This window comes from Salvelinus sp. IW2-2015, unplaced genomic scaffold (assembly GCF_002910315.2).
Source record: "Salvelinus sp. IW2-2015 unplaced genomic scaffold, ASM291031v2 Un_scaffold1052, whole genome shotgun sequence".
Taxonomy (NCBI): domain Eukaryota; kingdom Metazoa; phylum Chordata; class Actinopteri; order Salmoniformes; family Salmonidae; genus Salvelinus; species Salvelinus sp. IW2-2015.
The window spans coordinates 210,017-266,420 of NW_019942706.1; the positions used below are offsets into that span (position 1 = coordinate 210,017).

At 44.9% G+C, this 56,404-nt stretch overlaps 3 protein-coding genes and 2 long non-coding RNA genes across 6 annotated transcripts in view; 2 read left to right on the plus strand and 3 right to left on the minus strand.

Annotated features, from left to right (window-relative positions):
- Positions 1-22,892: 22,892 nt before the first annotated feature.
- Positions 22,893-37,101, minus strand: LOC112069576 (U2 snRNP-associated SURP motif-containing protein). Its single transcript, XM_024136917.2, is given in 18 exon segments — positions 22,893-23,706; positions 23,910-24,119; positions 24,559-24,695; positions 25,089-25,199; positions 25,514-25,716; positions 26,088-26,174; positions 26,331-26,577; positions 26,825-26,965; positions 27,343-27,430; positions 27,592-27,671; positions 28,058-28,220; positions 28,856-29,022; positions 29,396-29,462; positions 29,573-29,677; positions 33,275-33,318; positions 33,755-33,966; positions 36,985-37,069; positions 37,072-37,101. Coding segments are annotated over 18 exon segments (2,301 nt in total). The 5' UTR covers positions 37,087-37,101; the 3' UTR covers positions 22,893-23,567.
- Positions 31,364-31,939, minus strand: LOC139024126 (uncharacterized). Its single transcript, XR_011475385.1, has 3 exons — positions 31,833-31,939; positions 31,551-31,587; positions 31,364-31,434 (listed from the first exon to the last, which is right to left on the minus strand). It is a non-coding gene; the product is annotated as an uncharacterized lncRNA (long non-coding RNA).
- LOC139024127 (uncharacterized) lies at positions 31,942-32,488 on the plus strand. Its single transcript, XR_011475386.1, has 3 exons — positions 31,942-31,998; positions 32,230-32,305; positions 32,420-32,488. It is a non-coding gene; the product is annotated as an uncharacterized lncRNA (long non-coding RNA).
- Positions 37,102-41,825: 4,724 nt separating the features above from the next.
- Positions 41,826-45,441, minus strand: LOC112069577 (U2 snRNP-associated SURP motif-containing protein). 2 transcript variants are annotated; one of them, XR_011475384.1, is made up of 6 exons: positions 45,335-45,441; positions 44,446-44,544; positions 44,005-44,116; positions 42,654-42,795; positions 42,032-42,165; positions 41,845-41,915 (listed from the first exon to the last, which is right to left on the minus strand). XR_011475384.1 is itself a non-coding variant. In XM_024136918.1 (5 exons), exons 1-5 carry the CDS (start codon positions 45,377-45,379, stop codon positions 41,841-41,843), a joined length of 465 nt encoding a protein of 154 aa, XP_023992686.1. In that variant the 5' UTR covers positions 45,380-45,441; the 3' UTR covers positions 41,826-41,840. The 2 variants fall into 2 exon arrangements, 1 of the variants encoding a protein (XP_023992686.1); XM_024136918.1 differs by lacking the exon at positions 42,654-42,795 and having other exon boundaries at positions 41,826-41,915.
- A 4,985-nt stretch (positions 45,442-50,426) lies between these two features.
- Positions 50,427-56,404, plus strand: part of LOC112069579 (procollagen C-endopeptidase enhancer 2-like) — a 29,930-nt gene continuing 23,952 nt past the window's right edge. Inside the window, exons 1-4 of the mRNA XM_024136920.2 lie at positions 50,427-50,674; positions 51,074-51,182; positions 51,786-52,041; positions 54,544-54,668. Coding sequence (XP_023992688.1) covers positions 50,526-50,674; positions 51,074-51,182; positions 51,786-52,041; positions 54,544-54,668 — 639 coding nt within the window. The 5' untranslated portion in view covers positions 50,427-50,525. The remainder of the gene's footprint in view (positions 50,675-51,073; positions 51,183-51,785; positions 52,042-54,543; positions 54,669-56,404) is intronic.

Sequence of the window (56,404 nt, forward strand, 5' to 3'; positions counted from 1 at the left end):
GAATGAATGATGTCATAAATACAATAGAATGAATGAATGATGTCATAAATACAATAGAATGAATGAATGATGTCATAAATACAATAGAATGAATGCTTCAATCTAGTTGACATCAGTAAAACTCTTGCAAAAACACAACAACAAAAAACAGGAAATGACATCAGTTTGACCAGTTGTCAGGAAGTAGAAAGCTGTGGAAACGACCCAACATGTTCCTGATAAGATTTCAGTTGAAATACTTTTAACTGTGGTTGAAATACTATCAGCTGTTATGATGCTGATATAGACAGCACCTCTACAGACAGTATCTAACTGTGGTTGAAATACTATCAGCTGTTATGATGCTGATAAAGACAGCACCTCTACAGACAGTATCTAACTGTGGTTGAAATACTATCAGCTGTTATGATGCTGATAAAGACAGCACCTCTACAGACAGTATCTAATTGATCATTCTCATTCTATCAAAATGCCGAAAGAAAGAAATCCTATTTCTCCACTCCTGTTCCTGAGACAAAATGTTGCCTACAATTGGTGTATCATTTGCTTAATTCTGCAGGAGTTAATATGAAGGCTATGTGAGAGGTTATAGACCTACAGTCAGTGTCCAGACTTCAGTTTCCATTCAACCCATCTGAACTGTTGCCTTGATGTGCCAAAGGCCTGTTTGAAGTTCCCGGCTTGCGACTGTGGAATTTGTACAGTGCCTCACATCATCACATCACATAACATAACACTGCTATCTTCCTGTTTCTCTATTTCACAGCTTTTCCTCTTATTGAATTCAACTCCGACATTGTCCCTTTTGCCTCTGTGGATCGATGTAAACTTTTTTTTCTTCTGCCTGTTCCCAAAAGCATTAGGTGATTGGTGTGTATGTTATTTGACGTACAGTTAGGACCTAAATGTTAAAGGTTAGGATTACACACTAACACCAGTTAGAGTAAATAAAGAAAGAAAACCCACAATGTGGCCTGTAGATATAAGCCACTCGCCCTTCATAGATATAACCTGCAGGCCAGCCACTCGCCCTTCATAGATATAACCTGCAGGCCAGCCACTCGCCCTTCATAATATATAACCTGCAGGACCAGCCACTCGCCCTTCATAGATATAACCTGCAGGCCAGCCACTCGCCCTTCATAGATATAACCTGCAGGCCAGCCACTCGCCCTTCATAGATATAACCTGCAGGCCAGCCACTCGCCCTTCATAGAATAAACTGCAGGCCAGCCACTCGCCCTTCATAGATATAACCTGCAGGCCAGCCACTCGCCCTTCATAGATATAACCTGCAGCGCTGCCACTCGCCCTTCATAGATATAACCTGCAGCAGCCACTCGCCCTTCATAGATATAACCTGCAGGCCAGCCACTCGCCCTTCATAGATATAACCTGCAGGCCAGCCACTCGCCCTTCATAGATATAAACCTGCAGGCCAGCCACTCGCCCTTCATAATATAACCTGCAGGCCAGCAACTCGCCCTTCATAGATAATAACCTGCAGACCAGCCATCGCCCTTCATAGATATAACCTGCAGACCAGCACTCGCCCTTCATAGATATAACCTGCAGGCCAGCCACTCGCCCTTCATAGATATAACCTGCAGGCCAGCCACTCGCCCTTCATAGATATAACCTGCAGACCAGCCACTCGCCCTTCATAGATATAACCTGCAGGCCAGCCACTCGCCCTTCATAGATATAACCTGCAGGCCAGCCACTCGCCCTTCATAATATAACCTGCAGACCAGCCACTCGCCCTTCATCCACCACTAATTTAATGACCCTGAATTCACCTTCCCCGTGGATATGACCTTCGGTGGGATCATCACTCACACGCAGTCAGATTCCTCTCTTTAATTTTTTATATATTTATTTAACCTTTATGTAACTAGGCAAGTAAGTTAAAAACAAATTCTTATATACAATGACGGCCTACCAAAAGGCAAAAGGACTCCTGTTTGGACGGGGGCCTGGGATGAAAAAAATACAATATAAATATAGGACAAAACACACATCACGACGAGAGAGACGACACTACATAAAGAGAAACTTAAGACAACATAACAAGCCAGCAACACATGACAACACAAGCATGGCAGCAACACAACATAACAATGGTAGCAACACAACATTGCAGCCAACACAACATGGTACAAACATTATTGAGCACAACAACAGCCACAAAGGGCAAAGAGTGAGACAACAATACATCACACAAAGCAGCCACAACGTCAGTAAGATGTCCATGATTGAGTCTTTGAATAAATAAAACTTGTCCAGTTTGAGTGTTTGTTGCAGCTCGTTCCAGTCACTAGCTGCAGCAAACTGAAAAGAGGAGCGACCAGGGATGTGTTGCTTTGGATCTTTAACAGAATGTGACTGGCAGAACGGGTGTTGATGTGGAGATGAGGGCTGCAGTAATATCTTCAGATAGGGGCAGTGAGCCTACGAGTGTTTATAAATAAGCATCAACCAGGAGTCTTGCGACAGCATACAGAGATGACCAGTTTACAGAAGTATAGAGTGCATTGGATGTTCCTATAAGGAGCATTGGTGCAAATCTGATGCCGAATGGTAAAGAACATCTAGCTGCTCGAGAGCACCCTTACCTGCCATCATAATCTACGTCTCCGTTAACTAGCATGGGTAGATGTCATCTGAATCAGGTTAGTTATAGAGGAAACCAAGTCTAGATTAACTTTAGCCTGCAGCTTTGATAGTGCTGAAGAAGGACAGTTACCGTCTAGCCATACTCCCAAGTACTTGTATTGAGGTGACTACCTCAAGCTCTAACCCTCAGAGGTAGTATCAACACCCACGACCTGGGGAGAGGGCATTCTTCTTACCAAACCACATGACCTTGTTTTGGAGGTGTTCAGAACAAGGTTAAGGGCAGAGAAAGCTTGTTGGACACTGCTAGAGTTTAACACAACATCCAGGGAGGGCCAGCTGAGTATAACAAACACTATCATCCACATATAAATGGATGAGAGAGCTTCCTACTGCCGACCTATGTTGTTGAATGTAAATGAGAACGAGCCAGGTCCTGCTGGCAACAGCAGTGCCATTGGTGATAGAGAACCAACCCCCTGGCTCAAGAGTCCATGATGGTGAGAGAGAACCATACCCCTGGCTCAAGATCCATGATGGTGAGAGAGAACCAACCCCCGGCTCCAAGATCCATGATGGATGAGAGAGAACCAACCCCTGGCTCAAGATCCATGATGGTGATAGAGAACCAACCCCCTGGCCTCAAGATCCATGATGGTGAGAGAGACCAACCCCTGGCTCAAGATCCATGATGGTGATAGAGAAACCAACCCCCCTGCGCTCAAGATCCATGATGCGTGAGAGAGAACCAACCCCCAGGCTCAAGATCCATGATGTGAGAGAGAACCAACCCCCGGCTCAAGATCCATGATGGTAGAGAGAAACCAACCCCTGGCTCACAAGATCCATGATGGTGAGAGAGAACCAACCCCCTGGCTCAAGATCCATGATGTGAGAGAGAACCAACCCCAGCTCAAGATCCATGGATGGTGAGAGAGAACCAACCCCCTGACTCAAGATCCATGATGGTGAGAGAGAACCAACCCCGCTGTCCAGTCCCTCCCCACTCCCCCCCTAGGCCTATGGGATATGAACCAAGCCCAGTCGTCCGGTGTGACCCTGTCCAGTCCCCCCCACTCCTAGGGGATATGCACCAATGCCCAGTCCCGGTGGGTGACCCGGCACCCCCAGCGTTTTCCCTCCCTGTTGACAGCTGGGCCTGAGACGGATGTAAACTCTGACCCTGGCCCAGCACCCCAGGTTTCTCCCTCCCTGTTGACAGCTGGCCTGAGACGATGTAACTCTGACCCTGCACCCCAGGTTTCTCCCTCCCTGTTGACAGCTGAACTGAGACGATGAAAACTCTGCAAAAACCCTGCCCTGCACCCCAGGTTTCTCCCTCCCTGTTGACAGCTGGGCCTGAGACGGATGTAAACTCTGACCCTGCACCCCAGGTTTCTCCCTCCCTGTTGACAGCTCTACAATGCTGTGCTGACTCTTAGCGGAACCCGGTGCGGTGATGTCATACTTGGTCAGGCCGTTCCTGACCGTGCCATCTCCATGAGGCCGCTTTCCGCTCCAGTGACTAAGGGGCTTGACTACTGGACCACGCCATTAAAAAGGGGTGGTTGGTGTGTGTGTGTGTGTGTATATATATATGTGTATGTGTGTATGTGTGTGTACCATAGGAAAGAAGATCAGCCTGCTCTGCCAAAGGCCATTATGTTACCTCTTACTCTAACTAAATTACATGGAAATGTTTAGTTTAACTTTGGTATTTTTTGGTTCTCTATTTCACCTACAGTATGCTATTCTGTACAGCTCTTCTTCCATAAATGTTTTGTATTTCATCCCCTTTTTCTCCCCAATTTCGTGCGATCCAATTACGACCTTGTCTCATTGCTGCAACTACCCAACGGGTTCGGGAAAGGTGAAGGTCGAGTCATGAGTCCTCCAAAACATGACCCGACAAATCGTTCTTCTTAACACCTGCCCGCTTAACCAGGAAGCCAGCTGCACGAATGTGTCGGAGGAAACACCATTCAACTGACGACCGAAGTCAGCCTACAGGCTCCCGGCCCACCAAAAGGAGTCGCTAGAGCACGATGAGCCAAGTAAAGCCCCCCTGCCAAACCCTCCCAGGATGATGCTGGGCGAATTGTGCGCCGCCCTATGGGACTCATGGCCGTTTGTGACTCAGCCSGGGAACGAACCAGGGTCTGTAGTGAAGTCTCTTCTAAAGGAATGAACACGTAAACAAATGACATAATGAAGATGGACATTCTTAGCACAGGAAACCATAATGCTGTATAATCAGTATATAAACAGACAGTAACCTATACACGGACAGTGTGACCTGAACTTACAGCGCCTGACCTTAAAAGACAGTAATGTTATGAAGCACAGCATGTCTGTACAGACACACACCATCTAAACATTCAGTTGACATGAACTTCACAACCTTACACACGCACGAAAGCTTGGAAAACAGTCCTCCCATCCAAGCCTTCTGCTACATGTGAAATGAGAAGATTGTGTCAACAGACTATTAAAGCCTGGTCAATATTCCCCTTGACCCTCTTGTATGAGAGGAATGCCAGAGGTTTACCTCTGGACTGCGATTTAGTGATAACAGTTTATGAAGTGCATACAGAGTTCTCATAACATCACACACACACACGTCACACACACGTCACACACACAGGCGAAGAGGAGAAAGCATAAGGTCCACCTAACAGCATTGTCAATGCATACCATACCGTCACCCATCACTCACACCTAACAGACTGGCTTCTCTCACTCAAACAAGCACAAACAAACACACTCAGAACAAGAATAAACATGTACACAGATGGATATAAACTAAAGAAGAACACAAAGCCACACTTTAGTGAATTTAGAACATTCCACACACAACGGTGTGACGTTAATATGAACAAAGGTTTAAGGTTTCTATCTAGATCCTCATAAGAGACTTGTCCATCATGATTTAATAGCACTAGATGACAGGACCCAAAAGCCTGGCTGACTTAGTGAAGCTCCCTGAGACACAGCCASACTTTAAAGCACCACACTTCGATAACACCGATCACCTGGAACTAACAAAAGGGTTTGCATTACTCCAGCAGCTCCCTCTGAGAACAGACCAATAGGGTTCACTAAAATCTCCAAAGTCAGCTGTCCAGTGGAAAGTGTTCTCACCTGAGCCATAGTAGTGCTGCTGTGGCATCCTCTGACAGCCAGCGAAGACACAGGGAAACGTGAGGCTACTAGCTAGGCTAGCTGTGGAATTCCAACACACCCAAGCCGAGCGTTCATTCCAGAACGTTAGACAGTCTCCCTCACGGCACGCCAACACTAAAGCTACAGCTTGTTCTCTCTGTCCGGAGGCAGCGAGCCCAACCCCCAGAGAAACACAAGAGAGGAAGGAGGGAGGGCGGAGGCTGGCGAGCAGTTTAGTCTCTGAAAAAACTGTTTGCAGGATAGCAGAGGGCCAGCTGGTTGTGTGTGAGACTGTGACTGTGTGTGTGTGTGTGTGTGTGTGTGTGTGTGTGTGTGTGTGTGTGTGTGTGTGTGTGTGTGTGTGTGTGTGTGTGTGTGTGTGTGTGTGTGTGTGTGTGTGTGTGTGTGTGTGTGTGTGTGTGTGTGTGTGTCTGTGTGTGTGTGTGTGTGTGTGTGTGTGTGTGTGTGTGTGTGTGTGTGTGTGTGTGTGGCATCCCTTTTGGCTAGCCTTTCTCACACAGGAAACGGGTCCAGGTGAGACTGTTAGCATCCGTTAGCGAGATGCTAGCACCAGGTGGATGTCTCCAGTCTACTTACTACTTTCCCCTTGAAGACTAAAAGGGGAAGTGCCATCTCACCCTGTCTACCAGGAAGCATGTGGAAATATCTGCCCTCATTAACATAAAGGAAAGAATAAAGACATCCACATCCAAGGGCCATTGAATGTCAGGCCACCTCCAGTAAGCTCTATCTCTATTGGTCAATTCAGTGTCCGTTCAAGGTTGGTTGGCTGGCTCTGCAGAACAAAGGGCTTGATGTGGCTGGCTGACACAGTGGGTCTTAGACTTTAGCAGCTAGCCAAACGCAAAGAGCTCTTTAATGCAGGAAAACTTAAATCCATTTCACKAAATTTTTTATCAGCAAGTTAAATGTGCAACCAGAGGGGAAAAAAATTCTAGACCACCTTTACTCCACACACAGAGATGCGTACAAAGCTCTCCCTCGCCCTCCATTTGGCAAATCTGACCATAATTCTATCCTCCTGATTCCTGCTTACAAGAACAAATTAAAGCAGGAAGCATCAGTGACTAGATCAATAAAAAAAGTGGTTAGATGAAGCAGATGCAAAGTTCAGGACTGTTTTTCTAGCACAGACTGGAATATGTTCCTGGGTTTCTTCCGATGGCATTGAGGAGTACACCACATCAGTCATCGGCTTCATCAATAAGTGCATCGATGACGTCGTCCCCACAGTGACCGTACGTACATATCCCAACCAGAAGCCATGGGTTACAGGCAACATCCGCACTGAGCTAAAGGCTATAGCTGCCGATTTCAAGGAGCGGGACTCTAACCCGGAAGCTTATAAGAAATCCCACTATGTCCTCCGACGAACCATCAAACAGGCAAAACATAGTTCACCGGCTCTGATGCTCGTCGYATGTGGCAGGGCTTGCAAACCATTACAGACTACAAAGGGAAGCACAGCCGAGAGCTGCCCAGTGACACGAGCCTACCAGACGAGCTAAACTACTTCTATGCTCGCGTCGAGGCAAATAACACTGAAACATGCATGAGAGTACCAGCTGTTCTGGAAAACTGAGATCACGTTCTCCGCAGCCGATGTGAGTAAGACCTTTAAACAGGTCAACATTCACAAGGCCGCAGGGCGAGACGGATTACCAGGACGTGTACTTCACTGACATTTTCAACCTCTCCCTGTCCGAGTCTGTAATACCAACATGTTTTAAGCAGACCACCATACTGCCTGTGCCCAAGAACACTAAGGTAACCTGCCTAACTGACTACCGACCCGTAGTACTCACGTCTGTAGCCATGAAGTGCTTTGAAAGGCTGGTCATGGCTCACATCAACACCATTATCCCAGAAACCCTAGATCCACTCCAATTTGCATGCCGTCCCAACAGATCCACAGTTGATCAAATCAAAGTTTATTTGTCACGTGCGCCGAATACAACAGGTGTAGACCTTACAGTGAAATGCTTACTTACAGGCTCTAACCAATAGTGCAAAAAAGGTATTAGGTGAACAATAGGTAGGTAAAGAAATAAAACAGTAAAAAGACAGGCTATATACAGCAGCGAGGCTATAAAAGTAGCGAGGCTACATACAGACACCGGTTAGTCAGGCTGATTGAGGTAGTATGTACATGTAGATATGGTTAAAGTGACTATGCATATATGATGAAAAGAGAGTAGCAGTAGCGTAAAAGAGGGGTTGGCGGGTGGTGGGTGGGACACAATGCAGGTAGCCCGGTTAGCCAACGTGCAGGAGCACTGGTTGGTCGGCCCAATTGAGGTAGTATGTACATGAATGTATAGTTAAAGTGACAATGCATATATGATAAACAGAGAGTAGATGATGCAATCTCCATTGCACTCCACACTTCCCTTTCCCACCTGGACAAAAGGAACACCTATGTGAGAATGCTATTCATATACAGCTCAGCGTTCACCACCATAGTGCCCTCCAAGCTCATCACTAAGGACCCTGGATGTTGACCTGGATCCTGGACTTCCTGACGGGCCGCCCCCAGGTGGTAAGGGTAGGTAACAACACATCCACCACTCTGATCCTCAACACAGGGGCCCCTCAGGGGTGCGTGCTCAGTCCCCTCCTGTACTCCCTGTTCACTCATGACTGCACGGCCAGGCACGACTCCAACATCATCATTAAGTTTTCCGATGACACAACAGTGGTAGGCCTGATCACCGACAACTATGAGACAGCCTATAAGGAGCAGGTCAGAGACCTGGCCGTGTGGTGCCAGGACAACAAATCGGTCCCTCGACATGATCAAGACAAAGGAGATGATTGTGGGATACAGGAAAAGGAGGACCGAGCACGCTCCCATTCTCATCGACGGGGCTGTAGTGGAGCAGGTTGAGAGCTTCAAGTTCCTTGGTGTCCACATCACCAACAAACTAACATGTTCCAAGCACACCAAGACAGTCGTGAAGTGGGCACAACAAAACCTATTCCCCCTCAGGAGACTGAAATGATTTGGCATGGGTCCTCAGATCCTCAAAACGTTCTACAGCTGCATCATCGAGAGCATCCTGACTGGTTGCATTCACTGCCTGGTATGGCAACTGCTCGGCCTCCGACCGCAAGGCACTACAGAGGGTAATGCGTAAGGCCTAGTACATCACTGGGGCCAAGCTTCCTGCCATCCAGGACCTCTATAGCAGGCGGTGTCAGAGGAAGGTCCTAAAAATTGTCAAAGACTCTAGCCCCCTAGTCATAGACTGTTCTCTATGCTACCGCATGGCAAGCGGTACCAGAGCTCCAAGTCTAGGTCCAAGAGGCTTCTAAACAGCTTCTACCCCAAGCCATAAAACTCCTGAACACCTAATCAAATGGCTACCCAGACTATTTGCATTGCCGCGCCCCCCCCCCTCCTTTACACCACTGCTCTGTTGTTATCTATGCATAGTCACTTTAATAACTCTACCTCCATGTACATATTACCTCAACTAACCGGTGCCTCCGCACATTGACTCTGTACCGGTACCCCCCTGTATATAATCTCGCTATTGTTATTTTACTGCTGCTCTTTAATTACTTGTTACTTTTATTTCTTATTCTTATCCGTATTTTTTTGAACTGCATTGTTGGTTAGGGGCTCGTTAGTAAGCATTTCACTGTAAGGTCTACAACCGGTTGTATTCGGCGCTTGTGACAAATACAGTTTGATTTGATCTGGAAGGTGTTCTGCAAGGGAGGTGTGAACAGTGTCATTCCACTGGGTAGAAAGGAAAGATCTTGGCAGCAGTGTTAAGACTGAGTGGCCCAGTGGGTCGGCCTTCAGATGACTGGTCTTTCAGTTACCCTCCTCTACTAATCCTAATGTCTGCCAACACAAACCCAACCAATGATCCAGCCATGTGAACAACAACTACAATTCAAGTTAAGATGCAGGAAATTGTAGCTATAGAGTTTTGAAGGCTACAAAGGAGTTGGCTGAGGTTAGGATTGTAAATAGTTTCTAAGAATMAACAGCCATTGAAAGCCAGTGTTTGATAAGGTTTAAAGCTAGGCTAATTGGCTCAGATAAAAAGAGACCTCACTGTCAGGAAGAAATCTTTCTACGGAACTAAAGCAGAACCAAAGTCTAGGAGCCTACACTAAAAATGTTCCTTTGGCTGTCSCCATAGGAGAACCCTTTGAAGAACACTTTTTGGTTCCAAGTAGAACCCCTTGGATTCAATGTAGAACCCTTTCCACAGAGGGAACCCATGGAACCCAAGAGTTCAACCTGGAACCAAAAAGGGTTCTACCTGGAACCAAAGATGGTTCTCTGATGGGGACAGCCGAAGAACCCTTTTGGAACCATTTTTTCTAAGAGTGTACTGGTGAATCACAAACATCATTGCTCAAGAAAAGACCATTGGTACTCAGCTATAATGAAAAGTATCAGTGCTGTAGTTTCAGAAAACATATAGAGAGCATTGTGGTGGAATTTAACCCCTAGTTATCCCCAGCAGCAGCTCCCTCACTGGGTCATGACGGCATAAATTACACAGGTTCCACCTTTCACCCAGAAAGGCCCTTTGAAAGTGTTGCCCGGGCTWTGGTTTGCGTTGGCACAGTGAATCTACCTCCCTGGAAGACCGAGCGCGAGGGGACCGGGACGGCTGCCAATTTCACTCCCTTGTACAGCACAGCTCAGCACACACACAAGGATATACACTGAGTGTACAAAACATTAGGAACACCTGCTCTTTCACTGACGTAGACTGGCCAGGTGAATCCAGGTGAATGCTATGATCCCTTACTGATGTCACCTGTTAAATCCACTTCAAGCAGTGTAGTCGAAGGGGAGGAGACAGGTCAAAGATGGATTTCAAGCCTTGAGACAATTGAGACATGGATTGTGTACGTCTGCCATTCACAGGGTGATTGGGCAAGACAACAGATTTACGGAGTAGTAGGTGCCAGGCACACCGGTTTGACTGTCAAGAACTGCCACGCTGCTGTTTTCTTAACGCTCTAATAGTTTCCTGTGTGTATCAAGAATGGTTCACCGCCCAAATGACAGCCAGCCAACTTAACACGACAATGGGAATAATTGGAGTACACATGGGCCAGCATTCCTGTGGAACGCTTTCGACACCTTGTACAGTCCATGCCCTGACGAATTGAGGTCTGAGGGCAAAATGGATGCAAATCAATATTAGGTAGGTGTTCTTAATGTTTTGTACACTTAGTATACGTGTACACGCATTACACACACACACACACTGAACAGCTCGAATCAAATAAAATAACATTCGATTTGATCAGAAAAGGAGCCTCAGCAACAAAGAGAAACAGCCATAGGATTTTCATTTTCAGCGAGCTTGTGGAAACCAATTCCACTGGCATCTCTTTACTTTGTGCCTTGTATTATGAAACAAGAGTTGACTTATATTTTTCCAGATCTCCACGAGGCCTAAGCCCCAGGGAATATTTCTGCAAGCCTCGTAATACAAAKCCCTTGCTTCAGTATTTACTTAGGGGTTTAATTAATGTAAAGGCCTCAGCATTTTAACCGGCTGTGAAAATCTAAACCAGCGGTGTAATTCTGTAATCATATGGATCTAACTAGGAGTTTGAAGCCACATGAACCTTTGAACTCATCATTAGTCAAAGATCCAGGAAACATTAGACAGGTAGAGAGAGAACACAGAAAGTCCCAGGGCATCCAAACAGCTGAACAATCAGTACAAACCTGGCTGTTATGACAGGTTCTGGCATTTGCTAACAATATGTCAAATCAAATCCCTTCAATCCAATGTTCTCTCGGAAGGATTTGTATGTATTGTTAGATACTAATGCACGTTTGGAGCTAGGAACATAAATGTTTCCCTACATCCGCCATAACATCTGCTAAATATGTGTATGCCACCAATAACATTTGATTTGAACAAAGTTCTGAAGAAACCGGTTGAGGTGAAACGGTGCGTGAAAAGGTAGTGTGAGAGTGAGTGAGTGAGTGAGAGAGTAAGCTAGTGTGTGTGTGTGTGTGTGTGTGTGTGTGTGTGTGTGTGTGTGTGTGTGTGCCATGATTCCTTTCTTCCAGTTCTGTTGATGCCGCTTAGTTAATTTAACACAGATATATAAAACGACACAAGTTCAAAACAAACAAGATAAAACTTGAACATGTAGACATCCCGACTTCCCATCCCAGACATCCCAGAGAGCAGTTGACTTATCTATAAGAAGCCCAGCCCTGTACTACAGTAGCTATCCAAACAACACGACTCTGAACATTCACCGGTATCTCAACGTTTCAACACGTAGAATATCAGAGCTGTTCACATTTTAAATACCCACCTTATTATTCAAAAAGGGTTTTACAGTAGGTGCACCCCAAWTGGGACCCTATATACAGCAAGTAGTGCACTACTTTTGACCCAGAGGCCTACGGTAAGATGTCCATTGAAATGGATGTAAACGTCTATTAAAAAAAATGTCTTCCTCACTTGTGGAGAGGCAGGCGTGCATCGTAGTCTCTGAAGAGGACAAGAGAACAGAACATTAGAGGTTGTGCACTGCCCTGCAACAGACGCCAGGCCTGTTAGCTATGGTGTCAACAAACAAACAGATWAAAAAATACAGCAGGCTAGCTCTGTTCTTTTAGTTKGCATCCCTGACCTTTCAGAAGTGCTAGAAGCATGTAGCTTCATAAAACAATATACTTTAATAAGGAAACCCACAAACTACACACAAATATAATCTCAGTTCAGAAAGACAAGGTAAGCTAACTGTAGCATATGGTGCGTTTACCGCTATGTTGATGCTGAGGGAAGCCGGTCTCAGCACCACCTGGTATGCAGTATGAGACAAAGTGCAAATGGCACCCCCATTTACTTTGTAGTGCACTACTTTAGAAGGCCCTATAAGGGAATAGGGTGACATTTTTCAACACATTCAATGAAGCAGCTGCACATAAACATATTGTCACTTCAGAAAGACAAGCTAAGCTAACTGTAGCGTACAGTGTGGTGCGTTTACTACCACTTTGATACTGAGGGAAGCAGTATGAAGCAGCCGGCTACACACAGACCATCATAAAATGACAGACACAAGCCAACAAAAAAAGATCTGCCTAATAAAGGCTAGACTGAAATTACATCAGGAGGACTGGATAGTAATACATCTGCATTTTGATGGTGCTGCGGTCAGAAGTGGTTGTTTTCCCACTGGGCTTTCCCAGGCAGCAACACAGAGGCTACTGCAGCTGCTGGTGCACGTCAAACCTCTTGTGCTAGGGGGCAGACGTGTGTGTGTGTGTGTGTGTGTGTGTGTGTGTGTGTGTGTGTGTGTGTGTGTGTGTGTGTTTATATATAGGAAGAGGAAGTGTGTACTATAGGTACCTCATTATGATACGTACGACTTTCAGAGGTTGACATCAATACCGGTGTTTCCACTGAACTGAGAACAAGCCTCATTAATCAACGTTGACTATCAAGTCCTCGTTTCCTGACTGGTTGCTAACTCGTTAAGTCTAAAAAAAAAAGAAGGTCAAAGGCAAAACTAATGGAAAAACAAGCATCACTTGACCAGGATATCAATCTTTTAAACTAACTCTGTAACGAGCGTTGTTTCGTGGCCTACTGCACGTTAAGTCACGTGACTATAAAAATTGCACTTGTGTTTTTTTTTATCTACTTGGTGTCTGTGTCCTTGAATGACAGTTAATGAGAGCAGCAGACCTGACCTCCGACCTCTGACCTCTGGCCATTGAATTATAATACTACTAATAGTAATTTAATAGGATCACTATGGTTGTGGTACTCGGACGTGTGACCCCCGACCCCARCAAATCTCCTCCCAGACTGGGACCTGGAGCGGTTCTTTAAAACGTATTCCTTCCCTCTACGCGCTCACACCAACACATTCCAGACTCATTTGGACCAGCCCTGACTACAGCGGGTGGCTTTTAACTCAGCACAGGGCAAACAGTTATGCACAAACACTTTACATTACATCATGTATACGTTATTAGATTATTATAACTAGATGTCCTGTATATATTTCAAACTATTGAAGCGATTATACCGTTAATATTCCGGTGATTCCGACAGGTTGAATTAAGTGACGGGCGGTGCACACCTTCCCTGATTACCATATCTCAAAGCTATCATACCCTTAGGAATTCAGGGAGGCAGTTCAAAGTGAACTAAGAGGTTTTACGTGATAAGAGCTGAATCTATGCACGAGTTGAGACGGTCTCTGGGGCTGGGCTCTGTGTGTGTGTGTGTGTGTGTGTGTGTGTGTGTGTGTGTGGAGCTGTTGTCCCTGTGGTTACTTCCTGCACAGTGTGGAATGTTAGAGTTGGAGGGAGCCCTAGGGAGACGTTTCTTGTCCTGACAGACAGACAGACAGACAGACAGACAGACAGACAGACAGACAGACAGCACCACAGAGGGCGATATCCACAGTGACGTTCGTTACACCCAAGAGAGAAGTGTTCCTGACCTGACTCATAATGGATGTTATAATGTTAACTGCTGCGTCAACCTGATGTGCCCGTGGATCTGTTAGACTCATCCCTCTGATACACTTTAGGAACGGCAGCAAAAGTCAGAGGGAGAGGGCAGCTGACAACTGTAATAAATTATTCACTGTGAAGAACCTAACACAGATCCAAGCCCCCCCCCCCGTCATCTTTTAATGACACTTCATTAGACGGGAAAACAGGAAATACATGTTCCACATCAACACTTTACAGGAAGTACAGTACAGGTTCCTATTGTCCTGATCTGCTTCCCAAATTAAGCACTACTTCTGACCAGGGCCCATGGGGCTTTGGTCAAAAGTAGTGCACTACATAGGGAATAGGGGTCCATTTGGACAAGCCTATACATTAAGTATATCTCTACCTGTCATGCTGATAACACTGACAAGCAGACGTCAAAACAGAATGAAATGGAAAAATAGTTTGACAACACACACTTTTACATAAAACCCAAATAGATTGATTACACTTCTGGGAAAGTGTGACTTTATTTGGATGAGCCGAAGTGCTGTATGACAAAACATACAACTTTATTCTACTGGGGGACAACTGAGAGTCCAACACATGACCTCAAATCAATATGTCTAATATGGGTTGGGCCATCCTGATATCTTTACCCCTGGGTGAACGGGACTGTGTTTATAAGGGTCTATATACCTGATATCTTTACCCCGGGTGAATGGGACTGTGTGTTTATAAGGGTCTATATCCTGATATCTTCACCCCTGGGTGAATGGGACTGTGTTTATAAGGGTCTATATCCTGATATCTTTACCCCGGTGAATGGGACTGTGTTTATAAGGGTCTATATCCTGATATCTTACCCCAGGTGAAGTGACTGTGTTTATAAGGGTCTATATACCTGATATCTTTACCCCCGGTGAATGGGACTGTGTTTATAAGGTCTATATCCTGATATCTTACCCCCAGGTGAATGGGACTGTGTTTATAAGGGTCTATATCCTGATATCTTTACCCCTGGGTGAAGGGACTGTGTTTATAAGGGTCTATATACCTGATATCTTTACCCCGGGTGATGGGACTGTGTTTATAAGGGGCTATATCCTGATATCTTCACCCCTGGGTGAATGGGACTGTGTTTATAAGGGTCTATACCTGATATCTTTACCCCTGGGTGAATGGGACTGTGTTTATAAGGGTCTATATCCTGATATCTTCACCCTGGGTGAATGGGACTGTGTTATAAGGGTCTATATCCTGATATCTTTACCCCCAGGTGAATGGGACTGTGTTTATAAGGGTCTATATACCTGATATCTTTACCCCTGGGTGAATGGGACTGTGTTTATAAGGGCCAATATGCTGCTGTTTAGCCCTGCAACCATGACAACTGGCATCCTGTCTAAAGAGCCAGCTAAGCCAGGGGGTTTGGCAGGGCAGGACCGAGGACCCAACCACAGAGATACTTCAGTCTACTTCCACCGCTGTCTGCTCTGGCAGCCCACGTAATCTTACCGCACTTCCAGCCAACACAAAGAGGATTCTCTCTCGATCCAGTGATGGGACAAACACGACAAAGAGAAGACATTGGGTATCTCTCAATCAATATATCACAAATTTGACCTTACTTCGTTGTCTGTTGCTTCTCTTCTGGTTTCAATTGGTTTCGACAGATCTTAAGAAGTCCTTGGCAGCCTGGAACGGTACTTTAAAGGGTTTACTGACTAAGAGATAACAGTTTAATGAGCCAGGTATAAACATGCCCTTCATGGTGCTAAGTGTGGGGGTTTCAGTGGGTTGGCTTGGTTAAGGGTGAAACATTCCCATGCATTGATCATTGGGCTTGGTGTTAAAATAACAGAACGCAGGAGCCCAGCAGATCCAACCAAAAGGGAGTTTCCATAGCGACCGATTGTATGAGAGTAAATACATGTCACTTTAGCAGAAAGAGGGAGAATTTGTGAAAGACACAAGACAACATCACTTGCAGAAGATTATTAGACTCTTGGGAAAGATTGAAGTTTGGTTTAGGAACAGACTAGTTGTTGTGTTTTGCTTCAACATTACTGGTATGAATGATGAGTTTCCATACACCAGTAGGCTTTTCTCACAGGGCAATTTGACATGTTTGAGCAATAATAATGTAAGCCTACAGGAAAAAGATATAGCGCCTCATATTTGAGAACATAAAACAGGACACATTTTACAAAACACTTTGAAGAGGTTTGTATAAGCAAACACTAAGATAATTTCATTTCAGTGGCTCAATACAGTTCAGGAGAATATACACTTCATCTACACTGATTGAAGGGGATTTAACAGGTGGCATAAATAAGGGATCATAGCTTTCCCCTGGTCAGTCTATGTCATGGAAAGAGCAGGTGTTCTTAATGTTTTGTACAGTCAGTGTAACTCAGAGGATGTGGGCAACAATAACATGACCATATAACCTTTTAAAATGACTAGATTTGCCTAAACTAAAAAGGCAACAGAGTGCATAGCATACATTGGTCATCACTGTATTGTGATTTTGAGTTATAGTATGCGGGGAAACTTAACAATAAAGTACTACTCCACTCAGAGAGAGAAGCATAAACATACCATTAACTTCGACTGCGTCAGTGAGACCATCTTACCTGGTTGAGTTCTCAGTACTTCCCAGCAGAGCATATATCCTGATAAAGTTAATTTAGCCGTCATGTATCACTCGGGTAGGCAGGTGAGATGCATCTGAACCGCTTCCAGATCTCGTCCAGCATTGTTTCCTGCTGCTGCCCCGCTATCCGCTGACGAGTCGTCCTGGCAGTCAGACAACTTGCAGCGAGCGTTCTCATTGTTGTCATCATCCGTGTCCCTCGCCTGTAGTATTCTAGGACGTTTTCAACAGTCTACTCTCGAGGCATCATAGCCATCACCTGCCACCGATTTCCACGTTCCACGAATTCCCACGTTGTGCTCGCACATGGAAGGCAAGTTTCTAAATTGTCAACATGATTGCTGTAGCCTACTTAATTAGAAGACGCTGTTATCATAAACAACGACAAACGTTCACCACACCATGCCATTCGTGTCTCTCCTTGTATGCAAAACCAGAATACAGTMACAAAACGTCCATATGGAGCGCGGCCGAACGAAGACAGTGGCGCACTGTTCATTATAGGGTACTCGGGTAACTAGTCCCCTGGGGGTAKCTGCCCCGCCCCTCTGTAACTCACATTAAGACCACAGGATGTCATCATATTATGTCCCCAACACTTTCCCTGGCTGCCACTGCTCAACAAAAACATGTCCTCTGTGTCATCACAACTTTTGGAGATAAGTTTATGAAATATATATTTTTTGTTGATATATTTAAATGAAGTGAGATCTATATATGTTTTTAAATATACAAATAGGAAAGCCTTAAGATAAAGATAATAATTTAGATAACTTTTGAGTAAAGTAGTAATATGTTGGATGAGTGTGTTGGGGGCAACTCCCTCCCCTCTATCAAATCAAATGTTATTGGTCACATACACAAATTTAGCAGATGCTATTACGGGTGTAGTCAAATGCTTGTGCTTCTAGCTCCAACAGTGCAGTAGTATCTAACAATTAACAGTAATGCATCTTCTTAATTCCAAGTAAAATAATGGAATTAAGAAATATATAAATATTAGGACGAGTGGCATTGACTAATTACAGTAGAATAGAATACAGTATATACATATTGAATGAGTAAAGCAGTATGTAAACATTATTAAAGTGGCCAGTAATTCTATGTCTATGTATATAGGGCAGCAGGCTCTAAGGTGCAGGGTTAAGTAGCTGACTAGTGATGGCTGTTTAACAGTATGATGGCCTTGACATAGAAGCTATTTTTCAGTCTCTCGGTCCCAGCTTTGATGCACCTGTACTGACCTCGCCTTCTGGATGATTACGGTGTGAACAGGCAGTGGCTCGGGTGGTTGATGTCCTTGATGATCTTTTTAGCCTTCCTGTGACATCGGGTGCTGTAGGTGTCCAGGAGGGCAGGCAGTGTGCCCCGGTGATGCATTGGGCAGACCGCACCACCCTCTGGAGAGCCCTGCTGTTGCGGGCAGTCCAGTTGCCGTACCAGTCGGTGATACAGCCTGACAGGATGCTCTCAATTGTGCATCTGTAAAAGTTTGAGGGTCTTAGGGGCCAAGTTGAATTTCTTCAGCCTCCTGAGGCACTGTTGCGCCTTCTTCACCACATGGTCTGTGTGGGTGGACCATTTCAGATTGTCAGTGATGTGTACGCCGAGGAACTTGAAGCTTTCCACCTCCAAGTCCACGATCAGCTCCTTCATTTTGTTGAAGTTGAGTGAGAGGTTATTTCCCTGGCACCACTCCGCCAGGGCCCTCACCTCCTCCCTGTAGGCTGTCTCGTCATTGTTGGTAATCAGGCCTACTACTGTTGTGTCARCTGAAAACTTGATGATTGAGTTGGAGGTGTGCGTGGCCACGCTGTCATTGCTGAGCACGCACCTTTGTGGGGCCCCTGTGTTGAGGATCAGCGCAGGTGTTGTTTCCTACCTTCACCACCTGGGGGCAGCCCGTCAGGAAGTAGAGGACTCAGTTGCACGGAGCGGGGTTTAAACCCGAGCTTAATGATGAGCTTGGGAGGTACTATGGTGTTGAAGGCTGAGCTGTAGTCAATGAACAGCATTCTGACATAGGTATTACTCTTGTCCAGATGGGATAGGGCAGTGTGCAGTGCGATGGCATCGTCTGTGGAGAGCCCGCAGTCCTTGGGAGCGGGCCGCGTCGGTGGCACTGTGTTATCCTCAAAGCGGGAGAAGAAGGTGTTCAGCTTGTCTGGGAGCAAGACGTCGTTGTCCGCGATGTGGCTGGTTTTCCCTTTGTAATCCGGGATGGTCTGTAGACCCTGCCACATACGTCTCGTGTCTGAGCCGTTGAATTGCGACTCCACTTTGTCTCTGTACTGATGTTTTGCCTGTTTGATTGCTTTATGGAGGGAATGACTACACTGTTTGTATTCGACCATATTTCCAGTCACCTTGCCATGGTTAAATGTGGTGGTCCTCGCTTTCAGTTTTGCACGAATACTGCCATCAATCCACGGTTTCTGGTTTGGGTAGGTTTCAATAGTCACCTTGGGAACAACATCCCCTATACACTTCCCGATGAACTCAGTCACGTGTCCGTGTAAGAGTCAATGTTATTCTCAGAGGCTACCCGGAACATATCCCAGTCCGCGTGATCAAAACAATTTAAAGCAAGGATTGCGATTGGTCAGACCAGCGTCGYATAGACCTTAGCACAGGTACTTCCTGTTTGAGTTTCTGCGTATAGGACGGGAGGAGCAAAATGGAGTCGTGATCTGATTTCCCGACYTTAGGACGGCCTTGTAGGRATCTCGAAAAGGCGAGTAGCAGTGATCTAGTGTTTTTCCTAATCGAGTACTACAGTCAGTTTCGATAGAATTTCGTTAGCATTTTCCTCGAAGTTGCTTTTTTAAAATGTTTTGTGTCAGCAATTAGACATTGTTCCTAGTACCCCTCTAGTCGCCTTTACTAACTGGAAGCAGAGCCGACTGCGCTTTAATCGCGAGACAGAGGAGCTCTTGTAGTACTCCAAACTCGAGCTTACTTTATGAACCCATGCTTAATTTGCGCAAATAAAGACACTGTTGCGTTAATTCGTTTTTCAGGTTTGTTTGGTTTCTGTGTTCAATTGTTACCGTAATCTACATTGAGTGCATAGAAAGGGTAGATGGATGCCAAGCTATTTATTTACTACAGGAATTAGTTAGGTGACTTTTCRAAAGTAGCCTATGACTTCTGTAACAAAAGATAAATCCATCAATGTGTCTTATAGCAGATGCTTTATGGTCTAGTTTACAGTCTATATACATTATCAAGACCTTGCTGGTCAGAAAAGGAATTCTGYTAATTCTTTGTGTGTTCTATGTTCTGTTATTTTGGATTGTTTTTAATAATTTGTAAGCGCCTTTGGTGTGAGAAAAGCACTTTACAAATTAAATGAYTTATTATAGATCATACAAGMGGCGGCAAGTAGCCTAGTGGTTAGAGCYTTGGACTAGTAACCGAAAATGCTGCAATATCGAATCCCTGAACTGACAAGGTGAAAAGCTGTCGTTCTGCTCCTGAACAAGGCAGTTAACAAACTGTTCCTAGGCCGTCATTGAAACTAATKATTTTTTCTTAACTGACTTGCCTAGTTAAATAAAAGGTAAAATAAAAAAAACAAGTTCCGCCATGTTATATCGTGAGGATTAACACATCAATACAATGTGTCACAAGGGGTCTTTCTAGACAGTACTTCCATAAATGTCAAGAGGCTTGAAAAGGTATCGTTTATCCCTTACTATTGGCCTTTCTAGGGAGTTTTTCCTAGCCACCGTGCTTCTACACCTGCATTGCTTGCTGTTTGGGGTTTTAGGCTGGMTTTCTGTACAGCACTTTGATATATCAGCTRACGAAGAGCTATATAAATAAATTTGATTTGACTTCCAAACTGAATCAGTCTCTGTCCCCATGTCTTTATCCAAGGGGTCACACACGCGCAGTGTTCCCATGTCTTTAACCGTGAGGTCATCCTATATAGATCACATCTGTGCTTTAGGTTTTTACTTCCTGAGGAGGAGAGTGGTCCAAGCCTCCTATCAAGTCAGCCTTAATGGCCATGCAATGTCTCAGCAAGACAGACTCTCTCTCTCTCCCAGTATTGTACACATGGATGGGACTCAACACATCCGGCATCATGGAGACAGTTTACTATTGTATCTTTGGCTAAACTCCACCGGGGATCTGTGAGGACAGATGCAGGGCTCTAAACAAGKAAGGACTCTATTCCAGATAYATTAGAGAAACTGACAGCACATCATTCCTTCAGCACGGGGCTTTCCCATGGCACAGTTACACAGCAAACACCCCAAATCCTATCCTGGCAAAGACCACGGCTCTTTCTCACCGAGGCTCGTAGCACATAGCGAGCGATATGTAAGACGAATTACAGTGTTAGGTAGCCCCAGAGAGAGACAGAAAGTAAGAAAGAGAGAAGAGGGAGAGAAAGAGAGAGWGTGTGTGTGTGTAAGTGTAACYGATGTGAAATGGCTAMCTAGTTAGCGGTGGTGCGCGCTAATAGCCTTTCAATCGGTGACGTCACTTGCTCTGAGACCTTGAAGTAGTGGTTCCCCTTGCTCTGCAAGGGCCGTGGCTTTTGTGGAGCGATGGGTAACGATGCTTCGTGGGTGACTGTTGTTGATGTGTGCAGAGGGTCCCTGGTTCACGCCCGGGGCGAGGATTAAAGTTAAACTGTTACATAAGCACACATTTATCAGTACATCCATCTGTTCTTTCCCAGGAACACGACCGAGTGGGACTGAGAACTGATGGCAAGACGTCTGTGCTTGAGATGCTGATGTGTAGGCAACTTTTAAAAGGTCAACAACATTAAAAACAAATGAATAACACAATACAGGATTGTTAGAAGTCTCTAGAATTGTGAACCTTTAAAGCAGCATCATACTGTCACCTAGTGGATATGTAGTTTAATAAAAACAATCTGTGTGGCAGAGCATTCTGCATATCAACTTCTATATCATTACTCGTGGATATATAACTGTTTGCTCAAGTGTAACCAGAGTAGATGTTTATTAAAATGTACTTATGTAGACCATGACAACGGAGTAGCAGAGTTCACCATCTGATGTAGTGTCCATATATCCAGCACAGTGTAAGCACGGACACATCTATGGACTATACACCCAGCGGGGAATGAACTCAACCAACTTTGTTTAACCTTGAAAAACATTAGAGCCTCCCGGGTGGCGCAGTGGTCTAAGGAACTGCATCACAGTGCTAGCTGTGGTCTAAGGAACTGCATCACAGTGCTAGCTGTGCCACCAGAGATTCTGGGTTTGAGTCCAGGCTCTGTCGCAGCCGGCCGCGACCGGGAGGTCCATGTGGCGGAGCACAATTGGCCCAGCGTCGTCCGGGTTAGGGGAGGGTTTGGCCGGCAGGGATATCCTTCTCATCMCGCACTAGCGACTCCTGTGGCGGGCAGTGCACGCTGACCAGGTGTACGGTGTTTCCTCCGACACATTGGTGTGGCTGGCTTCTGGGTTGGATGGGCATCGTGTCAAGAAGCAGTGCGGCTTGGTTGGGTTGTGTTTCGGAGGACGCATGTCTCTCGACCTTGAAAAACATTTAAATCGTTGTTTTTGCTTTTAAAGATATGCGTAGTCTAAGTTACACATCTGCTATGTTTATTTCTACAAAAGGAAGCAGTTGAGCGTGTATATTTTCAGTGTTGTCAAGTACAGCTCCTACTTCCAAACTTTCTCCCGTTTCCACCACTGCCATTACAGACTGGGCAAGAATCTTTGTCTGTTTGGGGTGTCCTCAGGCACAGAACAGCCATATGTTTAATACCAGCGCTGAACAGGTACATTAGGATTCCTGTCTGTTGAACTTCTAACTGACCTCAAATTAATTCTGGTGTTCTCTGTAGAGAAAAACTGCATATTTGGTTTGTGTCAAAATAGAGGAAACGGACTGAACCAGCTGGGGGTGGGGGGACTTCCAGGACTTGTCTGAAACGATTTGCGTTGCAAAGAGTTAAAGGACAAATGTAATTTTTTATTAGGAATCCTTTTTATTCAAAAAGAAAAGGATATCATGGAGAAAAAAAGACTACATCATCACACTGGGGGTGTGGTCTACTACAAGGATTAACCCCATTAGGCGGTGGAAGAGTGGGCAGGACACATATCCAGATTATCATTTCTTATTATTCGGGTTAGATCCATTCTGGCAAAATGTATTTAGTCCCAACATGGCAACCCAGCTGGGATCCATTTAGTCCCAAAATGGCAACCCTGCTGGATCCATTGAGTCCCAACATGGCAACACAGATAGATCCCAGAGACACCTCACCTGGCAACCCTACTGGATCCATCGAGACCCAACATGGCAACCAGGCTGGATCCATCGAGACCCAACATGGCAACAAGGCTGGATCCATCGAGACCCAACATGGKAACKAGGCTGGATCCATCGAGACTCAACATGGTAACCAGGCTGGATCCATCGAGACCCAACATGGCAACCAGGCTGGATCCATCGAGACCCAACATGGCATACCCGTTACTCCTCTTCATCATCCTCTTCTTCACAGGAACATTCAGGCAGGGAACGGAGCTGCCACTCCAGTTCATTATTTTATTTATCCATCACGGGAGAGGGGGGGGGGGTGTATCGTGGAGGTTGGGGGGAGGGTGTATAGGGGAGAGTGAACAGGGATGTGATTTGTCAGTGTTTGCTCTTCTTCGATTTCTTGTGGGACCGATGCGGAGACCGTGATTTTGACCGTGACTTCTTAGCGGATTTCTTGGGTGTTCTGGAGCGTGATCTCCTGGAACGTTTGGGCGTGCGGGGTAACGAGGGAGACCTGGGGAGAAAGAACACAGGAGAGTTAAGGAGAACTGGAGGCCCAAGCTGTAATGGCCTTTAAGGACGTTTCTGAAAGTTATCCCACCACAAAGATAGAAGGATCAGATATTTGATTGACAAACAGTTGTTCTTCCTCTCAAAAGGTAAAAGTAGAACATCTTTAAAACATTCCTCTAGAAGTATATCTAAATGCTTCCTGACCTTTTGGACAACTTCTTGCTGCTGGTGACGCGAGGGGAGTCTTTGTGGGAGGAGCGGGATCTTGACGACACTACGTCCTTGGAGTAGGAGCGGTCCGAGCGCTCGGAACGTTCTGACCTCTCCGAGCGGGGGGACGGAGAGCGAGCCCGTCTGCTGCCGGGCGAGACGCTGTGACGCCGTTTCTTAGCAACCACAGGAGACAGACCACGCCTGGCAGAGATGATGAAATTGGCAGAATAGTTTTTTTTAGTCATACAACGACTGGCTATCGGTTTTTAATTTGAATCCCAGTGAGATATAAATCTCTGTCAAGGAAGCCCTGAACTGCCCCTCTTTTCAACGGTGCATATGAATGGTATTTAACCCTAATAGAGAGTGCTTTCCTAGGATCTGATAGGAACCCATCACATAGCTCTATCACTAAGTTTCCTCTTGCTATCCAACCATTATTTATGTCAATCTTCATTTTAGATTTGCATAGAAACGTTTTGTTTCATCTTTCTCACCTTGTATTATTTTATTTCTTAAGCACTTTGAAAGGCATTTGTTGGGAAAAAATGTGGTCTATAAATAAAGCTTGATTGATTAATAGAGCCACTAATGTCATTAAGTCTAATGAATGCATCACGAAAACTATGAGGGGTCTAACCTGTCTCTCCTGGTCGGAGTAGACTCCTCCTTCTCCTTCTTGGCGTCTTTTAAACGAGCTTCGCTTTTCTCCTTCTCCTTTTTGTCCCTCTCTTTCTCCTTCTCTTTCTCCCGTTCCAGTTTCTCCTTTTCTTTTTCCTGAAAAAAGGCGTTGTTAAGTTATATTACTGAATGGAAAGCAACATTATCCATATTTTCCTTTATTCAGCTATGATAGTACACCCAGTAACAATTGGAACTGTTCTCCAGGGAGTCCTGGGCTGTTAAATACATCAATATCTGAAGTATCCTCTAGGATATGTCCTTTAAACTTCAGGTAATATTGAGGTAAATAGCAATGACCGTAATTCATGTAATAAAGGGTGCCATAACATTGGCCAACAATAGTACAGCTCCTACAGTGCATTCGTAAAGTATTCAGACCCCTTCCTCCACATTTTGTTACGTGGAAAAAGTCAAGGGGTCTGAGTACTTTCAGAATGTACTGCATGTTCCTTCAGGAACCAAGAGGATTTGGTTCATAAGTAATACCTTGTGTAACAGTTTGTCTCTGTAGTGTTCCACCTGCTCTTGGAGACTCTGGCCAGACTTCTTGGGCCTTTTCCCAGACTCCAGCTCGTCCTGGAACTTCATCACTTTGACCTGAAGAAAACATATTATTTTAACATGTAGAAAAATACGACAGGGTCAACTTACATGGTGTGSCCACTGAACGTGTGGAGGAAACCAAACGTCTTGGTATCCTTATTATTATTTTACTATTAAATTAACAACTCCGAGCCTCATGTGAGTTGTACTTGTTTGTTTATTTCCGGCCATCTGATAATAATATTATATGCCATTTAGCAGACGCAGTAAAGCGCTTTTTTTTTTATACATATGGGTGGTCCCAGGAATTGAACCCACTATCCTAGTGCTCTACCAACTGAGCTCCAGTAAAATGCTGCCATGTTAACCTCTATCTCCCGTAGCTTGGTGCGTCTGTCCTCGTTCATCTCAGAGTGCTTGGTCTTGGWGTCCAAGTCGTCTCTGATGGGGTTGGAGTAACTGGGAGGCTCCTCTGAACGAGAACTCTTGGTGTCCTCATCGTCACTGTCGTCCTCGCCCTTCTTCTCCTCCTCTGGCTGCTCAAAGATCTCCCACTTTGAGGTGGTCACGGCTGAGGGAACAGACACACAATTAAGACAAAATCATAGCTTGATAGAAATTGCCACAAAAAACAGGTTCAGGATACTTTCAAGTGGAATCCTAGCTTTAGAAAGCAGCCTATTCAAGTGGATCCTAGCTTGGTAAATGTAGCCTATCAAGTGGATCCTAGCTTGGTAGAAAGTAGCCATCAAGTGGGATCCTAGCTTGGTAGAATGTAGCCTATTCAAGTGGAATCCTAGCTTGGTAGAAAGTAGCCTATTCAAGTGGGATCCTAGCTTGGTAGAAAGCAGCCTATTCAAGTGGAATCCTAGCTTGGTAGAAAGCAGCCTATTCAAGTGGGATCCTAGCTTGGTAGAAGGTAGCCTGTAGTCATGGTCTCACCCTGTGCCTCCAGCTCAGACTCGTCCACTGCTTCCCATTTTGAAGGTGCTACTTTAAAGGATGCAGCTTTGGCCGCAGCACGATCCACTAAAAGACAAGGAGGAGGTTGATTAGAAAACTGTCCTGTTGACGTTCGGGGTTAAGTCCATAGACCTCTTCCAAGGTAAGGAAACAAATATGAAGTATCCCTTTAATAATCAACGTGTCCGTATGTGGATGTGTAAAAGACAAACGGTCACTCACAGGGCAGTCCGTCTATGTCCTCCTCCGGGGCTTTGATGGGCACTCCATCCAGATCATCCAGCCCCAGGGAAGCTCCGTCTAGAGGGGCGCCGGCCACCACAGCAGCCCCGTCCAGTCCTATAGGAACCCCATCCACGTCCTCCAGTGGGGCCCCATCCATGTCCTCCCCAATGGGGGCCCCGTCGATGTCCTCCACTGGTTCAGGCTGGGCCAACAGACTAGGGGTCAGGTGTTCAAACAGTGGTTTCTGTAGTGAGGAGAAGTGGAGTGGTTTAGGATTACATTCAAAACAAAAAGAAGCTTCCAGAAGTGATTAGTGCTGGGTGGACGACATTACACATCACCAACATGATCAAATCGTAACATTTCCAATAGTCACACAATATTGTCAAACCATGATAACATTTTCAAATCGTAGCTAATAATAAGATTAGCAAGCATTCATTAGCAGAACCATGAGAACGAACACAAGAGGGGGGAGTAGGCTAGCTGACCTCTACTGTGATGGGAGTGGAAGCCGTCTCCTCAGCTGACAAGTTGACTAGACCCAGGAAGACGTTCTGCAGCTTGATGAGGAAGGGATCTGGGTACACGGCCCAGTCCTCCCACGCACGGAAACACGACATCACTCGTTGCTGTTGGCCAAGAGAAAATACTACTTTAGAAAGTTGAAACGGTAAAACCATGTCCAGAAGCAAACCCTAGCCCCTAAAACCCAGCTCCTACACCCTGTCCAGAAGCAAACCCTAGCCCCTAAAACCCAGCTCCTACACCCTGTCCAGAAGCAAACCCTAGCCCCTAAAACCCAGCTCCTACACCCTGTCCAGAAGCAAACCCTAGCCCCTAAAACCCAGCTCCTACACCCTAGCCCCTAAAACCCAGCTCCTACACCCTACACCCTAGCCCCTAAAACCCAGCTCCTACACCCTAGCCTAGTCCCTGTGTAGTTCTGAAAGAAAGGTGTAGGTAACATGATTAAAACTGATTGGAAAATGTATACAATTTAATATACCTTGAAGTTCTCTGACTGGAGGTGACCCTGTATCGTCTTGTATGTTGCATTGAGGTCTGAGAAGACCTGGCAGAGCTTGGCCTCAAAGCTGTGTGAGGGACAAGTTCAACATATTAACTTGTGTAGGAAAACATCTTCAATGCCAATATATACACTGCAAAGTTACGCAAACCAAAAGCAAGCAAGGTCCTTGACACCCACAGTCACATCCAAACATCACATCCACTGAACCCAAACTCAACGACTTACTATTTTCTGTAGTACGACGCGTTGGCTACTTTAGCAGATGAGTTGTACAGCACATCAGACACAAGATATAACCGTGCAATCTGAAAAACAAGGAAGGAATGTTWAAAAAAATATATATATATTTCAGCCAAACTGACCAGTCCTCCCTGATAGAATGGAATAACTACGATAAAAAGTACTCATTTTACYGCACGTTTTACACAAGCCACTCAAGGCTCTGACAGAAAACCAAACACCACAAGGCAAAAAGGAAGTTACAAAGAAACAAACATGGGTGAACGCAAAACAAAGTTGTGCCTACGACACGATAAAGTATCTTTATTTGCCCATTTACATGGAAATTAATTTAGGTGAGGTAATCATACAAAACAATACTATATACATGCAATAGAAAAAGGAAAAGAAGAAAGATGCCTATTTAACATAGTATGTAACCAAACAGACGCTTGGTTTTCATCCTGTTTACCTTCTTGGGGAGTGGTGTCTTGAGGATGGAGAGAGACTCTGTGACACACTCTACGATCTCCTCTGCAGCCTCGGCATGACTCAGACAAAACAACATGGCCTCTGCTATGTCCCCCTTCCTAGGAGTCAGAGCTCTCAACAGCTCTTCTAGCTGATCACGCTCTCTGGAGGGGGGGGGGGGGGGATAAGTAGTTCAACATCATTTTTTATGTTTAAACTTAGTAGCCTTGTCTGGCGCATAGAGGAGTCTATCTCCTGTTTCTGTACTGTGAGGCAGCGTGATGTACCAGTACACCCCCTGGACAGGACACTAGTCTATCTCCTGTTACTGTAGTGTGAGGCAGCGTGATGTACCAGTACACCCCCTGGACAGGACACTAGTCTATCTCAGGGTATTTAGTGTCAAGGTGCGAGTAACTTCATCCACATGCTATTGTGCACAGCACATATAAGCCTGGTATATCAAGAAATTCAAAGTTGGCCTTAGTGACCATTGAATTCTATGGGACTGACCTACTGAGAAATTTGTCATAATAACATTTTTGCGAATCACATGACTGCAAGGCATGGCTCTATGCTTGTGGTGTGCTTGCGTACGGGGAGGGGGAAGGTGTTGTGGGAGATGATTGGTTGGTAGAATAAGCTGATTAAGCCAATGCCTATGTGCCGGGAGTTTCTCCAGGTCTTTCTGTGTTGGCTAACGAAGGCCAAGGTTGACTCGTTGCTTCACCAGATTCTTTGCGCATTTGTCCATTAGAGAATACAAATATGTTAATGACATTACAAACACAGAACATACTCTTCTTTTAAGCATCCTTTCTTCCCAGGCTCCTCCTCTTCCTCCTCTGGCTCCTCCCCCTCTTCAAAGTTGCCGTGTAGGTAGGGGTTGAGGGGAGGAGGGCGCCACAACGAGCCGTTCTTGAACATGCGGAATTCGTCCGTCCGCCATTTTGTTGGCGCTTCTCCCTGTGGGGGGGTTAGGACATCATTCACATTAGACAACAAGGACATTGTTCAGGGTATCAAACAGTAGCAAGTTGAACAATGCCTCTTCTTCCTCCTTTTCAATGTGACAATATTAAGAGGACAGACATGTTTGACCTAACCAGTCATGAGAGGACAGACATGTTTGACCTATAGTGCTTTCCACCTAACCAGTCATGAGAGGACAGACATGTTTGACCTATAGTGCTTTCCACCTAACCAGTCATGAGAGGACAGACATGTTTGACCTAACCAGTCATGAGAGGACAGACATCAGAGGTGCTAAAGAAGAAGGTAAAAAGGGGAGGATGTGATGCAGGACAAGGTGCCACATGATTGGCTGGTCCATACTGACCTGTAGTATTGAGTAGAGTTTCCAGCGGTAGTAGACATGTGCTGGGCTCTGGTTCTCAAACAGAAACCTGACCAACAGAGGCAACACAATGACTAACAGTCAACTTGTTGATTAACAAAATACATTATGGTACATGACATGATCAAAACAGTGATCACGGGAGACACACAAACATACCGGTACATGGGATTACTAAGCTCTCGATTCATGATCATGGCTTCGAACATGGGGCCCTCACGCACCACAAACTCGATCATTCGGTGGATGAGAGAGAGCAAATTCCTAGAAGAAAAACACAGTTAAAACAAACGGATTCAGAGCAGTCGACCCTTCTTCTCCTGAGGCCCAGCCAGACTAGCAGACAGTCTGCTAGTGAGACCTAGAACAGCCTCTGGGCTACACACTATCACAACACATCCAGATGTACTAGACCGGCGTTTCTCAAACTCAGTCCTGGAGACCCCCATGGGGTGCACCTTTTGGTTTTTGCTCCAGCTGATTCAAATAATCAAAGCTTGAGTTCATTACTTGAATCAGCTGTGTAGTGCTAGGACAAAAAACGTGCACACCTTGGGGGTCGGCAGGACTGAGTTTGGGAAAACGCTGTACTAGACAATTAAACTTGAACTATTTCTTACATTGTATTGTTTGACCACATTAACTAATCTAATGTGTAAGAATGATGGAAGAAARATCTTCCTAAATGTTTGACCTTAGCATTTCTGATATTATAAAAAATACCATAAAATCAATTTTAAAAGCCATTAAGGGTCTAAAATAAAACACTAGTTATTACTTCTACTAGTTGTATAAACATGCATGAGTCTTTATGAATCAAGATAACAGGCAATGCTAACTACCATCTCCCCAKAGTAAAGACTAGAAGGAAGGGAGGACAGTGAAGCTGGATAATAATACAAGTGTGATAGAGAGGTTTGAGTGACTCGTTATTGAGTGACGTATCAGCCAATACAGTGCCTGTCAAATCCACCCTGAAAACTCCTGACTGGCTGTCTGGCTGACTGGAAGAACCAAAGCAGTACAGGATTGTTGGCCTAAATAGGCTACATCACAAAAAGACCCTCTATTGGTCATAGGAATCACTAGTTAATGATGTATGAATAAATACCAATGTGTAAATGGGTGAATTAGGCCTCAGAGTGATCTAATATTGGTGCATGTTGGACAAATTAGTGGCCAWCAAAAAAACAACACAGGATGTCTTTAATTTATTTGTAGACAACACAAATCACATTGACGAGATAGTATTGGAGCTGATCCTACCAATGCATGGTGGGTAAAATTCTGTATACTTTCCCAATCCATCCCATGATGCTTTCAGGTCCCTCGCTGCCGCAGACAGTTCAACTTGTTCTGCTCACCAAGGCCAATGTCAAAGGTCACTGAGACTAATGGGAGGTTTGGATTGGATGTCTGAGCTGGGGCCAGGTGTTGCTGAGCCCGTGATTGGATGACAGAGGCCAAGGGGGCGTTTCGGCGGGAGTGAGCAATAGTCAGAGGGCAGGACCGGTCACTCTAAAGAACCCAACTACTACCAGAATGGTATGGTATGTACGTCATGTGAGAGTGTATGGATATTATTAGCTTATGCATGCGAGTGGTGATATGGTGTAGTGAAAATGCTTTTGATGTCACCAAGTAATGGCATGGTGGTTCACGGACTGTATTGATGTTTGCAGGGAGAGTTGGATACATGTGTGAAGAGAAGAGCATATGGACACTGTGGTGGCAGGAAGCCAATGGTGTGCTGTAGGAATGAGCATCTTGCAGTCTGCTAGCATTAAACCTGATGGGGCTCTTTGGCTACGTCTGCTAGCATTAAACCTGATGGGGCTCTTTGGCTACGTCTGCTAGCATTAAACGCTGATAGGGCGCTCTTTGGCTACGTCTAGCGTAGCATTAAACCTGATGGGGGCTCTTTGGCTACGTCGCTAGCATTAAACTGATGGGCTCTTTGGCTACGTCTGCTAGCATTAAACCTGATGGGGCTCTTTGGCAACGTCTGCGTAGCATTAAACCTGATGGGGCGTATAAGGCTACGTCTGCTAGCATTAACCTGATGGGGCTCTTTGGCAACGTCTGCGTAGCATTAAACTGCTATGGGGCTATAAGGCTACGTCTGCTAGCATTAAACTGATGGGGCTCTTTGGCTACGTCTGCTAGCATTAAACCTGAATGGGGCTACGTCTGCTAGCATTTAAAACTGATGGGCTTGGCTACGTCTGCTAGCATTAAACTGATGGGGCTTATAAGGCTACGTCGCTAGCATTAAACCTGATGGGTTGGCTAGTCGTGCTAGCATTAAACCTGATGGGCTGCTTTGGCACGTCTGCTAGCATTAAACCTGATGGGCTATAAGGCTACGTCTGCTAGCATTAACTGATGTGGGCCTTTGGCTACGTCTGCTAGCATTAACCCGATGGGGCTATAAGGCTACGTCTGATAGCATTAAACCCGACTGGGCTATAAGGCTACGTCTGCTAGCATTAACCTGATGGGGCTTATAGGCTACGTCTGCTAGCATTAAACTGATGGGCTCTTATGGCAACGTCTGCTAGCATTAAACCTGATGGGGCTATAAGGCTACGTCTGCTAGCATTAACCTGATGGGCTCTTTGGCTACAGTCTGCTAGCATTAAACCTGATGAGGCTATAAGGCACGTCTTGCTTAGTCATTAAAACCTGATGGGGCTATAAGGCTACGTCTGCTAGCATATTAAACCTGATGGGCTTCAGGGCTGCGTCTGCTAGCATTAAAAACTGATGGACTATAAGGCTACGTCTGCTGCATTAAACCTGATGGGGCTTATAAGGCTACGTCTGCTAGCATTAAACCTGATGGGGCTCTTTGGCTACGTCTGCTAGCATTAAACCTGATGGGGCTATAAGGCTACGTCTGCTAGCATTAAACTGATGGAATTCAAGGCTACGGCTGCTGCTAGCATTAACCTGATGGGACTTCAAGGTGCGTCTGCTAGCATTAAACCTGATGGAACTTCAAAGGCTACGTCTGCTAGCATTAAACCTGATGGGACTTTAAGGCTGCGTCTGCTAGCATTAAACCTGATGGGGACTTCAAGGCTGCTGTCTGCTTAGCATTAAACGATGCGGCTATAGAGGACGTTCTGATAAGCAACGTTAAAAACCCGATGCGGCTATAAGGTACCGATACGATTTAACCCGACGCGGCTATAAGGCTACGTCTGATAGCATTAAACCCCGGCTATGGCACGTTGCTCATAATTTAGGAGCTTTAACGTTCTTGCTATGCATTAAACCTGATGGGGCTCTATTGGCAACGTTGCTAGCATTAACCTGATGGACCTTTGGCACGTCTGCTAGCATGGTAAACCTGATGGGGCTATTAGGCTACGTCTGCTAGCATTTAAACCTGATGGGCTATAGGCTACGTCTGCTAGCATAAACCTGATGGACTATAGGCTTACGTCAGCATTAAACCTGATGGGCTCGTTAGGCTACGTCTGCTAGCATTAAACCTGATGGGGCTTAAGCTACGTGTCTGCTAGCATTAAACCTGATGGGGCTATAAGGCTACGTCTGATAGCATTAAACCTGATGGAACTATAAGGCTACGTTCGGCTAGCATTAAAACCTGATGGACATAGGCACGGTCTGCTAGCATTAAACCTGATGGAACTATAGGCTACGTCTGCTAGCATTAAACCTCATTGTTGGCGTCATAAGCCTACTTGTGCTTGCCTCAACCATTGCTCACCCATACTGAACGACCCCCGTAGCGTGCAGAGATCTAATTGATCAAACTTTAAAATGTGGGTTTATTCATTATGGGTTGTTTTTATTCGTTTTTACACCAATTTAAAAAATAAAAACATGTACCTTTCTGTTGGGATAACCACTTTGACTATGGCTTGGGACAGAGTCTGTATATGAAGTCACATCAGATAATAAACATAGAATATGTGAGTATTATTAAAAAGGCAACAGGTGAAAAATATAAATATAAAATGCATTATAAACTGCATCATATGAAAAACTACTTTCCTTTACTGCTGTCAATTTTATGTATACAGTTCTTAAAATTCCCACACAACTTACCACTGCTTTTCTATTTAGACTAAACACACACCTCTCTATACAGCCATTGTTCCTGTACTGTCATCTTAAATGACTTTCCTTCTAGCCCAGCTAGGAAAAGTAGACATTTTAAAATGGAACAAACCTATGACTAGTAGACGATATGCCCCAAAACGTCACTGGCTGCCCAARGGCCTAAGTAGACCTACGTCTACCAAAATACTTCTAAAACACTGGTACAACAGGCCTAATACAGCAACATCCCAGACCACGGTGAATTACCTTGTCGAATTCCTCCTTGTTCTTGGGCGGAGGGAGCAAGGTGACGTTGGGGTTCTTCAGCCTCTCGCGGGTCTGCGCGTTGAAGGGCAGGCCCGAGGGGGGTGGAGGGAGGGTGTTCTCCACCATGGARGGGGGGATGTAGATTGGGTGAGGTGGGATGGGTACACCTTTACCCCAGCCCAGCTTCATCTCAAAGTTCATCATCATCTTCCCTGGAAGCAGCACAAAATATTCTCTTAAAAATAAAAAAACACTAGCAGCCTATTTTACCTTCCATCACATCTGATCTTACTAGCAATTCTACTGAATCAGCTGATGTTTCCAATGTGCTAGGAATGCCAATGTGTCATGGTCATGTTGTATGACGCAATGAACCACTTCACAAAATAACCATTATTATCACTGGTATTGACAACGGAAGGCTGCTGATCCCATGCATCATATGTCCTACCGTTTCTCGCCTGAGCAAGGCACTTAACCCCCCCCCAAGTAAAACACTGCACTGATAAATCTGATCCGTCAACCCTCCATCTGGAGAGCTACTGGGGTGCAGAGTTTGATCCAACCCTGCTCAAACAGAGTCAGCTTATCAAGGTCCTGTGTGAGCAGCTGATTATATATATTTTTTTACAATGTGGTGTGTTCGAGCAGCGGCTGGAGGTCGCGCCCAGAGCTCTCCTGGACTTCAGGAGAGGGTTGGCCACCCTGCACGCCCGCTAGCTTCTCTGGACTCTCCAGGAGGAGGGTTGGCCACCCCTGCACGCCGGTAGCTCTCCTGGACCTCTCCAGGAGGAGGTTGTGCCCACCCTGCACGCAAAGTAGCTTCTCCTGACTCTCCAGGGAGGAAGGTGGGCCACCCTGCGACGCCAGTAGCTCTCCGACGCTCCAGGAGGAGGGTTGGCACCTCTGCACGCCCAGTAAGTCTCCTGGACATCTCAGGAGGGTTGGCCATCCTGCAACATTGCAATTACCACCAAATACATTGTCCTTATAAAAATAATAAAGGTGGGTGAAGTGTTTAACGAAGATTTTAATCTATTTGTAAGGTTAAAATATTCAGTGTTCAAGGGAGATCATGACAGCATAGGAGTTAATTGTCAATTAGGCTATTCTAAGAATGTTTTTTTTTTTTTTTTGTCAGAATTACATTGCCAGGATTGAAAAGAGTAGAATCCTAGCCAATTATGATCGCTTGAGAGACGGTTCTACAACCGGAGTATGCAGCATTGGTTTAGTCAACTGCGCACCCGTATCAACTGCATGTTGGCCATCTGTTATTTTAGGACATGGGACATGACATTAATGTATGCTAATAGCTAAATAGTTAACTAGCCAGATAGACAATTCTAAATACATTGTGTAGTTTGGCAGGTTATCTAGTGAGTCTGTTGWGTATCATCATTTGAAATAAATAATTTATCTGCTGCACAATGCCTCTCTCTCCTCTAGCTCTCCTCCACTGGCACACACGCAGGTGATGCACACAGCATGACTTTCCAAGGATTTTCATTGCTGACCAAAAACGTGCTATGACTGGGCAAATAACTCGCTAGCAATTATTATCAACAAATGGGCTTTGATCTCWAAAACGCATCTTGCGACTGCATGATTGAAAGACAGCTCATGCCTGTCAATGCAGGCCTACAATCGTTATACTGTGATGCACTCTGCAGCGATTGGGAGGACAGTGAGCAAAATGTTGCATCAAGAGGACGTTTTGATCCAATTATGATCAGAGTAGCCTAATTATTTGATATTGTGATTTTTGCATGATTTGTTTTACTTTTTAAATTTAAATCTATAATCTGCTTGTCCAACAAATGTTTTTACTTGCCCCCGGACAAGCGTTAATGTTGAGCCCAGACAATGTTTTTGATCCATTATCAGTTCTCATATCATAACCATTAAACTCTAACTGTTTTAATGTCACCATTGGCCACATGGTGAAATTCCTGAGCGSTTTCCTTCCTCTCCGGCAACTGAGTTAGGAAGMACACCTGTATTGATGGGTGTATTGATACACCATCCAAACCCTAATTAATAACTTCACCATGCTCAAAGGGATATTCAGTGTCATTATTAATAAATAATATATATATAATTTTTACACGTCTACCAATCAGTGCCKTTCTTTACAAGGCATTGGAAAACGTCTCTAGTCTTTGTGGTTGAAGCGTGATTGAAATGCATTACTCGATTGAGGGACCTTACAGATAATTGTATGTTTGGGTTACAGAGATGGGGTAGTCATTGCAACTTACTATGTGATTTGTTAAGTACATTTTCACTCCCAAGACTTATTTAGGTTTGCCTTAACAAAGGGATTGAATCTGTATTGACTCAAGATATTTCATCTATTAATTTTTAAATAACTTGTAAAAATGTATAAAAACATAATTGTGTGTAGGCCAGTGTAGTGACACAAAACCTTAATTTAGTCCATTTTATATTCAGGCTGTAAAACAACAAAATATGGAAAAAGTCAAGGGGTGTGAATAGTTTCTAAAGGCAGTACGTGTGATACCTGCTGGTGTACTCTACAACTCCCATGTCCCACAATGCAAAAGGAAAGCCCAGGAAGCAGAACCGGTATTTGATGTAAGTGAAGTTGCATTGTGATGGCGTGTGGGTGCAGTGGTGTGATGCATTGTGATGGGTGGGTCAAGTGGTGTGATGCATTGTGATGGGGGGTCAGTGGTGTGATGCATTGTGATGGGTGGGTCCAGTGGTGTGATGCATTGTGATGGGTGGGTTCAGTGGTGTGATGCATTTGTGATGGGTGGGTCAGTGGGTGTGATGCATTGTGATGGGTGGGTCAGATGGTGTGATGCATTGTGATGGGTGGTCAGTGGTGTGATGCATTGTGATGGGTGGGTCATGGTGTGATGCATTGTGATGGTGGGTCAGTGGTCAGTGATGATGTGATGGTGGGTCAGTGGTGTGATGGGTGGGTCAGTGGTGTTGGATGGGTGGGTCATGGTGTGAATGGGTGGGTCATGGTGTGATGCATTGTGATGGTGGGTCAGTGGTGTGATTGTGGTGGGTCAGTGGTGTGATGCATTGTGATGGGTGGGTCGTGGTGTGATGCATTGTGATGGGGTGGAGTTGGATGTGATGGGTGGGTCATGTGTGATGCATTGGAGGGTGGGTCAGTGGTGTGATGGGTGGGCCAGTGGTGTGATGCATGTGATGGGTGGGTTAGTGTGTGATGATAACTAAAGCTTTAATACCGTTGAGGTTTTCAGAGCTCTCTCCGCATCCCCGGTTCATAAAGGCCACAAAGCCACAGTTCCTCTCCCTGGCCCTCTCCTCGTCGCCGTCCGCGGCCACATGATCTTTCCACGCTGGCTAGAGGGCCGTAACGCCCAAACTCCTGGACACAGCATCTCCTCGTTCATTATACAGCAACCAGAAGAACAGAGATGGGGAGGGCAGGGAGGAGGGACTTTTTGTTATTGGTGTCATTTTACATTGGAATAATCCTTCAGTAATACCAATACATCAGTAGCAATTCAGTTACTAATATATGCAAATTAGGAATATAATACATTCATACAACACATTTATAAAGCAATTTCTAAACCACAAAAAAAGGTTTACCACTGTGGGTTGATGTTTCCGAGATATAAGTTAGTCGTAGAGGGTCTCCAACGTCATGGGAACCAGGTGCAGAGTCATCCAGAACTGCAGAGAGAGCAGAAGAATCTTTCTATAATATATAAACTTAGTGAGACGTAGATATTAAAAGCAAGCCACTGTATTAAGTTTATCAAATTACCACTGGACGGACGGTTTCTTCTTGAAGAACCATCCACATAAATAAAAAGCAGAAAAGCAGGATAAATGTTTGTTTCCCAGCGAAGTGGAAACGGGCTGGGTGGAGGACGGAGGCAGCGTAGGAGGAGGGGGGACAGTCAGTAGGAGGGAGGGGGAACAGTCAGTAGGAGGAAGGGACGGAGGACAGTCAGTAGGAGGAGGGGGGACAGTCAGTAGGAGGACGGGGGACAGTCAGTAGGAGGAGGGGGACAGTCAGTAGGAGGAGGGGGGACAGGTCAGTAGGAGGAGGGAGGACAGTCAGTAGGAGGAGTGGGGGTACAGTCAGTAGGAGGAGGAGGAAGTGGGGGGTACAGTCGGTATGAGGAGAGGAGTGGGGGTACAGTCGGGTATGAGGAGGAGGAGGGGAAGTGTATGGAGGAGGGAGTGGGGTATCAGAGGGATGGTACGTCCGGTAATGAGGAGGAGGAGATGGGGGTACAGTCGGTATGAGGAGAGGAAGTGGGGGGTACAGTCGGTTATGAGGGGAGGAGTGGGGGTAAGTCGGATATGAGGAGGAGGAGTGGGGGGTAGCAGTCGGTATGAGGAGGAGGAGTGGGGTACAGTCGGTATGAGGAGGAGGAGTGGGGACAGTCGGTATGAAGGGAGGAGTGGGGACAGTCGGTATGAGGAGGAGGAGTGGCGGAAGTGTATGAGAGAGGAGAAACAGTCGGTAGAGGAGGAGGTGGGGACAGTCGGTATGAAGGAAAGGCAGGGAAGTCGCGGATGGAGGGGTGAAACAAAGTCCGGTATGAGGAGGAGGAGGTGGGACAGTCGGTATGAGAGGGAGGAGGAGTGGTGACAGTCGGTATGAGGAGGAGGAGTGGTGGACAGTCGGTATTGGGAGGAGAGGAGTGGGACAGTCCGTTATAGCGAGGAGGAGGGGGACAGTCGGTATGAAGGAGGAGGAGGGGGGAACAGTCGGTATGCAGGAGGGGGAGCTAGAAGGGGACAGTCGGTATGAGGAGGGGGGACAAGTTCGGTATTGAGGAGGGGGCGACAAGTCGGTAATGAGGAGGGGGACAGCTTTGGGGGGGCGCGGTACTGAGAGGCGGGGGACAGTCGGTATGAGGAGGGGGGGACAGTCGGGTATTGAGGAGGGGGGACAGTGCGGTATGAGGAGGGGGGGACAGTCGAATATGAGGAGGGGGGGGCAGTCGGTTAATGGGAGGAGGGGGGCAAGTCGGCTATGAGGGAGTTAGGGAGGCAGTCAGTATTGAGGGAGAGGTACGGCGGGCGGTTCAACAGACAGTCAAGTAAGGGGGGGTTTTAAGAACAAGTCAGTACGGGGGGTTCAAGACAGTCAGTACGGGGGGTTCAAGACTCAGTACGGGGGGTTCAGACAGTCAGTACGGGGGGGGTTCAAGACAGTCAGTACGGGGGGGTTCAAGACAGTCAGTACGGGGGGGTTCAAGACAGTCAAGTACGGGGGGTTCAAAGACAGTAAGTACGGGGGGGTTCAAGACAGTCAGTACGGGGGGGTTCAAGACAGTCCAGTTACGGGGGGGGTTACAAGACAGTCAGTACGGGGGGGTTCAAGACGTCAGTACGGGGGGGTCTCAAGACAGTCAAGTAGGGGGGTTTCAAGACAGTCGATACGGGGGGTTCAAGACAGTCAGTATGGGGGCATGCAAGTTGAGGGGGAGGGTTCTAGGTAGTCAGAAAAGGGTCTGAGAGGCAGGGGCCAGATCAGAAGGATTATTATGTACGAACATAGTCTACGTTTTCCTGTACTGAAATCTTTAACTGATAATGCTCTGTTTGACCATTGAGCAAATGAGTTTGGACTCGCCGCCTAACCTTTATACATACCAGTTAGGACGTGCCTGTGCAGGTTTATGCTCGCCAATGTAGTCACGCAGACCCTTATAGTACTTGGACGCGAAGATCGGTATCGTTTAATCACCATGCACCATCGACGCAGACGGTTCGAATCGATGACTTTGCTCTTTCTTCACTCTGATGTGTATATCTACCTCCTCACTACCTGGAGATCTCTATGGAGATAGCAGGTTTAGAGAATAGTATGTTGATCGCAATCCAACGCATAACAGTACACAGACTGGTCAGTGACTGAGAGACCAAAAGTTGATATGCAGAAATTAAGTTAGGACCTGACTGCCTCAGAGTTTGCTTGCTTAATGTGGCTCTGATTCACATTCAGTTTTCACTGCTTTCTCCAGTTATAGGTTGAGTATTAACGTTACGCATAGCATTTGGGTTCATAAGTGGTCAGCGACGAGACTCATTGACAATCTTGAGTGCAAAGAGTAAAATATGGTTAGGGACGGTTGAGTCGTGATCACTACATATTAAGAAGCCTCGCTGCAATGTCCTGCCTCTGTGCAGCACTCTGCCAGAATATATAATGGTACGGCCGTAGCATACTCCTGACTGGGAGTATGAGACAGCACGCATGGTTGCTTGCAAACGACGGAGCATATAGAGTCAAGGGACTTTGGTGACGAGATATATTTCGTTTTCGGGAGAGATATTACTCCCTTGCCGGCCTCTATGACAGTGCTTGGACTCAGACTCGACGACGAGATCACGCTATGCGATCGAAAGACGCTGTGTGTGTCACGGTACATGAGGAGGGAGTTTCCTGGCCATGGAGTGTGTACCCAAAATCGAGGGAGTGAGCGGGGCGGGAGGAGAATGTATCGAGTGTCTTACTGTGCCATGTTAGCTTTGCCTATTATCGCACAAAGAATGTGTCTCTAGATGTGGAAGGGATCTTGGCTCCTGTGTACTCAACAAAAACTGTCTGGAAAGTTGGTTGGGTGAGCCAACTTGTTTCTAGAAGGAGGATGTGTTGGTACATTCTTTATCATGGATGTGTCTTAGGCAAAATTGTGCAGTGAGCCCACTCCCTTGTCTGAGATGCACCCACACATGAATAGGTCAAGAATGCTATTAATCGTTTGGCTATGGCGCAAGGACTGATGTAGCGCTCACCTTGCTTCTCTCCGGACAAAGCTTTTTTCCGGATGCCCAAACAATCGGAAAGCGGGATAGACAGAGAAAATGACTTTACCCCATCCTCAGCAATCCAATCCTGTACCTTTTGCAGAATATCAGTCTGTCCCTGATGTTTTTCCCTGGAAGAAGTGGCTTCTTTGCTGCCCTTCTTGACACCAGGCCATCCTCCAAAAGTCTACGCCTCACTGTGCATGCAGATYCACTCACACCTGCCTGCTGCCATTCCTGAGCAAGCTCTGTACTGGTGGTGCCCCGATCCCGCAGCRGAATCAACTTTAGGAGACGGTCCTGGCGCTTGCTGGACTTTCTTGTGCGCCCTGAAGCCTTCCTCACAATTGAACCGCTCTCCTAGAAGTTCTTGATGATCCGATAAATGGTTGATTTAGGTTCAATCTTACTGGCAGCAATATCCTTGCCTGTGAAGCCCTTTTTGTGCAAAGCAATGARGACGYCACGTGTTTCCTTGCAGGTAACCATGGTTYACAGAGGAAGAACAATGAWTCCAAGCACRACCCTCCTTTTGAAGCTTCCAGTCTGTTATTCGAATTCAATCAACATGACAGAGTGATKTCCAGCCTTGTCCTCGCCAAAACTCACACCTGTTTTAACGAGAGAATCACTGACATGATGTCAGCTGGTCCTTTTGTGGCAGGGCTGAAATGCAGTGGAGATGTTTTTGAGGGATTCAGTTCATTTGCATGGCAAAGAGGGACTTTGCAATTAATTGCAATTCATCTGATCACTCTTCATAACATTCTGGAGTATATGCCATCATACAAACTGAGGCAGCAGACTTTGTGAAAATTAATATTTGTGTCATTCTCAAAACTTTTGGCCACGACTGTACATTGTGACGACCCTCCCACTCTGTCTGCAGAATTATTTCTCTTTGCTCTTGTTTTCCTTATTAGGACGTCGGTGGGCGGAACCAGGAGGGTCATTAGCAACATGGGTAACACCTGGGCTTGGGTGTGTCCCAGGATAAATACACCTCTTCCCCATTCATTGAGGAGACTCTCTCCATGCAGACACACTGATAGATTTTGGTTGTAGCATTTTTGTGGCTGTTTTGTTTGTTTGCTTTGGCACCTTTCAACACCCCTTCATTATCACATGTATACACGCAACCACTCACTTACACTACTGATTACTGACACGATTGTTAAATGTATTTAGTTTACTTTAGTTAATAAATATATTTTGTTATTCCTTATCTCCACATTGTCTCCCTTTTTGTTAGGAACTTCGAGCCGGTTGGTGACAACACGGAGCTAAAGGGATGTGAAATRGCTTACTGTTTCAGTTCTTCCTTAAAGAGCTCTAAGTTGCTTTTCTTCTTTTCCTTTTCAGTTGTTTTCTTCAGTGTCTGAAAAGTAAAAAAAAACGTTTTTTTCCCTTGATTTTTGACGAAGCCATTAAAATAACTACCTATTTGGTTAGTCGAACAACAGTCAAATAAATGCTTGTTGCAATAATACATACGTGTTTTTTATCTAATGTTAAAAACTGTGGAGGGGTTTCCAAAGGCAGGAAGCTGCCTTTCGGTGGTGCTGCTGTTTCGAAGCGAGACTTGGGTTTATACAGCTTGCCCTTCTTGTCATCGGAAGCAGCCTCCTCTGTAGGAAAAAGCATACAGTATGTCAACACGAGATAGTCTAGTTTTTTACTAGAATGTACAATACAATAGTTCACAACTGTATTTATCCAATACACAGAGACAATGGAAAATGGTAATTTGACTCCCCAACATACAGTTGAAGTCGTGAGTTTACATACACTTAGGTGTGAGTCATTAAAACTCGTTTTTCACCCACTCCACAAATTTCTGGTAACAAACTATAGTTTTGACAAGTCGGTTAGGACAACGTTGTGCATGACACAAGTCATTTATCCAACAATTGTTTACAAACAGGTTATTTCACTTATAATTCACTGTATCACAATTCCAGTGGATCAGAAGTTGACATACACTAAGTTGACTGTGCCTTTAAACAGCTTGGGAAATTCCATAAAATTATTTCATGGCATTAGAAGCTTCTGATTGGCTATCTGACATCATTTGAGTCAATTGGAGGTGTACCTGTGGATGTATTTCAAGGCCTACCTTCAAACTCAGTGCCTCTTTGCTTGACATCATGGGAAAATCAAAAGAWATCAGCCAAGACCTCAGAAAAAAATTGTTGACCTCCACAAGTCTGGTTCATCCTTGGGAGCAATTTCCAAACCCCTGAAGGTACCACGTTCATCTGTACAAACAATAGTACGCAAGTATAAACACCATTGGACCACACAGCCGTCATACCGCTCAGGAAGGAGACGCGTTCTGTCTCCTAGAGATTAACGTACTTTGGATGTGGAAAGTGCAAATCAATCCCTGAACAGCAAAGGACCCTGTGAAGATGCTGGAGGAAACAGGTACAAACGTATCTATATCCACAGTAAAACAAGTCATATGTCAACATAACCTGAAAGGCCGCTCAGCAAGGAAGAAGCCACTGCTCCAAAACCGTCATAAAAAAGCCAGACTACGGTTTGCAACTGCACATGGGGACAAAGATCGTACTTTTTGGAGAAGTGTCCTCTGGTCTGATGAAACAAAAATAGAACTGTTTGGCCATAATGACCATCGTTATGTTTGGAGGAAAAAGGGGGATGCTTGCAAGCTGAAGAACACCATCCCAACCGTGAAGCATGGGGGTGGCAGCATCATGTTGTGGGGGTGCTTTGCTGCAGGAGGGACTGGTGCACTTCACAAATTAAATGGCATCATGAGGAAGGACAATATATCCACATAATTTAAGCAACATCTCAAGACATCAGTAAGGAAGTTAAAGCTTGCTCGCAAATGGGTCTTCCAAATGGACAATGACCCCAAGCATACTTCCAAAGGTCTGGCAAAATGGCTTAAGGACAACAAAGTCAAGGTATTGGAGTGGCCTTCACAAAGCCCTGACCTCAATCCTATAGAAAATGTGTGGGCAGAACTGAAAAAGCGTGTGCGAGCAAGGAGGCCTACAAACCTGACTCAGCTACACCAGCTCTGTCAGGAGAAATGGGCCAAAATTCACCCAACTTATTGAGGGAAGCTTGTGGAAAACTACCCAAAACGTTTGACCCAAGTTAAACAATTTAAAGGCAATGCTACCAAATACTAATTGAGTGTATGTAAACTTCTGACCCACTGGGAATGCGATGAAAGAAAATAAAAGCTGAAATAAATAATTCTCTCTACTATTCTTCTGACATTTCCCATTCMTAAAATAAAGTGGTGATCCTAACTGACCTAAGACAGGGAATTTTTACTAGGAWTAAATGWCAGGAATTGTGAAAATCTGAGTTTTAATGTATTTGGCTCAGGTGTATGTAAACTTCCGACTTCAACTGTATCTACACATTTAATATTTAGCTAAAAATATCCCTGATAGTTTTGTGCGGTTTGAGTTGGTTCTTCTTACCTTTAGTTGCATTAGCAATGCCTCCCCGGACAAAGGCCTTGACCTTGCCCTCTCCTCCCTCGAACGCAGCCAGGAACTCTTCATAGATCTCTGCAGCTGCACGCTCATCCTCCTGCCAAGGACCAGACCATCAACATCTCTCACAGGCCATCTCACAATACCAGAGCACTTGTCCAATAATAAATACGTATTATACTTTCTGCTGCAAAAACGTTTCCTACCGTTTGCTCTAATAAACACGCCACTGATTCAACAAACCAATTTAAACACAAACAGCTAATGCTACATGAATCCACTTTGGAATGATCAAGTTTATAGYAAATGCAAGGTGCATTAGGATGCTGCCCAAAACAAACACGTGGGCATATCCAGATTTCAATTTGATCCCTTGTGTGGGTCACAACTTGTAACATGAAATACATTTTTGACACTTCTATTTACCTTCTTTTTGATTTCCTCTTGTTCCTTCTTGCTTAGGGTCCTCTTGGGCACGACCGTTTTGCCAATGCTGAAGGACTTCAACTTGCTCTCTAGTAGCGCCTACAAATGTAAATAAAAGACAACTTCGATAGCTAAAGAGTTGAATACACTCACATGTCTCATTACAATAACAGTTAAGAGATCACTCATTTGTGCGTTTTCCTTGAGGTTGCTTGATATTCTTCCATGCATTAGTTAGCACGCTGACCTGACAGACAACGTTGTGAAACAGCCAGCTTACAGTATGCTAACTGGTGAAATGACAGGTTGTTGCTAGCTAGCTGCTACCTAACAGCCAACTGGCTATTTACTAATACTGTGGATAGTATTGTGTTGTTGAATTGGAATGATCGAAATGTTGAGTTTGTCAGAAGCTTAGCTAACTACGGTAGTTATCACAGCCTGTCAGGAGGCCTACGGCGGGTATAATGATTTTTGTCCACCAGCTACAGCTTCACAACGGCAAAGGACTAGTGGAGGCTATTGTTAACTAGCCCGTATTTATTTATTCACCACGCTGGTGCAACAACCAAAACCAAGCACCAACTCACAGCAACTAGCTAAATGGAGCCAAATGCTATAATAGTAATCAGCTAACTATGTAAACACATGGCGAATCAGTCCAATGTTTGAAAACAGGAAAAATACCGGTGTATCAGGCCCTTACAGTAGCTAGCTAGCTAGCTAGCGTTAATAAGCTAAGTGGTCTTTTCGTACACAAACGCTCCTTATAATTAGGAACACGTATGGCAACAGCTGCACAACGTTTATAACAACACAAACTACAATAAACAGTTCGTATAGAGTTGAATTGCCAATGCATCAAGTAAATGTCGATTAATAAATTCACCTTTGCGCTAGATTTCTGCGAACCACCTGGCGTTCGGTCCGCCATCTTGGTTGTGCTAACTTTAATCAATTACCGATTTTGGGATACGTTTTTTTACCTAGTCCAAAATCGTCAAATAAAGAAAAATCGATGACTGTTTGCATAGCTTAGTAGTGGTTTGAATGGCCTACTACCTAAATGGTGGCCTTGCAATAATAGGCTTCTGGATAAAAAACAACTAGAACTATTAATTAATCAGCCAACTGTAAATCACAGTCGTGATATATTTTTTGTGGGGTTGGTGCCTACTCCATATTTAAATTCAGTGGTGTAAAGTACTTAAGTATATTTTAGAAATTACAATTATTTTTGATACTTAAGTATAATTAAAACCCAACACTTTTAGACTTTTACTCAAGTAGTATTTTACTGGGTGACTTTCACTTTTACTTTAGTAATTTTCTATTAAGGTATCTTTACCTTTACTCAAGTATGACAATTGGGTATTTTATTCACCACTGTTTAATAAATTGCATTACCCAACTTGTTCTATTGATGACCTGTTGACACATGGCTTTTCAAGCCAAAATCACACATTCAGACAACCTGAAAACATGTATTTGAGAAGCGATGCTTCATTTGCGCCACCAGATGGAGCCATTTATAGCCAAACCTCTCTGTGTGTGTGTGTGTGTGTGTGTGTGTGTGTGTGTGTGTGTGTGTGTGTGTGTGTGTGTGTGTGTGTGTGTGTGTGTGTGTGTGTGTGTGCGTGCGTGCGTGTGCGTGCGCACGTGTACATGTACATGTTAAAATATCTCAAATTTGACCAACTTTTATCTAGGGGTTTAGTGTTGTGAGAATTAGAGTTAGAATTAGAATTGCATTAAAGGTTAGGGTTAGGAGCTAGGGTTAGTTTTAGGGTTAGGAGCTAGGGTTAGGAGCTAGGGTTAGGTTTAGGTTTAGGTTTAGGGTTAGGAGCTAGGGTTAAGTTTAGGGTTAGGGTTAAAGTTAAGGTTTAAAAAACAATAACAGATCAGAGGCAGTAGGGATGACCAGGGATGTTCACTTGATAAGTGTGTGAATTGGACCATTTTCCTGTCAAAATGTTTATTTTATTTATTTTTATTTAACCTTTATTTAACTAGGCAAGTCAGTTAAGAACAAATTCTTATTTACTATAACGGCTTACCAAAAGGCAAAAGGCCTCCTGCGGGGACGGGGGCCTGGGATAAAAAAAGAAGAATACAATACAATATAGGACAAAAGACACATCACAACAAGAGAGACAACACAACACTACTAAAGAGAGATCTAAGACAACAACATAGCAAGGCAGCAACACCTGACAGCACAAATCATGGTACAAACATTATTGGGCACAGACAACAGCACAAAGGGCAAGAAGGTAGAGACAACAATACATCACACAAAGCAGCCATAACTGTCAGCAAGAGTGTCCATGATTTCCCAGGTACTGGGAAATACACCACAAATGTAACGAATACTTTTGGGTGTCAAGGAAAATGTATGGAGTAAAAAGTACAATATTTTCTTTAGGAATGTAGTGAAGTAAAAGTAAACGTTGGCAAAAATATAAATAGTAAAGTAAAGTACAGATACTCCAAAAAACTACTTAAGTAGTACTTTAAAGTATTTGAGCTTAAGTACTTTACACCACTGGTATACAGTCTATGTATGAGGAGTACCTGGGATATGGATTCGGCTATTTCATCCACAAGCATTGCTGACAGGTATATAAATCGAGCACACAGCCATGCAATCTCCATAGACAAACACTGGCAGTAGAAAGGCCTTACTGAAGAGCTCAGTGACTTTCATAGGATGCCACCTTTCCAACACGTCAGTTCATCAGCTTTCTTCCCTGCTAGAGCTGCCCCGGACAACTGTAAATTATGTTATGTGAAGTGGAAACATCTCGGAGCAACAACAGTTCAGCTGTGAAGTGGTAGGCCACACAAGCTCATAGAACGGGACCACCGAGTGCTGTAAAACGTAACGTGTAAAAATGATCTGTCCTCGGTTGCAACTGTGTTTGTTGGGAGCTTCATGAAATGGATTTCCATGGCCGAGCAGCCGCATACAAGCCTAAGATCACCATGTGCAATGATAAGCGCCGGCTGGTGTGGCGTAAACCTCGCCTCCATTGGACTCTGGAGCAGTGGAAACACATTCTCTGGAGTGATGAATCACGCTTCACATTCTGGCAGTCCAGCAGACAAATGTAGGTTTGGTGGATGCCAGGAGAACGCTACCTGTCACAATGCATAGTGCCAACTGTACAACTTGGTGGAGGAGGAATAATGATATGGGGCTATTTTTCATGGTTCGGGCTAGGCCCCTTAGTTCCAGTGAAGGGAAATCTTAACGCCGCATACAATAACATTCTAGACAATTCTGTGCTTCCAACTTTGTGGCAACAGTTTGGGTAAGGCCCTTTCCTGTTTCAGCATGACAATGCCCCCGAGGTCCATACAGAAATGGTTTGTCGAGATTGGTGTGGAACAACTTGACTGGCCTACACAGAGCCCTGATCTCAAACCCATCAAACACCTTTGGGATGAATTTGAACACCGACTGCGAGCCAGGCCTAATCGCCCAACATCAGTGCCCGACCACACTAGGGCTCTTGTGGCTGAATGGAAGCAAGTCCCTGCAGCAATGTTCCAACATCTAGTGGAAATCCTTTCCAGAAGAGAGGAGGCTGTTATAGTAGCCAAGGGGGGGAACGACTCCATATTAATGCCCATGAATTTGGAATGAGATGTTTGACGAGCAGGTGTCCACATACTTTTGATCATGTAGTGTAGTTGGGGTGCTTGATTGAGGTAATATGTACATGTAGGTAGGGGTGAAAGCAGAAAGTCCCTTTGATTAATAACTATTCAGCAGTCTTATTTATGGCTTTGGGATAGAAGCTGTTCAGGAGCATTTTGATCCCAGAATTGATGCTCCGGTACCGCTTGCCATGCGGTAGCAGAGAGAACAGACTAAGACTTGGGTGGATTCTGGCAATTTTTAGGGCCTTCAATTTTGAGATGCTTTTTAAGGACCTTCCTCTGGTATAGAGGATACATATGGTGCATAAGGGCACATTTTGGAATATGTACTGTAAATACTGTAACATACAGGGCATTCAGAAAGTATTCAGACCCCTTCACTTTTTCCACATTTTATTCCGTTTCAGACTTATTCTAAAATTGTTTTTCTTTTTTAAACAATCTTCATCAATCTACACACAACACCACATAATCACAATTCAAAAACAGGTTAATTTTTTTTGCTGCAAATGTATTAAAAAAAAAAAAAAAAAGAAATACCTTATTTACTTAAGTATTCAGACCCTTTGCTATGAGACTCGAAATTGAGCTCAGGTGCATTCTGTTTCCACTGATCATCCTTGAGATGTTTCTTCAACTTGATTTGTGTCCACCTGTTGAAAATTCTATTGACTGGAAATTATTTGGAAAGGCACACACCTGTCTATATAAGTTCCCACAATTGACAGTGCATGTCAGAGCAAAAACCAAGCCATGAGGTCAAAGTAATTGTCCGTAGAGCTCCCGAGACAGGATTGTGTCGAGGCACAGATCTGGGGAAGGGTACCAAAAAATGTCTGCCCCATTGAAGTTCCCAAGAACACAGTGGCCTCCGTCATTCTTAAATGGAAGAAGTTTGGAACCACCAAGACGCTTCCTAAAGCTGGCTGCCCGGCCAAACTGAGCAATCAGGGGAGAAGGGCCTTGGTCAGGGAGGTGACCAAGAACCCAATGGTCACTCTAACAGAGCTCCAGAGTTTCTCTGTGGAGATGGGAGAACCTTCCAGAAGGACAACCATCTCTGCAGCACTCCACCAATCAGGCCTTTATGGTAGAGTGGCCGGACAGAAGCCACTCCTCAGTAAAGGCACATGAGAGCCCGCTTGGAGTTTGCCAAAAAGCACCTAAAGAATCTCAGACCATGAGAAACAAGATTCTGTCGTTTGATGAAACCAAGATTGAAAACTTTGGCCTGACGCTCCTCCAGAGCGTCACTTCTGGAGGAAACCTGACACCATCCCTACGGTGAAGTATGCTGGTGGCAGCATCACGCTGTGGGGAGGGACTAGGAGACTAGTCAGGATCGAGGGAAAGATGAATGGAGCAAAGTAAAAACCTGCTCCAGAGCGCTCAGGACCACGGACTGGGGCGAAGGTTCACCTTCCAACAGGACAACGACCCTAAGCACACAGCCAAGACAACGCAGGAGTGGCTTCAGGACAAGTCTCTGAATGTCCTTGAGTGGCCCAGCCAGAGCCCGGACTTGAAACCGATTTAACATCTCTGGAGAGACTTGAAAATAGCTGTGCAGCGACGCTCCCCATCCCACCTGATAGAGCTTGAGAGGATCTGCAGAGAAAAATAGGAGAAACTCGCCAAATTCAGGTGTGCCAAGCTTGTAGCATCATACCCAAGAAGACTTGAGGCTGTAATCGCTGCCAAAGGTGTTAATCAAAGTACTGAGTTAAGGGTCTGAATACTTATGTAAATGTAATATTCCAGTTTTTCGTTTTAATAAATTAGCAACATTTTCTAAAAACCTGTTTTACTTAGTCAAATTGATGAGGGAAAAAAATGTCATCCACTTTAGAATAAGGCTCTAACGTAACAAACGTAACGTAACAAAATGTGTAAAAAGTGATAGGGTCTGAATACTTTCCGAATGCACTGTATATGCCTACTGTAATAGTCTTATCTAAAATAATTATAGCCCTATAGGCTATTTTAGTTGTTTAGGCATATTTTGCATTGATGTATTCATTATTCTCTCTTTTTTTTTTTAAATGCATGTCATTCTGAAGATCTCATAGAAACAGTCTATATTCAAAGTGCATACATTTTGTTCATGTGGAACTCTGTTCCCTGGATAAATCTTTCACTAGGGATATTCACATTATTCTTTCGAAGGTAAATTATTCTGCCAGGTGTGGTATTAAACTAAAGCAAGAGTCCCCCACTCCCCCCCATACTCCTCCCACCCCAATACTTCCAGTGCGTCTTTGATACCAGGTTTTGGAAAAAGGCAGCTGCCTGCGGATTGCTCCCTCCTACCACGCAGAACAAATGCTTTATTCAGTCTGTGTTCCAGCTTGCAGCCTGCGAAACTCCCTCCAGGAACTTTCCTGAGTACTTTTCCCCACGGCTCGAGCCACTGAATGTCATTCATGCCACGGAGCGAAAACATGCGAACTGGTGCCTGGTCCGTTCACCCGACAATGTGGAGAATATGCAGTATTTTTTGTGCTTGGGGTGTCCTGTCTTTGACAGAGGTCTGCGCGCAGTCTCTACTGGGGTCACGACGGAGGTAGGTTACCTTTTCCCTTCACTTTAATCTAACAATCTATAGTTTTTTGGGCTCTGTGTTAGGCTATTGGTCAGGAAAAACAACTGTGTAGCACTAGCCTACTGTACAAAGCCTTATCACGAGTTGTCAGTGATACGTTAGTCTACAGCACAATGATGAAGGAACCGCATCAATCATCATCATCATTTATCATCATCACCACCGGGGAGTTATTATTTTGGAGTAATCTGCAGTGTGCGCTGTAGGCATGAGGACGCACACAGGCGCATTGCCGAGACATCCCATAATAAACACCAACAATACCTTTACGCCTAGGTTTTTTCTCCTTTCAAAGATTCCTTGATAGACATTTGTACTAGAAATGAGAAGTGTCACAAATATTTTTTCTCATGTTTCCAGACCAACGTTTACATGCGGAGGCAATATAACGGATGATTCTGGGGTCGTTGGGAGCCCGGGATATCCAGGGGTGTATCCCCCAAATACCAAATGTGTTTGGAGAATCACGGTGAGCCAAACATACTTGTAGCCTACTGTAAATACATGATCCATGTTTAACAGTTATCAACTTAGTGTGTTCCTAATTAGCTACTGAAGGCTATTAGGTTTACCAGCGCCATGTCAGACAAAATGAGAAGCAATATCAGTGAACTAAAATGATGCAATGATTCTTGTAATACACTTCAATGGTGTACCAATCCACAAATCCTAACTGTGTAATTGGTAGTCTGGTATTTGGCTAGTGGCTCAGCACCCCTCAGGCATTTTGAGCTGCCTGCTTGGTATTTTCAACATGCAGTCTGGTCACATGGCTGGAATGAATAAACGGCAAATCAAGGAAATAATCACCAACAGCAAAGTCCTGTAATTAAAGAAAAACTGTATGTTTCTTACTTGTTAATAACATGTGTATCCTTGCTAGATTTAGACTTGGAATGCTTTGACTGTTGATTGCAGTTTGGTGTATTTAAAAGGGGAAGAGATTCATATAGGTTCATTCATTGCATATCAGAGGAAGATCTGTTTTCTATTATATTGAGTTGTCAGATAGGCCCCTTATGTGATTGTCTAGATTGTACTGTATACTGTATGTGATTGTATGTCGTCTCAGGTCCCTGAGGGTAAAGTGGTGGTCCTGTCCTTCCGCTTCATTGACCTGGAGAGTGACAACCTGTGTCGCTATGACTACATAGATGTGTACAGCGGCCATGCGAGTGGCCAGAGGCTGGGCCGCTTCTGTGGGACCTTCAGGCCAGGCGCCTTGGTCTCCACTGGCAACAAGATGCTAATTCAGATGGTGTCTGATGCCAACACGGCTGGGAGTGGCTTCCTGGCGGTGTACTCGGCTGCCGAGCCGCACGAGAGAGGTAAGCAGAATAGAATATAGACGAAGAATAGAATAATACTATAGTCATTTTTAAGGGTTTACGTGTCTTACTCAAGAGCACAGTGGCAGGAGACGGATCTAGGATCCTATTTAGGATCCTATTTTTTCCTATTGGACTTGAGATTCTAACCGGTGACCCGCCATTTGCAGGCGGGTCACCGGTTGTCTAGGCTACCTCCCGGGCCAGGAACCACTGTGTGGGTTGAAGAGGGGCTGTGCCGTCTCTAAGCTGTTGTAGCCCTAGGTGTAGTGTGTAGGGAACACTGTAGTCATCTGTATCCAGGCTCTACCCAAGCATGTTCAGCAGAGCCTTAGAGGCTGAGTCCTACAGTCCTAGCCGTGACTCTTCTCTGACACATCGTGACACATCGTAAAGACATCCGATGTCAGTGAGTGTTTGTGTGTTTAGGGCCAAAGGTCACATTCTAACAAGCTAATTCACGGGCCTCTTAACCTCCTCTAGCTGCCCCTAGTAATGATACAATACCCAGATGGAAATTTCTGAGAGGGGAATTATTTACATCTGAGAAAGAAAAGGCAGTTGTAGCTTGATAAATTACTCCCAACGGATAGCAGGTCATACAACAGCAAATGAGTGGAAAGAACAGTGGAACTTGGTAAGATAAAGTTCAGACTTCTTATGTAGTTAAGACGAGACCTATTGACTTAAAGCTTGCTCGCGGACGAGGTGAATGAAAAACAGGAACGTCTCGACACATTTCACAGTATGACGAGGAATTTGTCACGGCTTGTTTTTCCGGACAGAGTGCTCTAGAGGCAGACAGGTCAGCGCCGTCCCGTCCTCTTCTCACCCGGTGACGTCTCCCTGAATGAGTTTGTGGAATTTTAATGGTTGGTTGTATACCTTCTCTCTGTCTCCGTACCTCTACAGTAGCTGACAGCTAGAATGTGTCTGGGTCTGTCAGTTCAGATAGACTGTGGTTCTTCACTCACCTGATGATGCTGGAGCAGATAGACTGTGGTTCCTCACTCACCTGATGCTGCTGGAGCAGATAGACTGTGGTTCCTCACACACCTGATGCTGGAGCAGATAGACTGTGGTTGCTCACACACCTGATGCTGGAGCAGATAGACTGTGGTTGCTCACACACCTGATGCTGGAGCAGATAGACTGTGGTTGCTCACACACTGATGCTGGAGCAGATAGACTGTGGTTGCTCACACACCTGATGCTGGAGCAGATAGACTGTGGTTGCTCACACACCTGATGCTGGAGCAGATAGACTGTGGTTTGCTCACACACCTGATGCTGGAGCAGATAGACTGTGGTTGCTCACACACCTGATGCGTGCTGGATGCAGATAGACTGTGGTTCTCACACACCTGATGCTGGAGAAGATAGACTGTGGTTGCTCACACACCTGATGCTGGAGCAGATAGACTGTGTTTCTTCACAACACCTGATGCTGGAGGCAGATAGACTGTGGTTCTCCACACACCTTGATGCTGGAGCAGATAGACTGTGGTTGCTTCACACACCTCATGCTGGAGCAGATAGACTGTGGTTGCTCACACACCTGATGCTAGGGAGCAGATAGACTGTGGTTGCTCACACACTGATGCTGAGCAGATAGACTGTGGTTTTCACACACAACTGATGCTGGAGCAGATAGACTGTGGTTGCTCACAACACCTGATGCTGGAGCAGATAGACTGTGGTTGCTCACACACCTGATGCTGGAGCAGATAGACTGTGGTGCTCACACACCTGATGCTGGAGCAGATAGACTGTGTTGGCTCAACAGCACCTGATGCTGGAGCAGATAGACTGTGGTTCTTCACACACCTGATGCTGGAGCAGATAGACTGTGGTTCTTCACACACCTGATGCTGGAGCATATAGACTGTGGTTGCTCTGTCTCCCCGTTCCTGCGACTGGTTAAAACTGAAAAGCACCACACAGCCCTCTTCCATTGGTTCAATGTCTATTTTAGTTACTCAGACAAATTGCACTCGCCGTCGTCTGCCAGCCATGAGTATGGGAGCTCAGCTGTAGTGGAAACACTGTTAGTCACCAAACTGCATGTTACAGGAGATCCAACGGTGGTTTTTAAAGATCCACAGATCTCTTGCCAGTCCAAGCAGCTTGTGTGGTAGGCTGACGTGTTCTTTCTCCGATGTGTGATGGCTTGCCTAGCGTGTGGACTTCCTGTTAACAACACATTCCAGCAGGGGACCAAAGCATAGAGACAGACAACTGTCTTTTTTAGTTACTCGTAATCACAAAGGAAGCATGAGATGAGAGTTAGCCTACTGATTAGAACATTCTAGAAGGACTCATTATAGAATTATTTCATGCACAACATCCCGTCCTTTGACGTTAAAGAGGAAGATATATTTTGCACATAAAGGAACAGTCACTGGAGGATGTTCAGTGGTTCTTTAAAGTAACAGCATGTGAAGCAGTACTATCTGCCAGGGACTATAACTAAACGTTGTGCTTTGACTTTGCACCCACCAGGGGACCAGTACTGTGGAGGGCGTCTGGATAAACCGTTCGGGTCAATTAAAACCCCTAACTGGCCTGAGAAGGACTACCCTGCTGGTGTCACCTGCTCATGGCACATAGTGGCTCCTAAGAACCAGGTGAGCGTTACTATCAGATGCCCCAGCAGTAGTTCATTGGGGATCCTAACACATACTACTGCTACTCGCAGTTCAACTTGACGAATGACACCATTGAGAGTGATTGAGATCGTTTGAGGTTTTCACATCATTGCTTTGTGCTTTGCTCTTGTTTAGTGCTGCACAGTGTAATACACCTTTAGAATGTGGGCTGAATGTATTAATGTGATTCTTATTTTGTACACCTGTGTTCTAATTGTAACTCTGTGTTCTATGTAAGCCGATTGTATGCTATTGTGAACTTGCTGTGTTCTATTGTATTTACATGTGTTCGTAAGATGTAAACCTGGTGTGTTCTATCTGTTAACTCCTGTGTTCTATTGTTAACTCTGGTGTTTCTAAAGTGTAATCTCTGTGGTTCTATATATACTGTGTTTCTAGATGTATACTTCTGTGATGGTCTATGTCCACGTCGTGTGTTCTATGTTACTGTGTTCTACCATATTATTAACCGTTTCGATCTGTGTGTTCTATGTGATGACTTCTGTCGTTTCTAATGTATACATGTGATTCATCATGTTAACCTTGATTGTTTCTATGTAACTTCTTGTACTAGTGTTTCTTGTACTGTGTTCTATACCTGTGTTCTATGTAACCTGTGTTCTATTGTAACTCTGTGTTCCTGTTATATTTAACACGTGTTCTATTTGATACCAATGTGTTTCTATTCGTAACATGTTGTTCTTGTTATAACCTGTGTGGTCTCAGTTGGATAACCTGTGTTCTAATTGTAACATGTGTTTTATTGTAAGTCTCTGCTGTCCACTATCACTTAGCAGATCCATATGAGGTTGTTAATGTTATGGAGAAAGGTGTGGATCCGATGTGGAGAGTTAAGGACAACTATCGTGTCGGTGATGTATCTACGCATGCCATGTTTCTAACGTGGGGCAGGAAGATAAGCTGATGCCCTAAGAGGAACGGTGAAGTATCTGTTGGCGATAGCGCCTTTTTCTGCACGTAGCTGTTACACAACACCTGTTGTCTGACTAGTGCATTGATCTTGCTAATGTAGCTACCCAGCTTAACCTTCGTAGTTTGATGTCTTGATCTAACAGAATCAATTCACAATTATGGACTTTTGTCTACATTGTTCAGCTGGCAGAAATAACAACAGGTGTAAGACTTTCACAGTGAGGTTATTCGCTCATACGGAGCCTTCTTTTCTTCTTCAACATGCAGTAGTAAAAAAGTAGTTAGTAAAAAATCATTAGTTCGACCATTTAATGAGGATAAAAAAAAGGAACAGGTGATATTCTAGAATAATATATCACAATAAGGAGGTACTATACTTATCATAGGACGTAGCCAGTCATTCTTGAGGTTCAAATGATGTGTCAGTGGGTAGTGAAGGTTGTTGATGACATATAATTAAGGTAATATTCCATGTAAGTAAGGGTAAAGTGACTAGGCAATCAGGATAGATAGTAAACAGGATAGATAATAATTCTATCTAATGCCTTATTTACTGATAAACCTATGCACAATATATTCATTAGCCTATGTGATCTCTCTCTCTTCTCTGCCCCCCTTCAGTCCAGTGTTCTCTGAAGGTAACCAGCTCCTGATCCAGTTCCTCTCAGGACGTCAGTTTGAGCTGCAGAGTCGGGCTTCATTCGTGTGCCACATACAGTAGTTACAGACCTTCAGTTTAGAGAGTTCTTCCACCACCCTCGGTACTTTACTGATCTCTACCA

Bases quoted from the DNA above. Each gene is read 5' to 3' on its own strand.
- LOC112069577 (XM_024136918.1), bottom strand. From the start codon at position 45,379: ATGGCGGACCGAACGCCAGGTGGTTCGCAGAAATCTAGCGCAAAG. The intron at 44,117-44,445 runs GTAAATAGAAGT...GGTCCTTGGCAG, and splicing joins AAGAGGAAATCAAAAAGAAG to GAGGATGAGCGTGCAGCTGC. The intron at 41,916-42,031 runs GTATGTATTATT...TTTACTTTTCAG, and splicing joins TAACATTAGATAAAAAACAC to ACACTGAAGAAAACAACTGA.